The following is a 72,089-nucleotide window of genomic DNA, read 5'->3' as shown; positions in this document are numbered from 1 at the left end:
ATTGTCTCAAAGGATAATTGTAAAATTTGTCACACATTTAAATGTAGTCATATTTGATTACTTCATTTGGCATGAAGTCTGGTTTTTGGTATCAGTGTCAGAAAGCACAAAGCAAAAGTCCACAAAACTAGCTAGGCAGAAAATAGTTTGACCAACTATAAGAATAAGCTTCAGATTTTTCTCATCAGCTTTTCCTTTTTCTAGTCAACAATTGGGAGTCTGTTTATTCCCTACCTCTGTGCAGCACTGGCCTGAAGCAAAATTAAGTAGCTGAACACCCCTCTGGCTCTCCAAACCTTTTCTTAACGCTCTGCTTCCAACTCCAGTCAAGAAAAGTGTTTTGTGTTTCTCCAGAGCTGGGAAACCTTGTTAAAATGCAGATATTGTCCAAAAAGAGAAAACATGCATGGCTGTTAAGCACGGCTTGTATTATTATGAAAGTTCTGTAATGAGAGCCTGAGAGAAATGTATACAGATGAGAATGTTTGATGTGGGATGTAAAAGGAGGAGACACCCTGGTGAATGACCAACCCTTATAAGAAGACGAAGAAAGTCATGAAAACAGTAGCTTCTTGAGAAAAAATATCCAAGAGATAGAAGGGATGATAGAATCTCACTTCTAGGAAGGCCCTGAGTCCAGGTAACCACAGGGTACTACAGTCCCTACAAAAGGTTGCTCACTGCCTCTCTTGGGTTCATTTCTGGTTATTAGAAAATTTTTGCTTGTCTGTGGAAACTGCTGCTTCTGTTCTTCAGAGCCCCACATGGCCAGTCCAAACCCCCTTCTCCAGGTCAGCCCTTGGATGCTTGACAGCATGGAAAAGGGGATGGAGAAATGCCGAAAACAAATTCTGTCTGCTTTTGAGCCCAGCCTACCCTCTTTCCAATCTAGGCTATTTATACTCACTGCCTCCCAATCCCACACTTCTTTTCATTTCTACCCACCTCCCTTGTTGCTATGTCACCTCCCAGTGTGAGATGAAATGCCTGCAGGCAGGTAAGATCTGCTTTGGGGTTCCCTGAAAGGTACTCCATGTGAGGGCCAAATTGCTGGATGCTGAGTTGTACCTTTCCTTCTTGTTCTTCAACTGGAGCTAAAGGAATCATGGAAGCAAGTAGCCAGGTGAATGAGACCAGGTTCTCTGACAGATTTCTGTGGTTCTTATAGAACTGGTATTTTTTAAACCAGAATATGTGTTCAGTAAACACCTTTGAAAAGAATGAGTGAGAATAAATTATAACAGCTCTTAAAGATGAATGCTCTAATATGTTGAATTATAAAACAATAATTCTCTCATTGTGCATTGATAATACAGGTATTTGAGTTTGCATTAGGTTAAGAAAAGAAACATGTCTCATAAAAATTATAGCGAGATTTTTGTAGTATTTGTTATGCACTAGGTACTGTGCTAGGTGTTTTATAAACACGATCTCATTTAATCTCCATCAGACTATATGAGGGCAGAGACCAAGCCTTCACTGACTTCACAACTGAATTTCCCTGTTTAAAAAAGTGGAGTTTGACTGATATGTTGAGGTATCAGCATCTAGCATAGTGGCTGGTGTATGGCAGTAGAGAAGGCCTGTGAATTACGTCAGCACAGATTTATGGAGCATCTTTTTTGTGCTAGAGGAACCTGCCAAATAGGCACTGGATGCTAATTCCCAGGGCCAGGGATTTAGCAGTCTACAAAATGCACACAAATCCCAGTCATCATGAAGAGTAGTCCTTAAGAGTAAAGGCTGTATTCAGGTTTAAATTCTGTCTCTGCCACTTACTGACCATGTGACTTTGGTCACTTATTTCATGTCTCTGGGATTCTGTTTTCTCATCTGTAAAACAGACATGATAATAATAGTGCCTGGGTCTTAGAGTGTCTTGAAGATAAAAGAAACCTGCTTGGCCCGTGGTATGATCTCAGAACATGGCATCTATTATTTTTATCACAGCTGTTCTATAAGAATTAGTTCAATGAATATATGAATAATTTCTTCCTCCACTGTTAGATAGGAGGTATATTCTCTATTTCATAAGTAAGGAATCTGAACTAGAGAGAGATTAATTCCTTGCCCAAGGTCAGTCATCTGGTAAGAATCAGGGTTGTGATTTATCTCCAAGTCCATATGATTCCGAAGTTCATTCCATTCCACACTGTTGCTGCTGCTGTGTTCCTATTAAGAGTGAATGTTGACAAGTAGCATAAACATGTAGGATAGAATTCCCGAGAGGAACTCAGATAGGAGGGCAAGTGCCATGTTGTTTCCTAATAAGAGTGGGGCAAGTGAGGTAAAAAACTATTGTAAAACTCCACCAGGGCCCAGCTGCCAATGTGGGAGTATTACCCAGTCTGGTTGTTACGTGCTGTTGTGAGCCAGTTGGAAGTGGGCTGCATTTTCTTCATGTGACAGCTGGTCTTGGTAGCAAGGAATGCCTCGGAGTTGGCAGCGCAACGTAGCTCAGAAACTGTTTGACTTGATTCACAAATATGCAGCTGAAAAACTGCAACCAGTGAGATGGTGGGCTCGGAACAGGGTCTGAGAAGCAGGCAAAGGCGAAATGATTCTTTATTATTCTCTTTCCATAATTAAAGAGGCTGCACTTAGCTACAAACTTCCAATTTAATAATATATGTTTCCCAACACATACTTAGACGACATATACATTCACTTCTCTGTTGGTGTTGTTTCCTCAACTATAGATCTTGTCCTTGCAGGATTTGTAAATAGTCCCATTCAGGGTATAATTAATATAGAGGTTACAGTGAGTCTTGTTTAGATTTTCTTTAGACTCATCTCCAGTGCCACCTCTTCCAGGATGACTTCTTTGACTCATTCCTTCATGTATTTATGCAATATAACACATATTTACTGAATACCTACTATATAAAAGACTCTGATAGAAAGCTTGACAAAGTCCTTGCTCATATGGGATTTGCATTCTATTAGGGAGGCAGACAGTAAACAAGCAATCCAGCAAGTGAGTAAATAAAGTAATTCCCGATGATGATCCTTTCTGTGAAGAGGTAGGATATGGCATTTGAGCTGAAGCCTGAATGTTGGGGAAGGGATGGCCACCAATAGAGCTGAGGGAAGAAACACTGTGGGCAGAGTGAAAGGCTAGTTCACGGGTCCGAGAGAAAAGAAAGGAGGGCTTTGTGGCTAGGTCTCAGAAAGTGAAGGAAGAGGGGTAGACATGAGGTTAGCATGATTGACAGGGGCCAAATCATCTTGGGACTTGCGGAACGTGGATTTCATTCTAGGTGCAATGATAAGTCTTCAGGACATTAAGCATGGGGATGGCATAATCTAATTTTTTTCTTTGTATTCTTAAGAGGACTCTGTAGAGTGAATAATAGATTGTTGTAGACATAGAGACCATAGGAATGAAACTGAGGGTCCAGAAATAATCCTCACATTTACAGTCAATCTTCAACAAGGGAGCCAAGACACTTACATGGGGAAATGGACAGTCTTTTCAACAAAGAGTACCGGGACACCTGACTTTCCCTATTTAAAAAAAAAATGGAGTTTGACCCTATCTCACACCATATACAAAAATTAACTCAAAATGTATCAAAGCCTAAATATAAGTGCTAAAACTATAATACTCTTAGAGGAAAACGTACAGGTAAATTCGATCTTGGATGGCAATAGTTTCTTCTTATAACACATAAAATGTATAATAAAAGGCAAATTTGATAAATTGGGCATCAGAAAAATGAAAAACTTTTGTACATCAAAGGACATAATCAAGGAAGTGAAAGGACAAAGCACAGAATGTGAGAAAATATTTTTACATCATATATCTAATAAGGGACTTATATCCAGAATATATAAGGAAGTCTTACACCTCTATAAAATAAAGATAACCCAATTTAAAAATGGGCAATAGACTTGAATAGACATCTCTCCAAAGAAGCTAAATAAATGGCTAATAAGAACTTGAAAAGATACTCATCATCATTAACCATCCAGCAAAGGCAACCAAAAACCACAATAAGATATTACTTCACACTAACTAGAATGGTTATAATAATAATAAAAAAGTTAGGTAACAACAAGTGTTGGCTAGGATGTGGAGAAATTGGAACCCTCATATACTACTGGTATGAGTCTAAAATGGTGCAGTCACTTTGGAAAAGGGTCTGGTGGTTCCACCAATGTTATAAAGTTAAATATAAAAAATTACCATATGTTTCAGCAATCCCACTTCTAAGTATATGCCCATGAGAAATGGCAACATATGTCCACACAAATGTTTATACAGTATTTTTCTTTCTTTTTTTTAATTTCTTGATTTTTAATTTTTACACATCAGTAATGACTTTCTACAATGAAAAGATTCAGTTATCTTAAGCCTCCCATCCCATATACACACTTCTCCCACAGTTTCCCAATATATTTTGTTATATCACCATATTTTATTAAATCAATATTCTATGTTTATTTTTTGGCTATGTAAATATTATTCACAGCTGAGCCATGAGAAAGAGTAGTTAAGAATATAAACTCTGCCACTTGATAGCTTGGCTTCAAATCTTGGTTTTGTCATTTAATAGGTATATGATCTTGGGCAAATCTCTTCTCTTTCTACCTCACTTTCCCAATATTTAGAATGGGAATAAAAATACTATTTTATTGGATTGCTGTGATGATTAAAAGATTAAGCACACAGAGTAGTACTTGGCACACAGTAATTGGCATATATATTATTATGCTTTGTATAAATTTTTGTTTTCCCTTCAGTTCTATTTGGATTTGCCTCATGCATTTTGGAGTTTTATCATTAAGTGCATGTATGTTTATAATTGTTAAATCTTGATGAATTGACCATCTCCTCAGTACAAATGGCCAGTATTTTTCTTAATACTCAAAAAGTGGAAACAACCCAAATATCCATCATCTGATGAGTGGATACATAAAATGTGACATATGTATACGATGAAATACTATTTGACAATAAAAATGAATGTAGGGCTGACACATAGTAAAGCAGGTATGAACCTTGAGGACATTCAGTGAAAGAAACCAGTCACAAAGGATCACATATTTTTTGATTGTATGTATACGGAATCTTCAGAATAGGCAAATCTTTAGAGACAGAGAATAGATTAATGATTGCCCAGGGCTGAGGGGTTAGGAATTTGGGAGATTATGGTTGAAGGCACTGCATTATCTTTTTGGCATAATGAAAATGCTCTAAAACTGATTGTGGTAATGGAGCACCGCTCTGTGAGTATAATAAAGTCATTGAAATTGTGTGCTTTAAATAGATGAATTGTACTGTATATGATTATATGTCAATGAAACTGATTTTTCAAAAAATAGATTGTCAGGAAGGCAAGATTAGAGACAAGTAAATTAGGAGGCTGTTGCTATTGTTCAAGGGGGAAATGGCAATGGCTCGAACAAGGGTAATGGGTAGTCATCCTACCCATTACTGTCAGGTCAGGCTGAACTAAATTTTTGTGTGTGTGTATTCTCATGTGTCTGCCTATTTCATTAACACATCACACTGCAGTGAGATGATCTGTATAGCTGTTTCCCCTCCTACACTGTAAACTTCTGATGAAGGACTTTTGCTCTTATCTCAAGTTTTAGTTCTTTATAGCTTAAATGTCTGTGTACAGGAGGAACTGAATAAATGTGCAGTGAATTGCTTTGAGCCAGCAGTTGATGGCATTAAAGATGTCTCGGATATCTCTGGAAGATATAAAACTGAGTACAATTAAAATTGTGTCCAACACTCATTTTCTCTCACCCACATTTTTGTATAGAATTTATTTCAGAGAGTTTACCTGAAGGAGAACGTAATACACAAAAAGAAAGTCTCAGAGGTCAGAGTAGAAGGAAGTGAAAGAAATAAAACTGTACTTATTTTGCAGACAACATGATTGTGTAGGTAGAAAATCCCAAGGAATTTATAGAAACAACTCTTAGAACTAATAAGTGAATTTAACGAGATCATAGAATGTGAGGTGGATGCACAAAAATCAATTGTATTTCTGTACACTAGCCATGTACAACTGGGAGTCAAAATTTCATAGTAATACCATTTACAATAGTACTCAAAAATGAAATACACATGTATAAATATATGAAAATATATATATCTTTATGCTGAAAACTACCCCCAAAAATATGAATGAAAGATCTTAATAAATGGAGACATACCATGTTCATGTTTTGGAGGACCCAATGTAATAAAGATGTCAGGTTTCTTTTCCAGTCTCATCTATAGATTTAGTGCAATTCTAATGGAAATACCAAATGTTTTTTTGTTTGTTTTTGTTTTATAAATAAGAGACAAGCTAGTTCTAAAATTTATATGGAAAGGCCAAGAACTAGAAAAGCTAAAATTTTGAAAAAGACAAAGTTGGAGGGCTCATACCACCAGACTTTAAGACCTCCTGTAAAGCTTCAGTAATCAAGGCAGTGTGGTACTGGGAAAGGGTTATATAGAGATTGATAGAATAGGGTTCTGAAGAAGACCCACACTACTATGAATGACTGATTTTATTTACTAGGTGTATTGTGATGTAGTTTACATACTATAAAACCCATTCATTTAAAGTGTATAACTCAATGGTTTTTGGAATGTTTACAGAGTAGGTCTAGCATCATCCTAATCTGATTTTTGAATATCTTTTTGACCCAAAAAGAAACCTCACACCCATTAGCAGTCGTACCCTCTCCCTGCATGCCCTGGCCAATTAGGTTTTTTGTTTTTTTTTTTTTAAGAACTTTTATTGAGATACAGTTAACAGACAATAAGCAGCATATATTTAGAGTGTACAATTTGGTGTCCCAATCTCCCAATTCATTCCTCCCCAACCCTGCCCACTTTCCCCACTTGGTGTCCATGTGTTTGTTCTCTACATCTGTGTCTCTATTTCTGCCTTGCATTTCCACTTTCATAGTTGTTAGCATTTGCCTTCCGTATTGAGGTGCTCCTATATTGGGTGCATATACATTTATAATTGTTATCTCCTCTTCTTGGATGGATCCCTTGATCTTTATATAGTGTCCTTTCTTGTCTCTTGTAATATTTTTTATTTTAAAGTCTATTTTATCTGATATGAGTATCGCTACTCCAGCTTTCTTTTGATTTCCATTTGCATGGAATATCTTTTTCCATCCCCTCACTTTCAGTCTGTATATGTCCCTAGGTCTGAAGTGGGTCTCTTGTAGACAGCATATATATGGGTCTTGTTTTTGTATCCATTCAGCTAGTCTGTGTCTTTTGGTTGGTGCATTTAGTCCACTTACATTCAAGGTAATTATCAACATGTATGTTCCTATTACCATTTCCTTAATTGTTTTGTTTTTGTTTTTGTAGCTCCTTTTTTTCTGTTTCCCGCTTAGAGAAGTTCCTTTAGCATTTGTTGTAGGGCTGGTTTGGTGGTGCTGAATTCTCTTAGCTGGTGCTTGTCTGTAAAGCTTTTGATTTCTCCGTTGAATCTGAATGAAATCCTTGCTGGGTAGAGGATTCTTGGTTGTAGGTTCTTCCCTTTCATCACTTGAAATATATCATGCCACTCCCTTCTGGCTTGCAGAGTTTCTGCTGAGAATTCAGCTGTTAACCTGATGGGAGTTCCCTTGTATGTTATTTGTCGTTTTTCCCTTGTTGCTTTTAATAACTTTTCTCTATCTTTAATTTTTGTCAATTTGACTACTATATGTCTTGGTGTGTTTCTCCTTGGGTTTATCCTTTCTGGGACTCTCTGTGCTTCCTGGACTCGGGTAGCTATTTCCTTTCCCATGTTAGGGAAGTTTTCAACTATAATCTCTTCCAGTATTTTCTCGAGTCCTTTCTCTCTCTCTTCTCCTTTTGGGACCCCTATAATGTGAATGTTGGTGCATTTAACATTGTCCCAGAGGTCTCTTTGGCTGTCTTCAGTTCTTTTCATTCTTTTTTCCTTATTCTTTTCTGCATCAGTAATTTTCACCATTCTGTCTTCCAGGTCATTTATTCGCCCTTCTGCCTCAGTTAATCTGCTGTTTGTTGGTTCCTTCTAGTGTATTTTTCATTTCAGTTATTGTGTTGCATATCTCTGTTTGTTTGCTCTTTAATTCTTCTAGGTCTTTGGTAAACTTTTCGATCTTTGCATCCAATCTTTTTTCAAAGTCCTGGATCATCTTCACCATCATTATTCCGAATTCTTTTTCTGGAAGGGTGCCTATCTCCTCTTCATTTAGTTGTTTTTCTGGGTTTTCATCCTGTCCCTTCATGTGGTACAAAGTCCTCTGCTTTTTCATTTTCTCTCTCTTTCTGTGGCTGTGGTTTTCAGTTTCACAAGACAAAATACTGCTGATACTGCTGTCTGCCCTCTTGTGGAGGAAGCTATCTAGGAGGCTTGTGCGTGCTTGCTGATGGGAGGGACTCCCAATCAGTTTTTTACAAAGCTGCAAAAGCAGTTTAATGAGGAAATGATAGTCATTTCAACAAATGGTGTTGGAGATTGGGCCTTCATACGTAATAAAAATGAACCTCAACCTCATACCTTAAACAATGATTAAATCAAAATGCATCATCAATCTAAACATAAAATGTAAACAAAACAAGAAGTGTTTGCATAAAACACAGAAGTCCCTGGCCATCCAGGGGTTAGGACTCTGAGCTTTCACTGATGAGGGCCCAGGTTTGATCTCTGATTGGTGAACTAAAATCCTGCAAGCTGCACAGCATGGCCAAAAATCAAACAAACAGACAAACGAAAACAAAACAAAGACACAGGAAAAAATCTTCAGGACCTAGAGTTCATCAAGGAGTTTTTAGCTCTTGACACCAAAAGTACAATACATAAAATTAAAAAATTAATAAATCATACTTTATCAAAATTTGAAACTTTTTGCTCTATCAGAGACACAATCTGTTAAGAGGACTGGGAGAAAGTATCAATATTTGTGAAACAGTATCTGACCAAAGACTTGTATTCAGACTATATTAAAAACTCTCATAACTCAACAGTAAATAAAACAAATGAATAAACAAAATTTTTGCAATACACAAAACACTTAAACTTTACCACAGAGATTGTACAGGTGGTAAATAAACATATGAAACATCATTCATCATTGAGAAAATAGAAATTAAAACTCCAGTGCAATATAGAATTACACACCAATTAGAATAACTAAAATTAAAACGCTGAAAATATCAAATGCGGACGAGGGTGCAGAGCAACGACAACTCTCCTGTATTGCCTGTGGGAATGCAAAATAATCGGCCACTTTGGAAAGCAGCTTGGCAGTTTCCACATGACCCATCAGTCCCTCTTCTGTGTATTTACTCTAGAGAAGTTAAAACTTACATTCACACAAAAACCTGTCCATGAATGTTTATGGCAGCTTTTTTCGAAATTACTCCAAATTGCAAACAGTCTCAAGCCCTTCAGGGAGTGAATGGATAAACAAATTGCAGTGCATCCAGGCAGTGGAATACAATACAGAAATAAAAGAAACAAAGTATTGATAAATGCAACAATTTGGATGAATCTCAAAGGCACTGTGTTGTGCTAGTGAATAAACCAGTCTCCTAAGGTTCACAGACTCCATTTACATGACAGTCTTGAAGAGAAAAAACTACAGTGAAGGAAAACAGAATTACCAGTTGCCAGGGGTCAGGATTAGGTCTGAGGTGTGACTAAAAACAGATAGCTTGACTACAAAATGAGTTTTGAAGGTGATAAAACTATATTTTTTCTGTTGTGATTACAAGAATTTATACCTGTGTTAAAATTCCTAAAATTTTACACAGAAAAAGTCAATTTTACTATAAATGAATTTTAAAAACACAAAAATAAAACAGATTTCTTGAATTTCAGGAGCTCAGGAGACAGATTCACCTGGCATTTGATCTCGCTCTGCTACCCATAACCCTGGTGAATTTGGGGCTAACACTTAATCTCAGTTTTCTCATCTGTGAAGTGAGGGTACTCCCAGTCAGTACCTGTCATGTGGTAGAGAAAGTTAAATAAGATAGTATCTGCCAGACACTTAGCATAGTGCTTGTTGGCTGGTAAGAGCTCAATAATATTCAACTGCTGTTTCTGCTATTATTTCTATGCCTTCTACCTCTGTCTTATTGAAGAGAACAATCCCCCAATGAAGAAGAATTAGCCTTGTATTTTAACCAGTAAAATACTAATATCAAGACACTTTGAGAAGTAGCAGCATGGTTGGCAGCTCTGTGGTATTTCATCTGAAATTGCATCCCAGGGCTAGGCAGGCTTGGGTTGCTTCTCAGTGCCCTCAGCAATCAGAGGCCACTGTTCTACAATACCCCAATGTAACCGATTTAGCTCCATCTAGAATCTCTGATCCCACTGTTCCCTTGTTGTTTAACCTTGGAAGAAGCTTCGAAATAACGGATTAAGAGAAAGCCTTTTGAGAGGTCCTGTGCATCTTTACTCTGAGGATGGTTTCCAAAAGCTAATATGAATTACCATTGCTACTCTGTGTGTGTGTGTGTATGTGTGTGTGTGTATAAGAATCGCAGTCTTCCAAATTCCTCTGCCAGTATCTCACAGCCACAGAAGCCTGGGTTTTAAGTATTCGGAATTCCAATTCTTATCTTCCAGAAATTGGCATTGAGAGTCCAGGACAGCTTCATATGTAAGTGCCTGATGTCACTGATAATCTATAACTGATAGAGCTGGGATGCCTGACTGAGCATGTCCAGTCACTTAAGTTAATAGAGAACCTTTATCATGTGCTTCTAATCTTTGCCATCTGACTTGCGGTCCTGTTCTTCCCATAGCCTCTGAGCTGGCAGCCGCGCCTCCACCTGCAGTCTCCTGAGCTGGAGCATCTTTCCAACAGGCAGCAGTGGGTCAGCTCCTGGGCCATCTTGCTATCTTCTAATCAACTCTCATAGCCCCCCATGCTTGCCACTTGAGAACTGTATTAAATAGAGCTTCCTGGTGTGTATGTTAGGATTTGTTTAGAAACAAATCCTGGGAAGGGCAGGCTGGGAAAATGCAAGGCTAGCTATAGAGAAGGAAGTTGCATAGCCCTGGGCAAGTCTCTCGTTCCTCTCTGGCCTCAGTTTTCACAGCTGTAAGCGAAGAGAGTTGGATCAGATGGTTTCTACGGTCTCTGTCACTTTTAATATTTCAGGATTCTAGTTCACAAAAGCTCCTTACAATCTAAAACACATTGATTCTGCATTTTTCATTTTTACTTTCATCTTCAAAATAATGATCACATTTAAATTGAGTTAGGAATACTATAATCTTTGTCATGTGATTTAGTGTGGCTACAGAGAAATCAGGTCTTAGGCTATCAATAAATCAACATTGATTAGTAGTTACTGTTCAATGCAGATTTGACACAAGCATGAATGAAGAGCTTGGAGAACTGTAGTTTTCATATCAGAAGTGATTGAAAAGGCATTAGGTTAGTTCCAATATATGTATTCTCTACCAGGAGTTAGGGGAGGAGGAGGAGGAGGTAGTGGTGGTGATTGAAGGGTTAGAAGAAAAGGATGGGGATTTACTAACCTCATGTGACAGCACAATCACAATTATATAACCCTTTTTCCTTCGTACTTCACTGGAACATGCTAGCTATTCACCTTCCAAATCCACTCCTGAACCAGAAGGATGGGCAGGCACAGACAGCATCTTTAAATTAGAAGGGAACAGCTGAATGGCCTTGTTGTTTCAGGAGAATACAAATATCTACATGCACGGCTCCTTGTACCAGGGCATCAAACAGAGAGACACGATGATAAGGACAAAGCCTGGACTGGCAGTCTGTGTCCAGTACATTTTGCAGTCAGAGCCAATGGTTTATGATTCCACATTCATGAAGGTAGATTTTTCTCAGATAGTGCTTGTACAACAGTAAGATAAATCCTTGCCTTCACCTCATTGCTCAGTGGGGATGGCTGGAGGACCAGCACAGTATAAGGAACACCAGATTTGTTGTTGGGAGACAGGAAGTTGGGTCTTGACCCTGGTATTTACCAATTATATGACCCAGAGAAAGTCATTTTGGCCTCTGCTGTTCATTCCTTTATTATTTGGTTGGGAAAACATATACTGAATTCCTGCTATGCTGTCCATTTGGCTATGCACCAGGATAGCAACGAAATATTCTTCTTGTTTTTATTAACCTCAGAACTTTAATTACTGCCAATAATAGTCAGCATTTGTTGAGTTTGATTTATGTGTCAGGCCATATGCATTTTTTTAAATTATTTTTTTGGGGGTACACCAAGTTCAATCATCTGTTTTTATACACATATCCCCGTATTCCCTCCCTCCCTCGGCTCCTCCCCCACCCTCCCCATCCCACTCCTCTAAGGCATCTTCCATCCTCAAGTTGAACTCCCTTTGTTATAGGCTATATGGATTTTATGTAAATTATGATACTAAATTCTCACAGTGCACCTAAAACAGTTATTATTATCCTCATTTTGCCAATAGGGAAATTGAGGCTCACATAAGTTAGATAAATTTTTCAAGGTCAGGGAGCAAGTAATAGAACTAAGACATTCAGGCCCGAGCCTTAAAATTTAACCACAGTATTCCACTGTATCTCTTGATTTGCTAATCTGAAAAGGTAAATAATGCCACTTAACTAAACGTATTTCATAAGGTTTTGCGGAAGTTTTTAGAAAACTATAATGTGCCATTAAATGTATTCAGTCACTATAATAGGTCAACTGAATGGTGGAGTAGAAATAGCCCAGGGTTGGATACTCCCCTGCTCTGTGCTGAATAAATTATGTAGCATAGGCAAGTCGCTACAGCTCTTTGAGTCTTCATTGCATCAGGTGACAAAATGGAGGGAACTATGGCCACCCTGTCTTTCTTGAAGATTGTGGTAAGGATCAGAAAAAGTTGGGAATGTGAAATGTTGTGTATAATATAAAGGACTGTGAGAATTTAAGCTCTTTATAAACATAGCATGAACATTTAAATTTCGATAGGCAAGAGGGACACTCATGTGGAATAGAATATTCCAAGATATTCTGTATTATATCCAAGATAGTCTACATTATAAGCCTATATTTATTATTTCTGAGCATCTGAATCTTTACTTCCAAAGAAGTGAAATTAAACAGAAAGAGCCATGGCATAGTTGTCTCACAAAACACTAGAGTGTTATAGTCGCCACATGACTTACAGATTTTGGAATGCAGTCGATGGCAGTTTCCAGGTCCTACCATCCAGATACTCTGGGTTTTTGGCTCTAGACTGGGCCATAGGAGTCTAGGCTTTAAGAGACACCCTTGTCCTAAGTAATTCTGATTTAGGAAGAACTCAGACCATACTTTGCGGATCTTCCATCTTATTGAAGACATTCCCTTTACGGATAGGACATGGGGATGTCTGGCTTCTAGGAAGCACCCTTCCTAAAACACTCTATTGGAAACGAATTCATTAATTCAACAAGTATTTATTGAGTATGTGCCATGAGAAGTGTCCCTGGTGCTGTGAATATAGTTGTGCACACACTTGCCCTGGTGGAGCTGACATTTTAATATGGGGAGATGGGCAGTAAAGTGATAAACGCAGTAAGAAATGACAGGGTGGGTCTGGCATGCAGGAAAGGCCGATTTATGAAAGGAAATTAAGCAGGATAAGGGGATAGAGAGTTACAGGTGGGGCTTGCCTTCCTTCCTCATAAAGTGATGTTTGAACAGAAACGTGAAGGTAGTGAGAGGGGCTCTGCAGGTAACTGAGGATAATTTTGAGAAGAGGAAATAGATATGAAAGCTCTGAGACCCAAGTGTGCTTGGCTTATTTGGAGAGCAGGACAGAGGACATGGGCTAATGCACAGGAAGTAAGGGGTACACACAGTGCTTATTCTCAAAAACAAAAATCTGTACCTGATCTTCGCTTCCAATTGCTTAACCTGGCATTCAGAGCCCTTTTCAGTCTGGCTCCAATCTTCACTTTGATCTTTTCTCAATTATTCATGTTCTCAGGTCCACCGAACCTCCCCTGGCTTTGCATGGCCTCCCTGCCTCTGGGCCTCCCCTGCCCTTGGGGCTCCCTGACTCCCTCTAAAGCAAGGGTTCTTAACTGTGGGTGGTTTTGCCCCCAAGGTGCATTTGGTAATGTCTCCAGACTTTTTTGGTTGTCATAGTTGGAGCGTGCTACTGCACATTTAGTGGGTAGAGGCCAGGGATAATCCTAAATGTCCTACAAGGCACAGGACAGCCCCTGCAACAAAGAATTATGTGAGCCAACATGTCAACAATACCGAGACTGAGAGACCCCACTCTAAGGCATCCTCATTCTTCAAATTTGAGGCCTCTTTTGTGCAGTTTCCAGAAGCCCCTTACTCCAGCCCTACAGAATTCTCTTGCTCACTTCTGTGGACCTTACATACTGCCTTTCATCATGATATCTCTCCTGACATGATTATGTGCACAAGTTTGGGAATTATACAGCATGGATTTCATTCTCAGTTCTATCTGTCTCTGTGATCTTAGGTACATTATTTGACTTCTCCCATGTACCTTTTCCTTACCCGTAAAACAGGGCAAATACATTGTTGGGACGATTAAATGAGTTAGTGCATGTAATCCCCTTACCATAGTGCCTGACTCAAGGCCTAATAAACATTTGTCATTATCATGACAACAATTATTTAATTTCCTTAACTGCATGACCCTTGAAACCAGTAACTATATGTTATAGTTATATCCTTTATACTTTCTTGTATCTCCAAGGCCAGATGAATTAGAGTTATTTGCCAGGATTTTCTTGGTAATTGTGGGCTTTGAGTAAGTCTTCGATATCTTCTCAAACAATGGACTCCAAAGCTGGGAGCGCAGGGTAAGTGCTTCTCCTTTTGAGAAATTAAGCTGCTCTCGTAGGTCAGTGAATCAACTCTTCCAGCTTACCAAATACTGATTCTTGATCCAGGACAAATCCATCACTAGGGCTGCACCTGAGTTTCTGGGAATAGCTTTCCTCTTTTCTGTGTTAAGATAAGAAAGATAGAAAAAAAATAGTCAGAATAGAAGTTAAGCACAGGCTGAACCTGATAAGAAATAGGATTGTCTGGGGCATTGATAGAGGAAGCAGGAAAGAGAATTGATAACTGGTCTGAGGATACGAGTGAAAGCTGTTCATTTAGAGGGTGCAATCCTATATGCCCCCCTTTTAAAGGTAAACAATCCACTGGTATAATTTCAGTGGACTCTTGATTGAATATTTCTCTCTCCCAGCTCTCCCCCTGAGTAACTTGCTGATTTTTCAGCTTGCAATCTAGAGATCAGAGCAGTGAAACAAGACAAGCAGAGGCTAAGATACTTGTGGAAGCATATACACATTCCTTCACTGCCACCTAATTTATCTTTGAAGTAAGTCAAGATTTGAAGCCAGGGAGCTCCCTTAAACTGAGAGAGACTTCCAGAGCTCCAGACAGAAGCAGAGAACTGTGAGTTTCCCCTTCCTCCCTCTAACATAGGGCTTCCAAGAGGCATTGGGAAGGGGTGGGCTTTTCTTATGGGGAGAAACAGGGTGCACAGGGGCTGCTGGAGACAGGGAAAGGTCTCCATCAGGGGAGCAGCTCCAACTGCAGAGGCTTTTTTTTTTTCAGTTCTGGGAACATCTTTCTTTTCTTCTTCCTTTGGGATGCTTTGCTTCCACCTGCTTCCTGGTCCGCTCACTTCTGTCCAAAGCCTGCTCATCCTTCAGTCACAGCTTGAACATCTCTTCCTCAGGGTAGTCTTTCCTCTCTGCCCTTGCCCAGGTTGTTTTCCTCTCATTCAATTCCATAGCACCCTCCACTGATCCTCCCAAATGCTTATCACAGTTGTAATAAGTGTAAATCCTGTTTCCCTCCCTACCTTGTAAACTCCAGTAAGAGCCGTGACCGAGACATTCTCGCTCATCAGTCAATTTTCTGTGCTCACAAAAGTGCCTGGAACATGGTAGTCTCCCAATAAAAGTTTATTGAGTGGATCAATGATGTTGAAGTTTTAAGCCTTGGGTTAAAGCCCAACTCTGTCATTGACCTGCTATGTGACCTTGAGCAAATGTGTCCTTCTGTAAAATAGTTCACAGCACCAAATTGTTTATGTGCATGATTCTATTTAGTCCTCATGGCAGCCCAAGAGGACGTGAGCATTATTTATTATCCACATCTTGTAGGTGAGAACACTAAGACTCAGGAAGGTTAAATACTGGCCCAAGTTTACACAGTATTCAAGTCACCATGTTGTAGTGATGCATCCGTTTCCCTTCCTATAACGTGTAGGTGTGAAGCTAGATAACTTTCGAGATCCTGCCTAAATCCTATTTCTTAAAAGTTTGCAGTTCTAACTTTAAACTGGCACTAGTAGGATAGAGTGACTTGGGGTGAGGATGGCTATAGGAAGATTATATGTGAAATCTAAAAAAAAATAATACAAATGAACTTATATACAAACGATAAATAAACCCACAGACCACAGATGTAGAAAACAAACTTATGGTTATGAAAGGGTAAAGGGAGGGGAGAGATACATGAGGAGCTGGGGATTAACATTTACACACTACTGTATATAAAATAGATAACCAACAAGGACCTGCTGTATATAGCCCAGGGAACTCAACTCAATATTTAGTAATGACCTATAAGGGAAAAGAATCTGAAAAAGAATAGATGTATATATATATCTGAATATACAGATATCAGATATGTATATATCTGAATCACTTTGCTGTGCACTTGAAGCTAACCAACATTGTAAATCAAGTATACTTCAAAAAACTAATATTTTTGTGGTATAATAATATTAAAATTAATCATTTTCCCCAAAAATGATCATAAAGATCTAGGTCTGGGGACATGAGGGCCAGGGGACAGGAAATAAAAGGTGATGTGTGTGTTCTTGTTCCAATTTATCCAGCAAGTTAAATGACTCCAGCAGGCTTTAGCAGCTGGCATAGCACTTGCTTTACAAGATTTGACAAAGATCAGGCAGCAGTCAATAGTTTGCCAAAAGCTAATGATACATTCTGAATGTGGTATATCATTCATAGTCACTCTCTCTCTCTTTCATTCCCCTGCCCCCCATACTCACATTTTTTATCTTCCTTTTTTCTGGAATGTCTTGCTTTCTGACAGCAAAGCAAATGAGCGATGCCCAGTGAAGGATGAAAGCACGGCTCCTGTACGTTGCTCTGCTCACTGCCTCTGTTGAATCGTGCATGACTTCCTGAGTAAGGGGGAAAGACTTTGGGTGTGCAATGAGAACTAGGCAGAGTCTCCAGCTCTCTTGAGGGTCTCCATCTGGCTTTGGAGAAGTCTGGACTCAGAGAGACTGTCACAAGCAAGGATAGTAATGATATGAAGGGGCGAAGGGAGAATCAGCCCCCAGGAAAATGGGCAGGGAGGGCGTCCCTTGGGCTTCTAGGGCTGGCATCATCGGCAGTGGGGAAGGTAGATGCTGACTGATCTGCTCGTGCTGTGGGTCCTTTCTCCGCTCTGTCGCCTACTCCTGTGACCTCGACAACTTCCCTTTTCTGGGCTCGGTGCTTCCCCATCTATAAAAAGAAGATAACGGAACATGGCAGGGGTGTAGAGGCTTAATTGTTGGATATTCTTGCATGAATGGCACAATCAAGGTGCTGTGCAAAATATTATTTTGCATGTCCGTTAGCAAGATGGCTTACACCTGCCACTGCATATTGGGTGAGTCTTAAAACGGACTTGCTGCAGACAGAGGGAGGAGGAAACAGGAGTCTGGAGAATGACCATTCCATGGAGCTAACAGTTTTTCCGTCTAGTTGACCATACTTCAAATTTCGTATTATTCCTAGTGTTAGCTACTGTGGCAGATCAAAGACGACCACAGATTCTTTGAGTCTCTTCCTAGCAAGAAGTAAAATCTGTTTCCCCTTCACTTGAATCTGGTCTGGCCTGTGATCACAGGGGCCATAGCCAATGTGAATCAATCCACGTATATGCCCAGCCTGCTAAACCTATTACCCATTTAGTACTTCTCAGAGCCCCATGAGGTAGCTAGAGTGATCAGCCCCATTTTACGGGTGAGGACACTGAGGCCCAGAGATATCTTGATATCTTGTGCATGTAGGAATCATACTTAGAACCCACGAAGTCTGATTCCAAAATCAATGCTCTTCACCCCTATGAATGTATGTGTGAAATGCTATGAAAAATGTCAGTGATTATCATTGTTATAAGTGCTGAACAATGTGGAAATGGTGGTTGCCTCTTGTGGCTAAATCTATAGCCAAAACCGGCAGTGTGTTTGGCCCCACTCTAGTTGCAGTAAGCATCTTGTAACAGATGTGCTTCACCCTGCCAGGGGGCTGACAGGATGATAGAACATTGCTCCCAGGTTGGCAAGGTGGGCAGAGGCAAGGCAGAAGGAGGGGGAAAAAAATGAAAGTTAAACCATCTGAAGATTTCCTAGAGCAAATGCCTCTCTTTCCCGCCGAACAGTAGCTGGCATTTAAAGAAAATTATATAACCATGCAATTTCTATATAATAAATTGGCTTACAGCTGGTGCTGTATGTTTCAAATCTTTTTAAGAACTAGAGCAATATGTTCATAGAATAAACACAGTTGCACTTGAGCACATCAAAATTGAGATAGATATTAAAACGCCTATGTCCTGTTGTGTGTACCAATAGGAGTTATTAGAGTCATTTTTACTGATTATAGTAATACTTGTTGCTCTTGGAATGAACAGCCTCACTTATAAAAAAAAGTCATGAGTATTATTAGCTTCTTTGCATGACAGTAGTTCTTCATACATTTTTAATGTTTTAATCTGGAAAATGCATTGACATTTCATGGTGGAGGTACTTGGAGCGCTGTGTCACAGTGTGGCCACTTAAGGATGAGAGCATGTGAAGATGGTGGGTGAAGGGGTTAGGAGTAGGGAGGGTGGAAGCCAGGATGCAGTTCTAGCCACGCTGAATCAAACAGTTCAGACCTCAGCTCTTTACTGATAAATATCGTAATTTAGGAGGGACTAAAAACTAATTTTGCATCAAGTGCTATAATTTGCAAAGGCTTCTGTGTTCTTTCTTTCACTTGACCTTAGAGTTTATTATCCACATTACAAATGTAGAAGTGGACATGTAACATACCTAAGTTTGTACCATTAGGTTCTGGAAGATCCAGGATTTGTTTTTTGTTTTTTTGGCCGTGGCATCTTAGTTCCCTGACCAGGGATTGAACCCGGGCCCTCAGCAGTGAATGCACAGAATCCTAACCACTGGACCGCCAGGGAATTCCCAAGATCCAGAGTCTGAACATCTGTTTTCTGACTATAAAATTTTTTTTGTGATGTTACATTTTGCTCTTTCTAATATAATTACTATTTTGTCTCATTCCATGACAGGGAGTAAAAACAAAAGATTTGGCCTATGAATCTGGTGATATTGCTGATGGTTTTAATATCAGCTTAGCTGACAAAAATAATATAGTTTATCTTTCCAGAGTGTTATTTAACTCTCTTAGTTTTCATTCATTCATTCATTCATTCATTTGTATATTCTACCAATATTTATTTAATATATACCATGTGCTAAATGCCTTGTTAAACATTAGAGTTACTATATTATAATCAAGATAATCATTAAGCTTTAATCATCTTGAAAATGAAGATAAAGTAGCACTATCCAATGTAAATTGATGCATACTTTTTTGGAGGCAATTTGAAAGTATCTTAGAATTTTGAGGACACAAATTCTTAAACCTAGAAATTTCACTTTTTGCTGTCTATCACAGAAAAACCCTAGCATGTACACCCAGAGAGTCACATGTGAGCCCAAAGAGTCATGTACAAGGGTATGCATTGCAACATTTTTTATCATAGCAGAAAGCAAAAGCAGCCTAAATGTTCCATTAGGAGTATGGTTAAATAATCTGTTGGAATAAAAGCAAATGGAAACATACTATGGAAAAAATTTAAAAATGAGGTAAATTTGTCTGCAGTGACATATCAAGATTTCCAAAGCTTATTTTGTATGAAAAGAGAAAAAATACTTACAGTAGTTATAATTAATTGTTTCAAAATCATGGAAACAGTAATCTGTAGCTATCTATCTATCTATCAATCAAGAGATACCTATAAACATACAAAGAGTCAGAAACATACACATACACACACACACACACGAAAATGGTCTGGAAAATTACATTCCATACAAATGGTTACCTATGTTTGGTACGGGGATGGATTGGAGGGTTAAGATAAAGGGAATGTATAAAGGTTGTGTTTTATCTGTACTTTGTGAATTTTTTACTCAAAGAAGTAAAATTAAAACAAAAACTATTTCATCTCATATGTTAAAGTGAAGAATACATTTCCCAGAGGTAACAGACGAATCTAAGCTCTGTGTCTTACTCAGTTTGGGCTGCTATAACAAAGTACCATAGACTGGTGGCTTATGAACAGAAATTTATTTCTTATAGTTCTGGAGGCTGGAAGTCCAAGCTCAGGTGCCAACATGGTCAGGGTCTGGTGAGAGCCATCTTCTGGGCTGCAGACTGCTGAGTTCTTGTTGTATCCTCATATGGCAGAAAGAGGGCAAGAGAGCTCTGTGGAGTCTCTTTATAAGGGCACTAATCCCATTCATGAGGGCTCCACCCTTTTGACTTGTTTACCTGCAAAGGCTCTACCTTCTAATACCATCATAGGGATTTCTACATATGAATTTGGGGGGATGGGGAGACACAAACATTCAGCCTATTGCATTCTAAAATATTTAGCACTGTTGCATATGCATAAGAACAAAGCTTTACTCTAGGCCCCAAACAGCCTCCTTTCTTTATCTTCTTACACTGAAATGGCCAGAAGAAAATGAAAATCACCAATAATATTATATTGGTTAGTTTTCTGATAAAAGAAAACTGTTTTCTCATTTTAAATGGTAAGCTTCTTCTTTGGACTTTGGCATATAATTTTGGAAAGCTGATTGGAGGGTGTATGAGGTTAGCTGGGCTGTAGTAATTATACTGTTCTTGGAGCCATGTCACATTTTCAGGTGTGTATGTGTGCTTAGCCAACTTCAGTAGCTTTTTGGAAAGTCAAGTGACCTTCAATGAAATATGATCAATTTAACACAGAGAGTTATCTCTGCTCTTTCCAAAATATCACATTAAAATGACTAAAGGTAAATAAATAAAAGCATAAGTGAATTTAGCAGCAATGGAAGCATGCTGCTTCAAGAGAACCAGGTGTGAGCAGTGTCATTGGCTGACAGGTTGTTGTACCATCAAATCGGCCGTGTCATGTGCACTGAGACCATACTCCCACTGGGGTGCTCCCAGGCACTGACAGAGCATGGTGGGAGAACTAGAGCCAGGGCATTTATGCCCCAAGCAGGACTTCTCTAATGGACTTTCTTTGCTTGGGAACTCCCCCATGGCCTGGCCGGGGCTTCATTGGAACTGCACTGTATTCTAATGCTGTTCTTACCCAATCCTCTTCCCTCTCTCTCTCTCCTTTCAAGATGCCTCAGAATCCTATCACAGTCTAAAGCCTTTCCCTACCTCTTCTTCCTCTTTCTCCCCTATCCTTTACAGATTTTCCCTCCAATCTTGCAAGTCTAATTCCATCTTGTCATCTGCTTCTCAGAGGACCTGAACTGGCCCAATGTATAAATGAGATTTAGATCCCTACAGCAATGAGAATGGGAGAGGAGATTCCAGCAGACTTCGATCATAGTTAGGAAGGTAGGAAGTAGGCAAATGAGTGGTAATTGATTTAGCAGAGTATAGGAAGCTCTAAACTCTCTGGTATGGATGTTGGAATGGGAAGCATGTGACTTAAGCTGAAGAACTCTGGAAAGACTGGAATTGGGAGCATCAGGCAGCTCTCAAGTGTGTGGTTCAGAAGGGGGTTAACATCAGGGGACTGATGGAAAGTCTGAATAAGGAACAGTTATAATAGGTCACAAGAGCCTTCACTCCTCTCAAACAGGAAGGAGAGAGGTTCATTCTGGAGAAATTAGAGCAGAAAGTTTCTCCACCCTGGAGACATCAGGCACAGCTAAGTCAAAACAGGATGTCTGCATAGGTGAGGTCTTAAAGGTTTCTATCACCTCTTACTATTAGATTTCCAGAATGCTGGCTCCAGGCTTATATAATACAGGCAGAAGACTGGAGGATTTCTCTTGTTTATGCAAAAAATAAAGTGACACTGACATCAAGGGCTCCCCACCCACAAGAAAGTTCAAGGCCATTGCTTATTCACCCTATAATTCCTCAGTCACACACAGTTTTCTATCAGCTTTTCATACCTCTCTCTTAAGTACTGCTGAACAACCAAGGTTAACCAGATGTGAAAAACATGAAACAAGGAAATGGGGGAAAAAAAAGAATGTGAGAGAAAACAGATACATGACAGGGAACAAAACAAAATCTAAATAAACCCAATCATAACTAAAGTTCTTAGATAACAGAAGAAATAACAGCCGTGAAGCAAAAATAAAACAATGTTTAAAGAAGAAAGAGGTATTAGAAATTAAAACTATAGTAGCAGAAATTATTATTTTACTAAAATTTACAAATTGGAGAACTTTTGTAAGAGGATGGACTCCTGACATCAGCAAACTCAGAATGGGAGGACAGATACACTGAGGGGAGGGAGTTAGTAAAGGAATATAGGAAGATTTCCCAGGAAAGAAGCAGGCATGACTTTTCAGGTTGGAAGTTCCCCTGAGGGCCACACATAACAATGCAGGACCCACATGAAGGCTTTAGAGCACCCGGGATAGAAAATCTTCACAGCTTCCAGAGAGAAACTGGGAATGATTTGGCTTGAAGCTGTTCACCGACATAACTGCAAGTTAGATGATCATAGGATAATACTTTAAAAATTCTCATCGAAAGTGATTGACAACCTAGTATTGTATATCCAATGAGACCACAAGTGAGTGTAGACTAACAACATTTTTAGTGAAGCAAGATCTCGAAATATGTATCTACCAAGCATCCTTTGTCAGGAAGCTATTGCAGAGTGTGCTCCCCAAATGAGAGAGTAAATCAAGAAAAAGAAGAAACAAAGCAGAGAATCCAACAAAAGAGTGAGGGATTCGCAGATGATGGAGAAGCAAATCTCAGTGCAGCATCTCTACAGCAGCCTTGCAGAGTAACTGATACAAAACTAGGGAACAGAGGGTTTCAGTAGGGTTTGTCTCCAAGAGGAAAAAAATGAATTGGATAGATTTGCTGATGTATTTGACCCTACTGAGGACGAGAAAATGGGGGGAAGAGTTGTAAATATATATGTGGAAAGCTGAGCAAACAAAACAGCAATTATTAACTCCTGGAGATGCAAATTTTGTATCAGAGAGGAATTAGAACTACAAAACACTGTGTGATAACAGCTGTTAACAAATAGCCAGAGTCATAGTGATGTGAACATTGCTACTGGTTAACCTAAGAGGTAGTATATGATGCTAAGGGGAGGATAGGAGGAAGGGAAATTGGTATGGGAAGAAAGAGGATTTCACAGAGTGAAATCATCATTTTTTTCTACTAGGAAATCAATAAGTAACAGTATAAATAGGAAATAAATCAAGAATGGCAGAATAAGTGTGTTCTTTATAAATATGGAAGGTAAATACCAGAAGAAACATCTTAGGGATTTGAAGGTGGCTATTTGTAAGGAGCTGGAATTAGAGGAGAGAAGGGTAGAGCAGGAAACAGCTCTTTTTATGTATAAGCCTTGTAGTATTTTTTACTTTCTAAACCATACTGAATACTACTTTGATAAACATTTTAAAAATAAGTTTTATGAAAGGCATGGATTAGAAAAATGGGGAGAGAAATATCCCACCCCACACAAAGGATTTTTCGAGGTAAATTTTTTCTAACTTCTGTGTCCCCTTCATTCATCTTCTGATGTGCTTTGGGGAAGACAGTAAAACAGACACTTTCAAGATCAAAAGTTCTGAATTTAGCTTCTTTGCTTTGTTTCTAAACCCATGAAACTTTTTTTGTGCACTGTTTGATTTTTTAACAAAAATCTTTCAGTTTTTGGTAAAAATCAATGATCATAAGCATAAAAATAGAAGTGCTGATTTTAGTCAATGTCCTGTATATGCAAACAACCCTCTGGCAATACAATGAAAAAAGATTCAGTAATTCAATAAAATATGAATGCAGGAGAGAAAGGCCACTGAAGTCTTTCTCTGAGGCAGGCACTGAGGCCAGCACTTTTCTGGCATCATCTCACTTAAGCCTCACAACAGCTCCAGGGGTAGGTGCAGTTTCCATCATTTTGAGGGCTTTGCAAGCCTAGCAGTGTCTAATTCCACCATCTTTTCTTTTCAAAATGCTGTGTAGCCTCGCCTATGGTAGTAGGAGGCATGCTACCTTAATCTAATTAGATCTCCAGGCTAATGTGATCCTCACAGCAACTTTGGAATGAATGCAGGGCAGGCATTAGTTTCTCTATTTTACAAGCAAGACAAATGAAGCTTAAATAAATTGAATGATTTGTTGATATGCCCACGGTACTAAGTGACATTGCTGGAAAGAGCACTAGTCTTGACGCCAAGCCCAAAGGAAGTTTGTTGTGGTGAAATTTACGCTCTTCTGCTAAAACAATGATGAGCCCAGAGAAGCTGTGTACCAAGGTCACACCCTTCCATCTTTTCTAGAGCTCAGATCAGGGAGGATCTGTTTCTATACAAGTTATCTGGATCTAGTTTTCAATAAAAACCTCTACATATGAAGATTTTTGTTTTTTTCTGTTACACAGTGGTGTTCCATTTTCATATAATTGAAAGTCAGAATTATTTCAATCAGCTTGGGCTTATTTCTGGTAATTTATACCCTTAAACATCCAAATGTCATATTTCTAGCAGGAACCTGAGAATGAAAATCACATGTAGAATCAGAATGCTCTCAGGTCCATTGTGTATAACTGGAGAGGAGGGAGCCTTGCAGGGGAGCTCTTAAATTCCAGAGCAAGACTATAATTAGCTATAATAGGACCCAGAGTAACTTCACTGCCATAATTCTCAGCAGGGAAAAAATTATATTGCAGCCATATAACTAGACAGACATGCAGTAAATACAAAATATTCTCTGGAAATATATGCTCTATATTTCTAAATACATGGAGAATTAAGTCAGATGCTTCTTTACTAATTCTAATTCAATGCAGTATTATTCCCTCTCTTTTCCTCGACATTTTTTCCCTTTCCTGCCCAGCTATAGATTTCCCATTTTAACATGTATGGTTAAGAAAGGCATGTCTCACTTAGGAAATAGAATACAGGAAACAGTGATGACTTTAAAATCCCTGGCCTAGAATACAGGAGACAGGATTTTTTTTTTAATATATGTATAATTGACATATATAACATTGTGTTTGTTTCAGGTGTACAACATAAGGATTTGATATACGTATACATTGTGAAATGATCACCATCTAAGTTTAGTTAACATTTATCACCACATATAATTACCAATACTTTTCTTGTGATAAGAACTTCTGAAATCTATTCTCTAAGCAACTTTCAACATATAACACAGTATTATTAACTATAGTCACTGTGCTGCACATTACATCCCCAGGACTTATTTATCTTGTAAGTGGAAGTTTGTACCTTTGACCACCTTCACCCATTTTGCCCACTCCCATATACCCCCTGCCTCAGGCAACCATCAATCTGTTCTCTGTACCTATGAGTTTGGTTTAATTTTTATTTCATATATAAGTGAGCTCATACGGTATTTGTCTTTCTATGTCTGCCTTATTTCACTCTCAATGTTCATTTATGTTGTCACACAAATGGCAGGATTTCCTTCTTTTTTATGGCTGAATAATAATATAATAATAATAATAATAAATATATATACACATATACATATACATATGTACACTACATTTTCTTCATCCATTCATCCACCCATGCTTAGGTTGTTTGCATGTCTTGGCTATTGAAAATAATGTCACTGAACATGAGGACACAGATATTTTTTGAGGTAGTGATTTGGTTTCCTTCAGATAAACACCCAGAAGTGGAATTGCTAAATTAAATGATAGTTCTATTTTTAATGTTTTTTAGTAACCTACATACTGTTTTCCGTAGTGGCTGTACCAATTTACATTTCCACCAACAGTGTGCAAGGGCTCCGTTTTCTCCACATCCTTGCCAGCATTCGCTATTTCTTGTCTTTTTGATGATAGCCATTCAAATAGTTATAAGATAATATCTCACTGTGGTTTTGATTTGCATTTCCCTGATGACCAATGACGTTGAATATCTTTTCATGTACCTGTTGACCATTTTATGTCTTTGTTGGAGAGACAGGATTCTTTAGTCCTACCTCTAGTCTTAGGCCAATCATTTTATCCCAGAGCTGTAATATGGCACTTTACACACCAAGTCTGACAAATAGATGACAGATGTGTTTGCTATAAACTGTGCAGTATTTATGAAAAAAATTGAGCCAATATTTTGAAACCAAGGGATTTCACATAAAAATCTGGATTTGTGGCTTCTCATGAAAACATCAGAAGAATGGTCCCACTGGGTCCACAATTCCTTATAGCAACAGTCATCAGTAGTCAGGTAGCCACTACTTCCTTTGAAAGAGTCAGATACCCTCCAATTTGCCACAGAATTCGCTTGTGCCATTTTGCTCATATAGGTTATGTGCTTTCTGATCAGTTTCCTCATCTGTAAATGGGAGAGGGTAGATTGAATGTTGTAAGATGGACTGCTTAAATATCCACTCATCTTTTAAGATCTAGAATTCTATAGCAGTACTAACTAAAAGACTGATTTGGAATTGACTAAATGATATAAGGATGAAAAAAGCCTAAATTATGTATTTTTCCCTCTTTCAGTTTGTGTTCTTATGTCTGCTTTTACTCCTGGGAGAAAAATCATGATAAATCATAGATGCCTGCAGAAACTGCAGTCCCTCTCTGCATGAGAATTTATACCAAGTTAAATGGATAGTTATTTACACATAAAGCTTTTTAAGTACTTGGGAATCTCTGGTTTTAGTGGGGTTAAATCAGAACCTTGACATCATTTCAACAGTTTTATTTTCCTATGACCTCTGTGGCTCCTATATAATCCTAAAATCATAGTTATTCCAAAGGAATCATTTCCTCCCACATTCTGCTCTACAAAGACTGTGCAGCAAAGAGCTCCACAGGCACCAAAGAGGGAAAGAACAAATTCTTGAGTTCAAATGTGCCAAGTTCTATCCCACCTACAAAAGTCTTGGCCTTCTTGGCCCCACCTTGGCCCTACTCATGGCTCCATGCAGAGAAAATGGACAATGAAAGATGAAATTAGATTTCATTGTAATACAAGTTACAGATTCAGGCCTCCTACCCTGGCATGACTTGCTTTCAGGATGGATAAGGGCATAGAAGTTTTCACCAACCAACCACACTATGTGATCATCTTTAGTTGAATTATCAAAATGAAATTCCCAGTGTCCAAGCTTTCTTTTTTTTTTTAATCTGGTTGACTGAAAACAAGTTGGCCTTCCATTACAGTATTTGGATGAAATGTATTACCCCCAATTGATTAAAATAATTTTCTGTAGTTTATTGGGGATTTTCTCTGTAGACAATAATGTCTGTAATATTCAATAACAATTATTTTGTTTTTCTTTTTCTATTTTCATACTTTTGTATACCTTTTATGATTTTTTTTCCATCAAATTAGTATCTGGGATAAGATTTCTAGTACTGTATTGAGTGGAAATGGTGGTGGCCAAGCTCTGATCTTAAATGGAATACTTTAAGAATTTATCATCTTAAATCTTTGTTTTGAGGTGTTTTGCTTGTTTGTTTTTTCAGATCTTTATTGGAGTATAATTGCTTTACAATGTTGTTTAAGTTTCTGCTGTACAACAGAGTGAATAAGCTATATGTATACATATATCCCCATATCCCCTCCCTCTCGAGCCTCCCTCTCACCCTCCTATCCCACCTTTCTAGGTAATCACAAAACATTGAGTTGATCTCCCTGTGCTATGCAGCAGCTTCCCACTAGCCCATTTTACATTTCGTAGTATACATATGTCAATGCTACTTTCTCCTTCGTTCCAGCCTCCCCTTCCCACCCCACACCCCCCCATGTCCTCAAGTCTATTCTCTATATCTGTCTTTATTCCTGCCCTGCCACTAGGTTCATAAGTACCATTTGTTTTTCTTTTTTTAGATTCCATATATATGCATTAGCAGATGAGTGGATAAAGAAGATGTGGCACATATATACAATGGAATATTACTCAGCCATAAAAAGGAACAAAACTGAGTTATTTGTAATGAGGTGGATGGACCTAGAGTCTGTCATACAGAGTGAAAAAAGTTGGAAAGAGAAAAACAAATGCTGTATGTTTGTTTTTTGACATGTGTTATCAAGTTGAAGTTCCATCTATTTCTGTATGCTAAGAGTGTTAAACATGAGTAAATGTTGAATTTTATCTAATCTTCTTTTTCCCTGTATATATTAAGATGCATCAAATGATTTTTCTTTTTTTATTTTTTATAGCATTTTTTTCTTTAAGAATTTTTTTTTCAGATACAGTTGACATACAATAAACTGCATATATTTAAAGTGTATAATTTGATATTTTTTTCTTATCAGTAATGTATATATGGTAATCCCAATCTCCCAATTCATCCCACCCTAACCCCCGCATATATTTGTTTTAATCAGTTAATGTAATCAGCCACATTAATCGAAGTTCTAATGTTAACTTAACCTTGAATTCCTAGGGATATCCCAACTTAGTCATGGTTTCTTAATTAACTAGATGCTTAACTCATTTATTTTAGCCTTTATTTCTATAATGTATATTGAAGGATAGTTAAATATTGATATTTTCCTATAAATATTGTTTTCACTGTATCCCATAAGTTTTAATAGTAATATTTTAATTGATATTCAGTTTTAAATGTTTTCTAATTTCTATTATGTTCTCCTATGTGCCATTAATTGCTTTTGGATTTTCAAATGTATGGGAATTTTATATTTTTCTGTAATATTTTTGTAATATTTAAAATTCTGACTTAATTATGTTATGGTCAGAGAATTTTTTGGTAGCAATCATTTTAATTTATTCAGAATTGCTTGTTAATCATGTTGTTTAAATCTTCTACATCTTAATTTTTTTTTGGAATACTTGATCTACCAATTAGTGAGAATGTCCTTCACTATTATGGTAGATTTATAAAATTCTTTTGTAATTCTGCCCATTTTTACTTTATACATTTTGAAGTTATTAATTAGGTTCATATCAGTTTAAAATTGTATGTCTTTCTGGTGAGTTGAACTTTTTATCTTTAGTGATCCTCCTTTATTAGTGCTTTTTGTCTTAAGTCTAATTAGTCTATTATTAATATAGGTATCCTAGTTTTCTTTGCTTATTTCCCTAAGGTATACATTTTTATATTTTTATTTTTTATATTAAAATTCTTTTGTATTATGAAATATAACTTACATTAGAAAGAGATCTACAAGGAGGTCATACAGCTGGGATGACCTAAGATGTTCCTACCTGGAGTAAGGGTATCTGACCCTGTGATCCTGCATGTGTCAGGCTGTCTCAAGGAGACAGATATACACTTGAGCTGAGAGTAGTTCCTTGAAAGGGGCACAACTCTGAGCCATCAACAGACCATACTCCTGGATGCTGACAGGATGGTGACTTGATATTAAAGAGTGAATCTGGGTGGTACACCAAAGCATCCACTGCAGTTAATTGCTTGCACTACTCAGGTTTGCTTGCTTCAGACAATAAGTTTCTCAGTCTAGTACCAGTTCCTCCAGAATTTTTTGTTAATTTTCCTAGAGTAATTTAGAAGAATAAGATTAGCAAAGGGCACCATAGCCTCTGATACTGTAGCTGATCTCAAAGCCATAACTGATGCTCATTTCTTCCTTCCCTCTCTCCACTCACACGTAGTACCTCTTTCCCTCAGGTGTTTACCCAGGGAGATGACTCAGATGCTCTTTGATTAATCTGAGCCTTGCTCATCATTTTCAGGCTGAGGCAGCTATACTTGTTCATTTGCCTTCAAGATTGGCAAGGGAGTACCTAGAGATGCACTAGAGTGTCACCTAGGTCCAAATATACCATCCACTGATGATCACTTCCAGAATGGCGATACTTTCTTGCCTGCTGGTTTGTTGGTACAAGAAGCCTAAAGTGATAGGGTGGCAGTTATAACTTAAATCTAGCAGAACATTTGCTGTGTGTTCTGGTGGAAGCATTGTACTCTTAGAACTAGCACTCCTAGATCTGCAGAGCATAGTGTTTTGCAAATAGTTAAGGACAGGTTTCCCAAGTTGCTCTCTGTAAATGATAGTAAGCAAGGCGACTCCTATTCCATTTCTTAGTTCCTGGACCATGTATGCTATCTACTGTGGACAGGGCACCATATAGTGATCATTGGTTTAGGATGTACTTCCCGTATTCGCAGAATATCATCTCCAAGCTAGTCCTTCAGCCATGCCTTCAAAAGGCCATTTTATCACTCTCTCAGGCCATCAGCTTCTAAGTATAAGTTATGTGACAGGACCATGGTCATTTGCTGACTGCTTTTCTTCCTTGGTCCAAGGCAGTGTTACGTGGAATTCCCCTGCTGTTGGACCAAATACCCCATGAGTTCTCATGTGGTGGTGCTTGTTGAGACTCTGTGGGAAGAAAAGGCAAATCCACTACCAGGAGTGTTTTTAAATTTGCATCAAGATGAATTGCTTCCCCTTCTAGGGTAGAAGGAACCCAATATAATGAACTTACCACTAAACAGTTGGCTGAGCTCCTTGAACAGTGACTGGATTGGGAACTCAGTGTGGTCTCTTTTGGTTGTACATTTGGCATTGGAAGTAGCTAGATCTGCCTGCCTGAGGGGCTGCCCTTAATCTTGGGCTCATACCCAGCCACCATGGCTATTGCATTTGTGGTCACATTGTGCCAGCCCTGGGGTAGCCAGTGACTGAGGTTGGATGGGGTCAGCTTGACAAGTCTCAGGTCCATTTGGTTGGTAGTGCCTATTCCATTGCTGATGTTCTCTGGTGGTTATTAACATGTGAGTCAAAGATCTTTACTATTTGTTCCTACTCCCACAGTTCATTCACATATCTCTTCCTCAAACCTCCTCTGACCTCCCAATCTTTCTCTCTCTAAGCCGCTTTCTTCTCACATAAAGTGGGTGACTATATGCGTCACCTAAAGCTCTGCCCATTAGATAATCCTGAGTGAGGTGGTAGTACAGCTGCAGCCCATTTTCAGCTCGTACCTCCATACTGAGCTATCCAGCCCATGAACAGTTTGGCCTTTTCTCCTCTGTTGGCCCGTCACAAGGGACCTCCTTGCAGTGTGGCCATACATATGAGTAGAGAGAGAAGCACCACATGTGTGGATTCATGGGAATCTGGGCTATTAGCTTGTGCTTCTTACTTCTACCCTCTGGCCCTGTTCATGTTTGATCCCTTATGTACTGCTTCCATCTTATGGTGGATTGGTTCAGGAGCTTCCTGAACTTACAACCTGCTGGGGCTGAAAGAACCCAGCCCATAATGGGCAGTTCTGTCTCTATGGCCACTTGATGTCCCATGATAAGGGGCTCTATCTCTACCAGAGTTCACTTGCATGCCTGCAGAAGCTTTTCTAACAGTGTATAGTTCTCCACTGCAAATAATATGGCCTTGCTCTACAATCCTAGTGTTTATGGTGTGGTTCTTCTTCGAGGATTATCCTAACTCAGTGCAGTATCTTTTCCCACCCATATCTTCTCAGTGCAGTATCTTTCCCCACCCATATCTTTAAAACCCAAACACTGCTATCTATGTGGCCCATTGGTCAGGGCTGTTGGCACCACACCTGCTATAGATTCCTTTACTGCTCTGGGCCCTACTCAGTGGAGGCAGGATTCCATGTTACCTGAGAAATGGTTCAAAGCAACATCCTTAAGTGTGACAGTTATCATTCTATTGCCTTTCAGCCCCAAATTTACCATTTATCACTCCGCTTTTGATGCTGACCCTGTATCTTATAAAGGTTCTTCTTCCGCCACTTTACATGTAGTTGAGCTTTGCCAGTACAGGGTGCCAGAAGGGGGTTTTCTTCCTGGTTCTGATGTGCTTTCCTTGCTTCTTGTCCTGTGGCTCTCAGCTGGCATGTGAGACATCCAAGACACTCCTCAATTTCAATGGGGTTAATAGTATTACAGAGTAGCAAAGGCCGAGATGTAGCACTTAACTTCTAAAACCAGGTAGCCACACCTTGCCACCAGGTAGAGCAGCAGGGACATACTGATACTCAGACCTTTGGCAGTGCTTAAGTGATTGTGTTGTCCCAGTAACAAAATTTTTGGACAACCTACTAGAATATTGCTTGAGCTGTATAACCAAAAAACCCTCTAGCTCTGGTAGCAGAAAATCTGAGTTGTATCACCAGAGTGGTGAGTTACAGCCTCATGTTTAGATCAGTGCCAATTCACAGACCCATAGTCCCATGACTGAGGGAATGTCTGGGCCCCTAGAGGAAGGACCCTGTAACATTGCCACAAATACATGCTATAAATCTTCTTCCAAGCCTTCTGCAAGGGATCTGTGGCCATACCAGAGTGACTAAGCATTGGAAGAAAAGGAAATGCACAGCTTTTTCAGAGATTACTAGACAATGGCTTTGAATTGACACTGATTCCTAGGGACAGAGTCAAAGTAAGAAGCTTATGGTCATCAAGTAATACATAGAGGCTTAGTATAAGTCCTAATCGTAGTAGGTCCGGTTCACCCCCAGACTCATTCCATGGTTATTTGCTTCAGTTCAATGTACAATTTGAAGAGATATACTGGGAAATAGGTAGAATATCCACATACCTCTCTGATACACTAAGTGAGTGCCATTATGGGTGCAAGGGCCTAGTGGAGGCCCCTGGAATTTCTCTACACTGCCAAGATAGCTAACCAGAAGCAATACCGTATTCCTGGGGGAATTGCAGAGATTGGTGATACCATCAAAGATCTGAAAGATGTGGGGGTGTGATACATATCACATCTCCATTTAACACATCTGGTTGACCTATGCAAAAGTTGAGTGGCTGTTGGAGAAGGACTGTACACTATCATAAATTTAATCAGATATTAAATCTAGTTGCAACTACTATCTCAGATATACTGTTTTTACTAGAGCAAATTGACATGGCCCTTGGAATTTTGTATGCAGCTATTGACATGGGTTATGATGTTTTCTCCATACGAATTTTCAAGGACCACCAGAAGCAGTACGTTTCTACCTGGCAGAGCCAAGAGTATACATTTACATCTTGCCTCAGGGCCAAATCCGTTCTGCTATCTTCCATAATATAGTCTGCAATGATCTTAATCATCCTGACCTTCTACAGATTAACACATTGGTCTACTGAATTGATGATGTTATGCTATTTTTATCTGATGAACATGAATTAGCAAATACTTTGATGCCTTTGTGAAACATGTATGAACAAGAGGATAGGAAATAAAGCACATAAAATTTCAGGGACTTACTACTTCAGTGAAGTTTCTGGGGGTTCACTTATCTGGAATATGTCAATATATTTCCTCCAAGGAGAAATACATGTTGCTGAACCTTGTGCCACACATCATGTAGAGCTCTTTGGACTTGGGAGTCAATGTAGCACACCACATTTTTTTTAAGTCTGCATAGTTTATTTTATTTTTTATTGACATATAAAAACATTGATTTAAAATGTACTAGTTTCTGCTACACAGCAGAGTGACTCAGTTATACATATATATACATTCTTTTTTATATTCTTTTCCATTATCACAGGATATTGAATATAGTTCCCTATGCTATACAGTAGAACCTTGTTGTTTATCCTTCCTATGTATATAATAGTTTGCATCTGCTAACCCCAATCCATCCCTTCCCCATTGGCAACCATAAGTCTGTTCTCTATGTCTGTCTCTGTTTTGTAGGTATGTTCACTTGTGTCACATTTTAGATTCCACATAAAAGTGATATCATATGATATTTGTTTTTCTCTTTCTGACTTACTTCACTTACTGTGATAATCTCTAAGTCCACCCATGTTGCTGCAAATGGCATTATTTCATTCTTTTTATTGCTGCATAGTATTCCATATTCCATTGTATATATCGCACCACATCTTCTTTACGCATTCATCTGTCAATGGACATTTAGGTTGTTTCCATGTCTTGGCTATTGTGAATAGTGCTTCTATGAACATGAGGGTGTATGTATCATTTCGAATTATAGTTTTGTCCAGATGTATGCCCAGGAGTGGGATTGCTAGAGCATATGGTAATTCTGTTTTTAGTTTTTTGAGTAACCTCCACACTGTTTTCCATCATGGCTGCACCAACTGACATCCCCACCAACAGTGTAGGAGGGCTCCCTTTTCCCCACACCCTCTCCAGAATTTGTTATAGATTTTTTTCAGAGGTAACCTTTTTTTTTTTAATTGGGGTATAGTTGTTTTACAATGCCATGTTAGTTTCTACTGTACAGTGAAGTAGAGGTCCTTGTGCCATACAGCAGATTCTCATTACTTATCTATTTAATACATGTAAGTGTATATATGTCAGTCCCAAGATTATTTTAATGATGGCCACTCTGACTGGTGTGAGGTGGTACCTCCGTGTAGTTTTGATTTGTATTTCTCTAATAATTAGCACTGTTGAGCATCTTTTCATTTGCCTGTTGGCTATTTGTATGTCTTCCTTGGAGAAATGTCTATTTAGGTCTCCTGTCCTTTTTTTGATTGGGTTGTTTGGTTTTTTTGTTGCTGTTGTTGTTGAGCTAAATGAGCTGTTTGTATATTTTGGAAATTAAGCCCTTGTCGGTCTCATTGTTTGCAAATATTTTCTCCCAGTCTGTCGGTTGTCTTTTCATTTTGTTTATGGTTTCATTTGCTGTACAGAAGCTCATAAGTTTGATTAGGTCCCATTTGTTTACTTTTGCTTTTGTTTCTGTTGCCTTGGGAGAATGATCTAAGAAAAACATTGGTAAGATTTTTGTCAGAGAATGTTTTGCCTATGCTCTCTTCTAGGAGTTTTATGGTGTCATGTCTTATATTTAAGTCTTTAAGCCGTTTTGAATTTATTTTTGTGTATGGTGTGAGGGTAGCACACCGCATTTGAGTGTGCTACTTTGACATATCTACAAAGTCACCTTGTAGGATTGCCAATTTTAGTTGGGGAACAGAGGGAAAAACATGCTCTGTAGCAATTTCCAGGCTGCATTACAAGCTGCTCTATCACTTAGGCCTTATGTCCCTACAGATTCAATGATATCTGAAGTCTCTGTGGCTACTAGGAATGGTGAATAGAGCCTTTGACAAGCACCAGTTTATCACAGCATAGACCTCTAGGATGCTGGCGCAAACCTATGCTCTCTTTTGATGATAACTGTTACCATTTGGAGAAGCAGCTTCTGGTTTGCTGCTGAACCTTGGTGGAGACTACATGCCTAATTATGGCACATCAGATAACCATGTGGCCTGAGCTTTTGGTCATGAACTGGGTATATCTGACATACCCAGACATAAGGTTGGGTGTGCACATCATTAATCTATCATCAAATGGAATGGTATACAAGACACTGAGCTCAGATAGGTGCAGAAGGTACAAGTAAGTCATGACCATATTGCTCTTGTTCCTGCAATAATGACTCCTGTTACATTGCTTCCTCTCTCACAATCCATGCCTAAGACCTTTTGGGTATTTACTTATGATAAGTTGACTGAGGAAGTTAAAAAAGCCCAAGCTAGGTTTACAAATGAGTTTCATGATATGCTGGTACTATCCAAAAATGGACAGCTGTAGCACTACAGCCCAACAAAAGGGGCTGAAGGACAGTGGTTGAGGAAAATCCTCCTGTTGGCTGAAAATTCAAGTGGCACTTTAATTGTCTACCTTGAGGTGAGATACGCATGAGAAGTGTGAATCAACACTGATTTATAGGCAGCTGTGAACAGTTTGGCTGGCTGGTCATGTCTTGAAAAGAACAGTAGTAGAAGACTGGTGACAAGATAGTCTGGGGATGGAGTATGTGGGCAAATCTTTCATAATGGGCACAGACTTTAGAGATATTTGTGTTTCCTGTGGGCACCACCCCCCAAATATATCCACTTCAGAGAAGGCTTTTAATAACCAGGTAGACAAAATGACATGCTCTGTGGATGTCAGCCTCCTGCTCCAGCCACCCAAGTGATTGCTCATTGGGCCAGGAACAGAGTGGCAGGGATGGAAGGTACACATAACCCCAGCAGCATGACTTCCTCTCACGTGGAAAGAGGAGACTGTCCTGGAGAACACTAGTGCTGACTGCCTGACAACAGTAGACATCAATATTGAGCCCCTGATATGGAACCATTCTCTGGAGGGATCAGCCAGCTACTAGGTGACACATAGATTATTGGGCCTCTTCCATTGTGGACAAAGATTAGACTTCAACGGAATAGACCCATCTTCTGGATAAGGATCTGCCCTCCCTACCTATAATGTTTCCACCATAACCACCACCTATCGACACGCAGAGTGCCTCGTTCATCATTATGATATTCCACACAGCATTTTTTTTCTGATCAAGGAATTCTTTTTACAGCAAAGGGACTGAATAAATGAGTTTATGCCCACGGAATTCGCCAGTCTCCCCACTTGGTCCATAACCTGGAAGTGGCTGGCCTAAATGAAAGGTGGGCTAACTTAAAATTTAGTTACAGCACTAGTTAGAGGCAGTGTTGTGAAAGATGGGTCCTCTCTTATGCATATGCTTTGAATCAGATTCCATTGTAGGATACGTGAGTTTGTGAATCAAGGGGTAGAAGTGGGAGTGGCTTCTGTCATTATGATACCCAATAACCCACCTATAGCATTTTTTAAACTTTTTTTTATTGTGGTAAAATATACTTAACATAAAATTTACTGTCTTAAGTATTTTTAACTGTACTGCTCAGTGTATTACATAAATTCGTAATGTTGTGCAATCATTACCACTATCCATCTTCCGAATTCTTTTCATCTTGTAAAACTGAAACTCTATATTCATTAAACAATAACTTCCAATTGCCCCCTTCTCCCATTCTCCTTTCAAGCACCATTCTACTTCTGTCTCTATGATTTTGATTACCTTAAGTACCTCATAAAAGTGAAATTTTACATACAATATTTATCTTTTTATGGCTGACTTATTTCACTTAATATGATGCCCTCAAGTTTTATCCATGTTGTAAAATATTACAGAATTTTTTCCTTTTTCAAGCTAAATAATATTCCATTGAATGTATATGTCACATATTGTTTATCTATTCATCTCTTGATGGACACTTGGATTGCGTCTGTTTTTGCTGTTGTGAATAATGCTGCTATCAACAGGGGTATAAAATATATCTTCTATACCTTGCTTTCAATTCTTGTGGGTATATATCCAGAAGTAGAGTTGCTAGATCATGTGATAATTCTATTTTTTAAAGAACTTTTATTGAGATATAATTGACAGAAAATAAACTACATATATTTAAAGTGTACAATCTGATTTTTTTTCCTTATTAGTAATGTATATGTGGCAGCCCCAATCTCCCAATTCATCCCACTGCACACCACCCCTTCCCTGCTTGATGTCCATATGTTTGTTCTCTACATCTTTGTCTCTATTTCTGCCTTGCAAACTGGTTGATCTGTAACATTTTTCTAGATTCCTCATATATGCATTACTATACGATATTTGTTTTTCTCTTTTTGACTTACTTCACTTTGTATGACAGTATCTACGTCCATCCATGTCTTCACAAATGTCCCATTTTTTCCCCCTTTTTATAGTTGAGTAATATTCCATTGTACGTATATACCATATCTTCTTTATCCATTCATCTGTTGATGGACACTTAGGTTGCTTCCATGACCTGGCTATTGTAAATACTGCTGCAATGAACATTAAAGTGCGTGTGTCTTTTTGAATTACGGTTCTCTCTGGGTATATACCAAGTAGTGGGATTGCTGGGTCATCTGGTAATTCTATTTTTAGTTTTTTAAGGAACCTCCATACTGTTCTCTATAGTAGCTGTACAAATTTACATTCCCACCAACAGTGCTAGAGGGTTCTCTTTTCCCCACACCATCTCCAGAATTTATTGTTTGTACATTTTATGATGATGTCCATTCTAACTGGTGTGAGGTGATACCTCATTGTAGTTTTGATTTGCATTTCTCTAATAATTAGTGATGTTGAGCAGCTTTTCATGTGCCTCTTGGCCATCTGTATGTCTTCTTTAGGGAAATGTCCATTTAGATCTTCTGCCCATTTTTTGATTGGGTTGTTTGGGTTTTTTTGATATTGAGCTGGATGAACTGTTTATATATTTCGGAGATTAATCCTTTGTCTGTTGATTTGTTTGCAAATGTTTTCTCCCATTCTGAGGATGGTCTTTTCATCTTGTTTATAGTTTCCTTTGGTGTGCAAAAGCTTTTAAGTTCCATTAGGTCCCATTTTTTTATTTTTGTTTTTATTTCCATTACTCTAGGAGGTGGGTTCATGTGGTAATTCTATTTTTAACTTGTTGAGGAACTACCAAACTGTTTTCCACAGTGCTGAACCATTTTATATTCCCACCAACAGTGCACAGGAGTTCCAAGAGTGCACAACTGCTCCACATCTTCACAACCACCTATTATCATTTTTTTTTTTGATAGTGGCGATCCCAGCGGGTGTGAGGTATACCTCATTGTAGTTTTGATTTGCGTTTCACTAATGGTTAGTGATGTTAAGCATCATTTTATGTGCTTATTGGCCACATCTCCCATGGAGAAATGTATGTTCAAGTCCTTTGCCCATTTTTGAATGGGGTTGTTTGTTTTATTGTTGACTTTTAGGAGTTCTATATATATTCTGGATTTTAAGTCCTATCAGATATATTATATGCTAATACTTTCTCCCATTCTGTATGTTGACTTTTTATTCTGTGTCCTCTGAGGTACAACTTCTTTTTTTAAGAAGTCTAGTTTGTCTATTTTGTTGTTGTTGTTAACTGTGCTTTTGATGTTATATCCAAGAGATTATTGCCAAATACAGTGTCATGAAGCTTTTGTACCATGTTTTCTTCTAAGAGTTTTATTGTTTTAGGTGTTACATTAAGGTCTTTGCTCCATTTGAATTAATTTTTGTATGTGGTGTTAGGTAAGGGTCCAGCTTTATTCTTTTGTGTGTGAATATTCTGTTTTCCCAGAACAATTTGTTGAAAAGACTCTTTTCCCTATTGAATGGTCTTGGCACCCTTGTTGAAAATCACTTGACCATGTATGTGAGTGTTTATTTATGGGCTCTCTAGTCCATTGGTGTCTATGTCTCTCTTTATGCCAATGCCACACTGTTTTGATTCTGTAGCTGACTGCTAAGTTTTGAAATCAGGAAGAGTGAATTCTCCAATTTTGTTTTTCTTTTTCAAGATAGTTTTGGCTGTTCAGGTTTGTATGAGATTTCATATGGATTTTTCTATGGGTTTTTCTAACTCTGCAAAAATATTACTGGGATTTTTGAAAGTGATTGAATTGAATCTGCACATCACTTTGGGCACTATTGACATTTTAACAATGTTAAGTCTTTCAATCCATGAACATGGGATGTGTTTCCATTTATTTATGTTTTCAACTCCTTTTGGAAATATTTTATAGTTTTCATTCTACATGTCTTTCACCTCCTTGGTTAATTCTTTTCTTTTTAAAGCTCTTTATTGGCATATAATTGCTTTATACTATTGTGCCAATTTTTGCTGTACAACAAAGTGAATCAGCTGTATTTATACATATATCCCCATATCCCCTCCCTCTTGCAACTCCCTCCCACCCTCCCTATCCCACCCCTCTAAGTCATCACGCATCATCAAGTTGATCTCCCTCTTGTATGCAGCAGCTTCCTACTAGCTATCTATTTTACATTTGGTAGTGTATATATGTCAATGCTACTCTCTCGCGCTGTCCCAGCTTCCCCTTCACCCCCCACCCCATGTCCTCAAGTCTGTTCTCTACATCTGCAACTTTATTCTTGCCCTGTCATTGGGTTCATCAGTACCATTTTTTTATATTCCATATATATGAGTTAGCATACGGTATTTGTTTTTCTCTTTCTGGCTTACTTCGCTCTGTGTGGTGTGACAGACTCTAGGTCCATCCACCTCATTACAGATAACTCAATTTTATTCCTTCTTATGGCTGAGTAATATTACATTGTATATATGTGCCACATCTTTATCCATTCATCTGTTGATGGGCATTTTGGTGGCTTCCATGTCCTAGCTATTGTAAATAGTGTTGCAATGAACATTGTGGTAAATGCTTCTTTTTGGATTATGACTTTCTCTGGGTATATGTCCAATAGTGGGATTTCTGGGTCATATGGTAGTTCTACTTTTAGTTTTTTAAGGAACCTCCAACCTGTTTTCCATAGTGGCTCTACCAGTTTACATTCCCACCAACAGTGCAGGAGGGTTCCCTTTTCTCTGCACGCTCTCCAGCATTTATTGTTTCTAGATGTTTTGTTGATGGCCATTCTGACCAGTGTGAGGTGGTCATTGTGGTTTTGACTTGCATTTCTCTAATGATTAGTGATGTTGGGCATCTTTTCATGTTTTTATTAGTCATCTGTACGTCTTTGGAGAAATGTCTATTTACGTCTTCCATCCATTTTCAGATGGGGTTATTTGCTTTTTTTTGGTACTGAGCTGCATGATCTGCTTGTATATTTTGGAAATTAATCCTTTGTCAGTTGCTTTGTTGACAAATATTTTCTCCCATTCTGAGGGTTGTCTTCTTGTCTTGTTTATGGTTTCTTTTGCTCTGCAAAAGATTTTAAGTTTCATTAAGTACCATTTGTTTATTTTTGTTTCTATTTCCATTATTCTATGAGGTGGGTCAAAAAGGATCTTGCTTTGATGTATGTCATAGAGTGTTCTGCCTATGTTTTCCATGAAGAGTTTTACAGTGTCTGGCCTTACATTTAGGTCTTTAATCCATTTTGAGTTTATTTTTTTGTATGGTGTTAGGAAGTGTTTTAATTTCATTCTTTTTCATGTAGCTGTCCAATTTTCCGAGCTCCACATTTTTTTTATTAATTTATTTATTTTATTGGCTGTGTTGGGTCTTTTTTTGCTGTGTGAGGGCTTTCTTTAGTTGCAGTGAGTGGGGGCTACTCTTCATTGTGGTGCATGGGCTCCTCGTTGCCATGGCTTCTCTTGTTGTGAAACACGGACTCTAGGCGCGTAGGCTTCAGTAGTTGCAGCACATGGGTTCAATAGTTGTGGCTCACTGGCTCTAAAGCACAGCCTCAGTAGTTGTGGCACATGGGCTTAGTTGCTCCAGGGCATGTAGGATTTTCCTGGAGCAGGGATCAAACCCGTTTCCCCTGCATTGGAAGGCAGATTCTCAACCACTGCACCACCTAGGAAGCCCTTCCCAGCTCCACTTATTGACGAGGCTATCTTTTTTCCATTGTATATTCTTGCTTCCTTCATCAAAGATAAGGTGCCCATATGTGCATTGGTTTATCTCTGGGTTCTCTATTCTGTTCCACTGACCTCTATTTCTGTTTTTGTGCCGGCACCATACTGTCTTGATCACTGTAGCCTTGTAGTATAGTTTGAAGTCAGGGAGTCTGATTCCTCCAGCTCCATCTTTCCTTCTCAAGATTGCTTTGGCTATTTAGGGTCTTTTGCGTTTCCATACAAATCGTAAAATTTCTTGTTCTAGTTCTGTGAAAAATGCCATTGGTAACTTAATAGGGATTGCATTGCATCTGTAAATTGCTTTGGGTAGTATAGTCATTTTCACAATGTTGATTCTTCCAATCCAGGAACATGGTATGATCCTCCATCTGTTTGTATCATCTTTGATTTCTTTCATCAGTGTCTTATCGTTTTCTGCATACAGATCTTTTGCCTCCTTAGGCAGGTTTATTCCTAGGTATTTTATTCTTTTTATTGCAGTGGTAAATGGGAGTGTTTCCCTAATTTCTCTTTCTGCTCTTTCGTTGTTAGTGTATAGGAATGCAAGAGATTTCTGTGCATTAATTTTGTATCCTGCTATTTACTAAATTCATCAATTAGTGCTAGCAGTTTTCTGGTAGCTTCTTTAGGGTTTTCTATGTATAATATCATGTCATCTGCAAAGAGTGACAATTTTACTTCTTCTCTTCCAATTTGGATTCCTTTTATTTCATTTTCTTCTCTGATTGCTGTGGTTAAAATCTCCAAAACTATGTTGAATAATGGTGGTGAAAGTGGGCACCCTTGTCTTGTTCCTGTTCTTAGAGGGAATGCTTTCAATTTTTCACCATTTGGAATGATGTTGGCTGTTGGTTTGTCATATATTGCTTTTATGATGTTGAGGTAACTTCCTTCTATGCCCACTTTCTGGAGAGTTTTGATCATAAATGGATGTTGAATTTTGTCAAAAGCTTTTTCTGCATCTATTGAGATGATCATATGGTTTTTATCCTTCAATTTGTTAATATGATGAATCACATTGATTGATCTGCATATATTGAAGAATCCTTGCATTCCAGGGATAAACCCTACTTGATCATGGTGTATGATCTTTTTAATGTGCTGTTGGATTCTGTTTGCTAGTATTTTGTTGAGGATTTTTACATCTATATTCATGAGTGATATTGGCCTGTAATGTTCTTTTTTTGTGTGACATCTTTGCCTAGGGTGATGGTGGCCTCATAGAATGAGTTTGGGAGTGTTTCTCCCTCTGCTATATGTTGGAAGACTTTGAGAAGGATAGCTCTTCTCTAAATGTTTGATAGAATTCGCCTGTGAAGCCATCTGGCCCTGGGCTTTTGTTTGTTGGGAGATTTTTAATCACAGTGTCAATTCCAGTGCTTGTGATTGGTCTGTTCGTATTTTCTATTTCTTCCTGGTTCAGTCTTGGAAGAATTGTACTTTTCTAATAATTCATCCATTTCTTCCAGGGTATCCAATTTATTGTCATATAGTTGCTTGTAGTAGTCCCTATGATCTTTTGTATTTCTGTAATGTCAGTTGTTACTTCTCCTTTTTCATTTCTAATTCTGTTCATTTGTGTCTTCTCCCTTTTTTTTCCTGATGAGTCTGGCTAATGGTTTATCAATTTTATTTAACTTCTCAAAGAACTAGCTTTTAGTTTTATTGATCTTTGCTATTGTTTCCTTCATTCCTTTTTCATTTATTTCTGCTCTGATCTTTATGATTTCTTTCCTTCTGCTCACTTTGGGTTTTTTTGTTCTTCTTTCTCTAATTGTTTTAGGTGTAAGATTAGGTTGTTGATTCAAGAATTTTCTTGTTTCTTGAGGTAGGATTGTATTGCTCTAAACTTCCCGCTTAGAACTGCTTTTGCTGTGTCCCATAGGTTTTGAGTTGTTGTGTTTTCATTGCCATTTGTCTCTAGGTATTTTTTCATTTCCTCTTTGATTTCTGCAGTGACTTCTTGGTTGTTTAATAGCATATTGTTCAGCCTCCATGTGTTTGCATTTCTTAAAGTTTTTTTCCTATAATTGATATCTAGTCTCATGGTGTTGTGGTCAGAGAAGATGCTTGATATGATTTCAATTTTCTTGAATTTACTGAGGCTTGATTTGTGACCCAGGATGTGATCTATCATGGAGAATGCCCCATGCACACTTGAGAAGAAAGTGTATTCTGTGGTTTTTGGATAGAGTGTCCTATATATATCAATGAAGTCGAGATGGTCTAATGTGTCATTGAAAGCTTGTGTGTCCTTATTTATTTTCTGTTTGGATGATCTGTCCATTGATGTAAGTGGGATGTTAAAGTCTCCTACTATTATTGTGTTACTGTCGATTTCCCCTTTTATGGCTGTTAGCATTTGCCTTATGTGTTGAGGTGTTCCTATGTTGGGTGCATAGATTTTTACAATTGTTATATCTTCTTCTTGGATGGAACTCTTGATCATTATGTAGTGTCCTTCCTTGTCTCTTATAATAGTCTTTACTTTAAGGTCTAATTTGTCTGATATGAGTATTGCTACTCCAGCTTTCTTTTGACTTCCATTTGCATGGAATATCTTTTTCCATCCCTTACTTTCAGTCTGTATGTGTCCCTAGGTCTGAAGTGGGTTTCTTGTAGACAGCATATGTAAGGTTCTTGTTTTTGTATCCATTCAGCTAGTCTGTGTCCTTTGGTTGGAGCATTTAATCCAGTTACATTTAAGGTGATTATTGACATGTATGTTCCTATTACCATTTTCTTAATTGTTTTGCGTTTGTTTTTGTAGGTCTTTTCCTTCTCTTGTGTTTCCTGCCTAGAGAAGTTCCTTTAGCAATTGTTGTAAGGCTTGTTTGGTGGTGCTGAATTCTCTTAATTTTGCTTGTCTGTAAAGCTTTAGATTTCTCTGTCGAATCTGAATGAGATTCTTGCTGGGTAGAGTATTCTTGGCTGTAGGTTTTTCTCTTTCAGGACTTTCAGTATATCCTTCCATTCCCTTATGGCCTGCAGAGTTTCTTCAGAAAAGATCAGCTGTTATCCTTATGGGTTTTCCCTTAAATGTTATTTGTTGCTTTTCTCTTGCTGCTTTTAATATTTTTTTGTGTGTTTAATTTTCATTAGTTTGATTAATATGTACCTGGGTGTGTTTTGCTTTGATTTATTCTGTATGGGACTCCCTACACTTCTTGGACTTGATTTACTATTTCCTTTCCCACGTTGGGGAAGTTTTCCACCATAATCTCTTCAAATATTTTCTCACACCCTTTCTTTTGTTCTTCTTCTTCTGGGACACCTATGATTCGAATGTTAGTATGCTTAATGTTAATCCCCAAGGGCTCTGTGACTGTCTTCCATTCCTTTTATTGCTTTCTTTTTTTTCCTGCTCTCTGGCAGTTATTCTCCCCTTTCTATCTTCCTACTCATTTACTCATTCTTCTGCCTCAGTTATTCTGCTGTTTATACCACCTAGAGTATTTTTAATTTCAGTTATTGTGTTGTTCATTACTGTTTGTTTGCTCTTTAGTTCTTCTAGGTCCTTATTAAATGTTTCTTGTATTTTCTCTACTTTTTCTGAGATTTTGGATCATCTTTACTATCATTACTCTGAATTCTTTTTCAGGCAATTTCCCAGTTTCTTCTTCATTTATTTGGTCTTGTGGGTTTTCATCTTGCTCCTTTGCCTGCAAGGTGTTTCTTTATTTTCTCACTTTGTCTAATTTATAGTATATGCTTCCTAGTAGTAATTTCTCTTGTCTCTCTTCTGTTTGGCTTGAGGTATCAAGCCCTGGAGCTTGCTGGCCTTTGGTTGCATTTGGAGCTTGGTGTTGGGAATGAGAACTCTGGGGGAGCATTTTCTGATTAACAGTCCATGGGGTTGGGAGTTTTCCAGTGGTCCAATGTCCTGGACTCCGCTCTGCTGTCTCAGACATCCATGTTTGACCCCTGGCCAGGGCAGCAAAACCCTGGAAGCTGCACAATACGGAGAAAAGGGAGGTAGAAGGAAAGAAAAGAAAAAAAGGAAAGAAAAAGGGAATAAAGGGAAAGGACAGAGAAATACCCAAAACTGGTGATGAAAGCAACTCTAATCAGTCAAAATCACACAAGGAGATGTGCACACTTGCACTTGCAAAAAGAGAAGAGGAAGAGAAACCAAAGAAAAGAGAAAATGAGAGAACAAAGAAAAGAAAGAAGGGAGTACTCATATCAATTACAAGCAAATCCACACACAAATATATACAGTAAAGATTAAACTAACAAATACATAAAACCAGAAACAAGTCAAACATACTAGGAAGTCCTCCAATACTTCTAGATAGGGCTCTGCACCTGTTTTGGAGAGGACTATGGAGAGCTCACACTGTGATCTGGTATTAGTCCTGTGTGTATTTGTACCCCACAGTCCCCATTCCCCCCTATGTCTACACCTCTATTGTAGAAACACTCATCTATTCAGGTGATCCACAGATGCAGGGTCTATCAAGCCTATTGTGGGTGTTAAATCTACTCCTCCTGCAGTTGTTTCCCTTTCTCTTCTTTGGTCCTGCAGTCCTTGGGGGTCAGTTTTGGTTTTGTTCCTTTCTTTGCATGTGGGCTGCTCTTAGGATTTGGTTCCCCACCCAGGCAAGAGGGGGTGAAAGAGGGTGATTTGGGCTCACTTGCAAATTCAGGTCAGGTGGAGGGAGGGATATGGCAGTCTAATTGAAATTTGTGGGAGTGCTTGCAGCAGCAGAGGTCAGTGTGAGCCTGCGGTGTGCCGCTTGTTCTCCCAGGGATGTTGGTCCTGAATGCAAGACCCTTGGTGTTGGCGGGCTTCACCTACTGCTGGGGGTGTGTGGCCAATGACCTGCCTTACACACAGGACTCTTGACGGCGCCACGTGGTGGTGGGCGGGCAGACAGGTAGTGGCACTCATGGCGGCGGGTGGCAGCCATCTCTGTGTTTCCATCTAGCAGCCATGGGTTGCAGGTGGCTCCTGCACAGGTTCCACTCTGCAGCCTGTGAGTTCACGGAGATGCAAACTCCTCCCAAGCACTCTGAAATAAAGGTCCCCTGCCTCTCTGTCAGGCCCAGAATTTTCCTCAAACTCCCTCCAAGCTAGCTGACACAACTGCCACCCAGCCTGTTCTCGTGCAGCCAGCCCCAGCTCTCTCCCTGGTGTCTGTTCTCTGCAGCTCAAGCCTCACTCAGCGCCCAGCCCCTCCACTGCCGCAGGTTAGCAGATTAGGGTCTCTGGCTGGGGAGTGCTGCCTGAATCCTCCATGCGGGAATCTCTCCGGTCTGCCCTCTGCACACCTGCCGTTGCTCTCTCTTCTGGGGGATCTGAGGCTCCCTCCATCTGTCCCCACCAGTGAGGAGGCTCCCCAGTGTGTGGAAGCCTTTCCCCCCTCACAGCTCCCTCCCAGAGGGGCCGGTCTCCTCAGGATTCCTTTGTCTCCCCCTTTCCCTTCTTTCCTTTGTGCTACCCAATTATGTGGGAATTCTCTTGCCTTTTTGCAGGTCTGAGGTCTCCTGCCAGCATTCTGAAGGTGCTCAGCAGGAGCCATTCCACAAGTAGATGTATTCTTGATGTATTTGTGGGGAGGAAGGTGATCTCCACGTCCTACTCCTCCGCCATCTTTTCTCGGTCTCCTTGGTTAATTCTTAGGTATTTTATTCTTTTTGGTATTATTGTAAATGGAATTGTTTTTGTAATTTCCTTTTCAGATTGTTACATATAAGATCATATTATATGCAAATAGATAACTTTAATTCTCCCTTTCCAACTTGGATACCTTTTATTTCTTTTTCTTGCCTGATTTCTCTGGCTAGAACTTGCAGTGATATGTTGAATAGAAGTGATGAAAGTGGACTTCCTTTCCTTCTTCCTATCTTTGAGAAAAAGCTTTCAGTCTTTCATCACTGAGTATGATGTTTATTGTGAGGTTTTCATTCCATTTGCAGCATTTTTGCCTCCCATGTTGCCTCTGCTGCTCAGCTGGTTTAGAAGTCCTAGTCCACAAGGAAATAATGCTTCTCCCAGGGAACATAACAGTTGTCCCATTGAGTTGCAGGATGAGACTGCCACATGGCCTTTGGGGCTCCTTTTGCCATTGTACTGATGGCAGAAAGACGGGTTATTCTGTTGACTGAAATGATTGATCCTGATCATCAAAAAATAATCAGGCTGCTATGCAATTGGGGCAAAGAAGTCTATGTGTATAGATTTTCTGGGCATGCCTGTTAATACTTCCCTGTCTACTTGTAAAGGTTAATGAAAAACTAGAGCAATCAAACGAAGGCAGGATTATTGAGATTTTAAACCCTTCAGAAATAAAAGTTTATTTATTCCACCAGCTAAAAGCTCTGTCCAGCTAAGGTTCTACCTGAGGGCCAGGTAAACATCAAATGAGTGGCAGAAGAATAAAGCCAGACATCAACTCCAGCCTTGTGACCATGCATATAAACAAGGGCTATTTTCTCTTTGCAACCACTTTTCCTCTCCCTTCTTTTCCCCATGACTATTGTTCATACAAGTGTTTGTGGCAAATTTTACTGTCTTTAGGTAACAGAGTATTAATCAGCACTCTGAATTTGAGGAGTAATTAACATAGTCTTACATGGATACAAAGACTGAGATTTTATGTCTTCTGTCTTGAGGAAAGAGGAAAAACTTCTTTACTTGTACAAAAGATAGCTACATCTTGTAAGGTGAAAACATATTTGGTTCATTGTACAAAAGTTTAAATTTGTGTAATAGGATGCACAGAGAAACTGAATTTTCAAAGGGTTCTCTTCCAAGTCCTTGGGTATTTGGCTCAGCTCTGAGTAGTGGTTGCTTCTATATCTGTGCTTCCTGTATTCTTCCAAGTTCTCTTTATCCCTTAGTAGCCAATCCTTTGTTAGTAATTAATAATTGTAGTATTAAACTTTCTTGACTAGACCTTAACTGATATATCAGGGTTTAGAATTTACTGCCTCCAGAACCTGTGTTTCCTCCTCAGTAGAAGGTGCGAGATGAAAGAATTTGCCCCTTACTTTGGAGGAGATATCCTGGAATACCCTTGTCCACTGGGCCTCTAAAACATTCACTGATGTTGTAGGACCCTACATCTTTGTAGGGTCTTGTCTTCTACCCTCTGCATGATATGTGTCTTACCAAGTCCTCAAATATACTTACTTATCACCTTTTGCTTATCTGGTTCAATTAATATGATGTCAAACATATAGTGGACTAGTGTAATATTCTGCAGAGGGTCCAAATGATTTAGGTCCAGCAGTGGGCAGAAGAATTAACATAGCTCTGGGGCAAGACTGTAAATTTATGTTGTTGGCATTCTATCTGAATGTGAACTTCTGCTGATCCTCCATCCTGATAGGGATGAGAAAGAATGCATTTGCCAGACCACTTGCTCCATAGCATGTACTTGAGGCTCTTTAATCTGCTTTACCAATTTTGGCACAGAAGCTGCAATTAGGGCTAATGCTTGTTTGAGTTTATGGTAGTCCACTGTCATTCTCTAGGCTCCACATGGACTTTGTAGGGGCTGAACTTGAACTTGTGAATTAAATGGGGGAAACAATGGTGTACTATCTCTGTATCCTTTAGATCTTAAATCTAACACTAATCTTTGCTATGCCCACCCCTACCATGGAAGTGATATTGCTTTGGATTTACTATCTTAGCCAGTTTCAGAATCTTTCATCTGGCTTTTCCCACTGTGATAGGCCAAGGACCCAATGTGGGGGTTTTCCAAACTACCAAATATGCCTATGCCAATTATACAGTCAGGGACCAAGAAAATGTCCCCAAGTTGAGTTCATGGACCAAGTGGACCCATTGGGAGGCAGATATGGGCCATTTATCACCCAGTCTTCCCTATATGCCCCACTCTAAAAAGGGAAGATAATGACACTTCAGGTATCCGTATATTAGTGCCAACTCAGATCCTGTGTCCAACAGTTCTCAAAATGTCTGTGTATTCCTCTTTTCTTAATTTATTAGATTAAATGGCAACAGGTCCTTTGGGGGAAGGATGGTATCCACTTGTCATAGTGCTGTCCTGTCCTTCCTCCTGGGGACCTGGATCTGTTTATAGCAACTGATTCCTTCCTGAAAACTGGTTTGAGTCTGGAAACTAAGTAAGGGAAAGTTTAGATTTTATTGGGACAATGGGCCTTAGTCTCCGTGATATTCTTTTGAATGTTTTAGCTCGTGGGCTCTTCAAACATATGTGGAAGGGACTTCCCTGGTGGCACAGTGGTTGAGAATCCACCTGCCAATGCAGGGGACACAAGTTTGATCCCTGCTCAAGGAAGATCCCACGTGCCACGGAAAATTAAGCCCGTGCGCCACAGCTACTGAGCCTGCACCCAAGAGCACCTGAGCCACAACTACTGAGCCTGTGTGCCACAACTACTGAAGTCTGCACACCCTAGAGCCTGTGTGCCACAGCTACTGTGAGCCACATGCTGCAACTACTGAAGCCTGCATGCTCTAGGGCCTGTATGCCCCAACTACCATAGCCCGCATGCCTAGAGCCCACGCTCTTCAACAAGAGAAGGCAGCACAATGAGAATCCCACGCACCACAACAAAGAGTGGCTCCCACTCGCCACAACTAGAGAAAGCCCATGCACAGCAATGAAGACCCAACACAGCCAAAAAAACAAAAAAATTAAAACAAAAACAAAAACAGGTGGTAGTCTGGATTTGTCTTGGCTCGCTGACCATGGTTCAAGGGATGCTATTGTTGGCTACCCATCAGTTTTGTTGCTAGGGATGCTGTGTTCCTTTTTTAAAAATTGAGATATGATTGGCATAAAATTTTATTAGTTTCAGATGTACAACATAATAATTTGATATTTGTGTATACTGTGAAATGATCATTGTAATAAGTCTAGTTAACATGTATCACCATATATAGTTGAAATTTTTTTCTTGTGATGAGAACTTTTAATATTTATTTTCTTAGCAGTTTTCAAACATATAATATAGTATTATGTATAATGTAAATGCTGTACATTACATCCCCATTACTTATTTATTTTATAACTGGAAGTTTGTATTTTTTAACCCCTTTACCCATCCTACCATCCCGGTAACCACCAATCTATTTTCTGTATCTGTGAGTTCTTTTAAATTAAAAAAAAGTTTTTATTTTAGATTCTACATATGAGTAAGATCATATGGTGTTCATATTTCTCTGTCTCACTTATTTCACTTAGCATATACCCTTAAGGTCCATCAATATTGTTGCAAATGGCACGACTTCCTTCTTTTTATGGCTGAATAATATTCCATTATATATACACACCACATTTTGTTAAACATTCATCTACTGATGGATGCAGTTTGTTTCCATATCTTGGCTACTGTAAAAAATGCTGCACTGAACATGGGGGGTGCTAACACTTTCAAACTAGTGTCTTCATTTTCTTCTAATACATACCCAGAAGGGGAATCGCTGGGTCATATGGTAGTTTTTGTTTTGTTTTTGTTTTTTTAATTTATAAGATAACCTACATACTGTTTTTCATTCTGACTTCACTAATTTATGATAATTCGTGAGGATTCTCTTTTCTCCACATATTTGCCAGAACTTGTTATTTCTTGCCTTTTTGAGTGTAGCCATTCTAACAGGTGTGAGGTGATTTCTCATTGTGGTTTTGATTTGCATTTCCTTAATGATTAGTGATGTTGAGCACCTTTTCATGTACCTGTTGACCATCTGTATATCTTCTTTGAAAAAATACCTATTCAGATCCTCTGCCCATTTTTTAATCAGATCATTTGGTTTTTTTTTGCTACTGAGCTGCATGATGTTGTGTTCTTTTAACTATTTCTATAGCTCACTGGGTATATGGGTCTTACATGAATCCGCCCCTCCTACCTATCTTGTGATTCCTTCTTTCCTTCTTTATATTTTCAGTGTAGAAGTTCATTTCTGGTAGATTCCAGTCTTTCTCATTAATAGTTGCTATGTAAATAGTTGTAATTTTGTTGTGCCCATGGGAAGAGGTGAGCTCAGGGTCTTCCTACTCTGCCATCTTGGCCAAACCCCCTGCAGTCCCTAATCTCCTTTTCTTATAAGGATATCAGTCATACTGGAGTAAGGCCTACTCCAGTGACCTCATTTTAATTTAATTACCTCCTTAAAGACCCTGTCTCCAAGTGCTGTTACATTCTGAAATACTAGGATTTAGGATGTCAGCATTTGAATTTTGGGGGAACACATTTCATCCCATAACACTCACAGGCATTTCCCCCAGTAAATCTCCATGCTTCTCATTATATCATTCATCTGCTTCCCAAAGTACCTAAGCTGACAAACCAGGATTGTTTCACCTAAAACTCTGAACAACTCATTTTAAAAGTGGAAAGTGAAATGACTTCACTAAGCTATCATTACTAGTACAGGTTGTGGCCAGAGTCTACATCTTCTCGCAGTCTAATTTAATTTTTTCTACATTCTCCTGAAATAAACTGTTTCACATAATTAAGCAAAGATGCAAAAAATGTCCCTCCAGGCCTTCTTGTACTAAATTGGCAATAACATTATATCGTTTGGTTGATTCTTAACAAAACTCATATTCATTTATTATTTTCTTTTCTTTAATTACTAGTAGCCTTTCCTTTTTTGTTTTAAATGAATAAATTTCTATACTAATGTCTTAAAGGTGAGATTTTTGTGTTATTCCTCTTTGTTCTCCTGCAATTTCCAGTAGAGTGACTCACATGGTAGACACTCAATGAATATAGCTTAATTTAACAATCGCCGATTTTGTGCTTGGTCTAGTCTTTATTCCTAATGCCTAGCCCAGCACCCAGCATGTAGGTGCATTGTATTTTTCTTTCAAGGCATATTAATACGTATGCCTTAAATGAAAAATAAGAGTTAATATTTATTGAGCAATTACTGGGTGCTAGACACAGCATTTTCCTTTAATGGAGGTGTTATTGTTATTATTATCTCAATTTTTCAGCCGTGCTTTGGACAGGTTCTGTCACTTGCAAATACCACACAGCTGGTAAGTGATGAAGCAGAATGTAAACACAGGCTTTATGAACTAAGAGCTTTTTTATGCTGCAGAGGATCTTCAGTTGGTCAAATGGCTATACCGACACCAAGACTGCACAAAGAAAGATAAGATCTTTCAAAACTTTGAAACAAATCCTTGGCCTATATTTTCCAGTCACATGAAGTATCATGACTCATTAACAACGGGAGTTCTGTCGTTGTGTTTAGAAGATTAGTTATAGCCATGCAAGACATCCTTGAGGGAAACTAAAAATATTTCTTCAAAACTTTCAATGAAGAGGAACTTTGGGGCAGAATTTAGAGGAAATAGAGTTGACCTTCAGTTCTTACTTTGGTTTTTTGGTCATACACCATATGATTTCGCAGCTAAAGACAAGCTAAAGCTGCCGTCAGATGCAAGTTTCATTATGATGGGTACCCTCTAAGGAGCATTGTGAAGGGCGAGTCCCCCACAGCTGAAAGTGAGAGAGGGAGTGTTTTCCATTCAAAACATTTTTTGAGGATCGAATGGAAAAAATACTGTGTGGGAGTTAGTGAGATTACAAAAAGGAATCACTTACAGTCACTGACTTCAAGGAGTTTGAGGTCCTGTGGAAAAGACTGACGTGTAAGTTAAACACAATGTACAAGCTGATTTTTTGAGCGCCCCCTATGTGTCAGACGTGGTTAAGCAGGGCCAGGACTAGGGTGAGATGTTATTAGGCACCCATCTCGAGTGCAAAATGTGAAGGCATGCCAAGAAACTCAGGATTCAAGCTAAATGCTGTTTCATGTAATATTTTAAACATCAAAATAAATGCAAGGAAATCCATGATGAAAAAATACCAAATTTTAGGTAGAGACAGGAGCAGTATTACTGAGTTTTCCTTTTGCCTCAGGCTCAGCGTGGCACTGGAGCATAGGCATATGTTTCTGCCATCCCAAACCATTTGCCTCCAGTTAATTTCCCAGGCAGACAACTGGCAATTTGGAGAGCACTTTTTGAAATGTAATAGTTAAGAGCACAGAGTTTCAGCTCAGGCCCACCTGAGTTCAAATCTCATCTCTGATGCTTATTCATTATACTCCTGGGTGAGCATTTTTTCATGTTGGATCTTTGGTTCCCTTTTTCTTAAATGGTGCTAATAGTTCTTAGCTCCTAGCATTGTTATTTTAAGTGAGCTAATACATATAAAATGCATAATATATTTGATAAATGCTATCTGCTATTATTATATCATAAAAGACAGAATATAGTAAGCTGTAGCAATACAAAGAGGATGCATTGGGATCACAGCATCTTGAGTCACTTAAACCAGGTGTGAAATATTATTAAAAACATAACAGAAGCAGTACTCTTGAATCTTGAGGAATAGACAAGATTTGATATGTGAGGCAAGGCATTTGAAACCAAGTTTCTATTACAAGAAAGGCATGAAATCATGAATGTTATGAATGTGAATGGCAAATTGTGAGGAGAACATATGGTCTAAGGAGGATAGTAGGAGGAAGTAGAGATTAGGACCTGGAGTTCTGACTCTTCTTTATGTAATGGGAAGTGCTAGAGGGTTTTTAAAGAGGGACGTTGCCATATATTGACCTGGCTTTTAAAAAGATAATTAGGCCCAGGATGAGAGACTGATGGTGGAGCTGACGTTTTCAGAAGTAATAAGACTTAATATACATGGAAACAGAGAATATTTCATAGATTATATGAAAGGAGAAACTGGTTTGAAGTTATATTTACAGCAAGTGATATTTTTGAACGTTCCACTGAGGAGAATAGTGGATCATATTTTCAAATTTTTAATCTTAACCAGAGAATTCAGGAAGACTCCAAATTCCTGTTTCACAGAGCTTTGGCATATCTTTAAGAAAATGTGGTACCCAAGATGTCATGTAATTACCCTGGATCTACAACCACAGTTCAAAAGCAATGATTCTGCCTAAAGCAATCAGTTTGTGTGCATATAATAATTTGTTTTATTACACTTGTATTTATCTTCAAATCTTATTTATTCTTAAAATAACATTACAGCAAAATTAGGCAAAGTGTTAAAAAATTATCCATAGTCTCACCATTCTTATACAACTGGTTTATTTTCCAGGCTTCCTGCTGTTGCCTTTGTATGCTGTGAATTTTTACACAGTTGTAATCAAATCATGTGCATAATTTTGCATTCCGTTTTTTAAAAAGCTGATGTTACATTATAATTTTCATTTTCCCTCTTCTAAAATGTGCATAATCACTAATCCCTCCTCACTAAAGGATGGATCATTTATTATAGAAAATAGAAGAGGTTAAAGCACCTGGGATTTGGAGTCATAGAGATTAGGGTTTGAAATCCAGTTCACTTTTTACTAGATGGTTGAATTGGGAAAAGTTATTTAAGCTTCAGTTTCTTTGTCTATAATTATACTTCATTTGTTGGGAGGTGGAAATGAGATATAAGCTTTATAAAGTGCATATTTCTAAGCGTAAGTTAAATGCTCAATAAATGGTAGCAGCTATTATTATTCTTATCAGTCACTATACCAGAAGTCCAGTTTTATTTATTCAGAAATATTTATTAACGGCTTATTGGATACAGGCACTGTACTATGTACCAGGATAAAAAACTCAGGATTCGTGCCTGCTAGGGGCTCTCAGTTTGGTGGCGGTGACTGTTGTGTAAATAGATGATGGCAGGAAAGCAAGTTAAGTCTATATTTCGGTACTTCTCTCCTGCTTCACACCTCCTCACATCCTAGATTTTATGCTATCTTCACTGCTTTGCTGCTGGGCCTTTCAAAATCCCTTTGCATATTTCTTCAGAGTCAGATTACTGTAGGTCAAGGGCTCATGAGCTTTTCCATGAAAACTTTCTACAAATATAGCTGTGATTGAAAGTATCTCTGTGATTACAAGAGCACTACAGTCAGACTCCTTGCCATTTTGGCCACTAGATGGGAGACCTTGAAAGAGTTCTTTCACCTGGACAAGCCTTAGTTTCCCCAAGTCCTCACTGAATGGGATAATGCCTGCCTTGAGGGGTGTTGTGAGTACTGAACAAGACAATCCTTAGGATGCTCTTAGCTCAGGCCTGGCTCATAGCCAGCACCAAGCAAATGGAAACTGCTTTTATCATCAGTACAATCAGTGCTGATGCTTTAACTCTGTGAACTGTCGTTGGCTTTACCTCATATGAACATTGCTGGGACATGAAATGAGTTGAGAGATAGTAAGAAAGATCCCACCACCCCAAAAAAGGGAAACTGAGGCCAAGCATGTTTGGCAAAAGCTGCTTTAAGTTGACTTACTTCCTGATTTCCTATTTATACCCTGCCTCCTTTCTCCCATTCATGGTTCTTCACTGATCAGCTACCTGTGCACCACCCCTCCCATCAAGGTTTCATACCCGTGAGTCTGCTAAGCAACCCCATCTACAGTCTGGCTAGACCTGCATTGGTGACCTCAACGATAACTGGATGCACACACACAGTTCATAACTAGTGTTGTACCCACACAGCCTCTTCCTAGCCTGACAGACCATCTCAGTTCCATTTGCTCCCCTGCCTGATGGGAGGTTGTTTTTGTATTTCTACTTTTGATATTTTTGGTAGTAAAGAAGAGCTGAGTGGCAGAGTGGTAATAGGGAGTTGATCCCCCTGGGAAAAAGCAGCTCTTTTTCTTTATGTTCTTTTGGCTCAGCAGTGTCTATACTTCCTGTTTTCTAATCCCCCCTCCATCCGATGTGAACACCAAGTGTAGTCACAATTAAACAAGGCTAGTGATTCAGTGTACAGGTGCTTCCCAACACACGTGCCCATGGTATACATACATGTATATGTATTTCTATTGATGGAACATTCACATAATATACGAATCACCATTTTAACCATTTAAATATATACAATTCAGTGGCTTTTAGTTCATTCACAGTGTGCCCCATCACTAGCTCATTCCATAAGACTTTCATCACTCCACAGGAGAAAGTCACTTCCCATTCCTCAGTTTGTCCAGTCTCTCAAAACCATTAATCTGCACTTTTGTCTCTACGTGTTTGCCTGTTCTGAATACTTTGCGTAAATGAACTCATACAATATGTGACCTTTTGTTTCTGACTTCATTCACTTAGCATTATGTTTTCATGATTCATTCATGTTGTAACATGTACAACACGCTACCTATTATTCAGCCTTTTATGGCTGAATAATATTCCATAGCATGGATATACTACATTTTGTTTATCTGTTCATCAGCTGATGAACACCTGAGTTGTGTCCACCTTTTAACTATTGTGAATAGTGCTGCTACAAGCTGCACATCTTTGTTTGAACACCAGCTTGTAGTTTATACCTAGGAATGGAATTGCTGGGTCATGCTGTTGCAGGAAGGGGGACCCCTTCCAGGGCCCGAGAGGGAGCCGTTATCTAACACGCAGAAGTGAATTGGCCGAGGAGACACACGTGCTGACAAACCAAGAAACTTTACTGGGAAGAGGCGCCTGGGCGGAGAGCAGGAGGGTAAGGTAACCCCAGAGGACTGCTCTGCCAGGTGGCTCGCAGTCTCAGGTTTTATGGTGATGGGGCAGGTTTCTGGGTTGTCTCTGGCCAATCACTTTGACTAAGGGTCCTTTCTGGTGGCATGCGCATCTCTCAGCCAAGAAGGACTCCAGTGAGGAGAATTCTGGGAGGCGGGTAGGACATGTGGACTGGCGTTTCCTTTTGATCTTTCTCATATTCTTCCGGTTGGTGGTGGCTTGTTAGTTCCCTGTCGTGAAATAACTCACGCAAATTGTTATTGTCTTCCTGGCCAGGGTGGGCAGTTACAATCTGTGTTTCCCCTAACAATACTTCATGATATCTTACTTCAATATTTTCTAACAATAAATTAGGTTCGCTAAATTTGCAAAATTCATATCTTACATATGTAATTTAATCTCATGAGTTTCCAGAGTGCTAAAAAAAATTTGATTCCACTGGTATACTGTGTCTCAAGTTTTTATTCTGAAAACATTTTCTGGGAGAACAAATATCTTGCATTGAAGTAATATTTGTTAGTCAAAACTACCACACAACAGAAAGAACTCACATAAAATATGCTTTCCAAAGAAAATACTGTACCGAGAAAGCACTGTGGAAAAACTGTACAGTCTGTGACGTCCAAAAGAACAGTTCAGTTCTGCCTGGTTTGCCATAGTGGATGTGAATAGTAGAATGTAGAATCCTTTCCTTTAGTAATTCTGAACTGGCTTGACAATCTTCGTTTTGCTGTTCTCTCCTCCAACAAACCAATAAACAAATGAGCAAAATAGATGGAAATTAGGATTTGAATCACCTCCTAATTGTTTTACTCAGTTCCAATGGCTGCAGTTAGTATACACACATTTTTCTCTACTAAGTAATCTCCAGATGATAGAAAACAGTCATCTTTTTAAAGGATTCTCTCTATGTTTCTTCCCAGAAATAAATTGGCACATGGTCTTCTATATCCAAACTTGCATTTTGTTATTGGTTCCTAAATTTAAATCAAATTCTATTCATGAAGTTTGACTTTATCTGCTTAGCTGAGATTGAATCTATTAGCCACTGAATACATGCTGTTGACAAAATAGCATTAATGTGCACTGAGGCAAATACCTATGCAATAAAAGGACATTTTAATAGTGGCATGCTGAATAATCAATTCCACTTTAAGACAGATCAATATTATCTTTGAGATGTCTAAATAGCCATTAAATATGAACAGAACAGGTCTAGCAAGCAGAAAAATGAGGAAGAAGATTGTTCTTGACCACAACATGAAGCTTCTAATGATTTCAAATAGGGATATTGACCTGTCTGGAAAATTAACTATCATTTTTTTCTCATTGATGAGTCTAAATTAGTTGCATTTGTTTTCTTTTTTTGTTTTGGAGCTTTTTGGTTTCAATATTTTATCATTTGAGGAAAGAATACTATGTATTCCCTGTAGCATACGTCATGGGACTTTACAGTTCATTGTTTTTTGTTTTTTGTTTTTTTTGGTTTTGATTTTCACATTTTGAAAAATAAACTTTTAACTTTAGAATGGTTTTAGATTTGCAGAAAAATTACCAAGCTGGTGTAGACAGTTTCATATACCCATATACCTCATACCCACTTTCTCCTATTATTAACATCTTAAATTAGTATAATAGATTTGTCACAATTAATGAACCAATAATACATTGTTGTTAACTAAAGTCCATGTTATTCAGATATCTTAGTTTTTAATCAAATGTCCTTTTTCTTTTCCAAGATCTCACTAGGATACCACATTACATTTAGTTGTGATGTCTCCCTACGTGTGTCTTGGCTATAATAGCTTCTCAAAGTTTATGTTTTCATTGCTTTTTGGCAGTTTTAGGTGTACTGTACAATTGTATTATATATATATAGTATGGATATACTACAGTTTGTTTATCCATTTACCTGTTAAAGGACAACTTGGTTGCTTCTAGTTTTTGGTGGTGAATAAAGCAGTGATAAACATTTGCCTGCAGGTTTTTGTGTGATGTGTTTAAATCAATGGGATAAATACCTAGGAGTGTAATTTCTCAATTGCATAGTGAGACTATGCTTAACTTTTAAGAAACTACCAAACTGTCTTTCAAATGGCTATACCATTTTGCATTTCCACTAGCAATGAATGAGGGTTCTTATTACTCAGCATTTTCACCAATAATTGGTATTTTCACTTTTATGTAATTAATACAAGTGTGTAGTGATTAAATTAAGTTTTGTTTAGAGATCATCCACATTCAGTGGAAGAAATATCATGTATCAAAAACATGTGGACTTATGACTGAATAGTTAGATGTTCTTTATATACTGCTTTTCGTCACCAATAAAACTTGGCATTTATCACATTTTCTTCTAAGGATATAAAATACAGAATAACGTCTTGGTCATTTGCTTTAACTTTGGATTGAAGTTAACTGAGTTTTAGCCTGGACTCTCCCACTGATCATGTTTGAGACTGTGGGTAAATTGTCCTGATTCAGTTTCCTCACCTTTAAAACAGAGACAGTGATGGAGCCTAACTGAGAAGGTTCTATGAATTTAATAAGCAAATGAGTGGGAAATGCTTACCACAATGCCTGGAACATGGCAACCAGATGGTTATTATTGTTACTACTAGATTGCTGCTGTTAATATTACTACTACCACCATTACTAGTACCTCTTCTCCTCCTCCTCCTCCTGAAGGCTCTGGTTATTTCTTGAAAACTATACACTTTCAGTCCTTCACTTTTGAGCTGCACTGATCTTTTTCACCCAACTATGCCTCATAAAAATAGAATAAACACACTTCACATTCATTACATTTCATGCAGCATGATTTTTTTTTCTACTCTGAAGAGCCTAGTGGAATAGATATTTGTAAAGGTAACCTAAGTGTTACAACTCATTGGCTTCCTGTGATTTCTTGTATTACTAATAATCTCTTACATTTGCTCAGCGCTTTAGATTTCACAAAGTGCTCGCTTTACAGATATTATCTCATTTGCTCTTGAAACAGCTTTCTGAGGTAGGCAAGGCATACTTATTAGCCCTGATTTTGGTGAGGTGAGGTCACTTGCCCAAGACTGCATAAAAAGCAAGGGCAGAGGCAGGATTTGAATCCAGGTTGTCTGAATTCTGATGCAGTGTTCTTTTCAGGAAACCAGGCACAGAATGAATCTTCAGGTAAAAGTGCCTGGGACACTCATTAGTTCCCATTAGTTCTGGTCCATCTGCACAGGTTCATGGGTGGTGGGGATCTTTAAAAGGGGCTCCATTGCACTTTAGGGCTTTAAACCAGCTGTCACATCACCAGTCCTCACGTCTCCCTGGCGATCTCCTACATAGGTCTAATGTGTGTATACTGAGATCCCCGACACCACTTCTAAAGCATTGGATTATTCCTGTTAAGGAGTATAGTAGTCATATTGCTGTACTTTTTCTGGAATGTTCCCCAACCCACCTTGCAGCTTTATATCTAATTCACAGGGCTAAGCTCCTAGGAGGTTTGTTACTACTGTGACTACACCCTCCTGGTTCTGCCTGATGGTTGAGGGTGAACATTTGACCAATGAGATATCCTCTCCTGATAAAAAGACTGGAGGCCCAGAGCCAGCAAGTTGTGAAATGCATGTGAACCATGTTATCTGCCACATTAGCAGAGAAGCAGAGAGGTCTCTTCCAGTAAGAAAAGCAAGAAATAGAAGCATAACAACAATGAGATGAAAAAGAGATACAGTGAAAGAGACAGACAGAAAGACACAGAGAGAGACAGACAGACAGACACACACACAATATGAGATCTAACAAGATTCCATTCCCAAATTCCAGTCCCTTCCCGAGGACTTGCTTCATTAATTTTCCTGTTTCTTGAGTCTCTTGGTTCTTTAAAATGAGTTTCCTTCCCTACCCTTCAAACTAGCTTAGGTTGATGTCTATTACTCTGGCAAACAAAAGAACACTAATTCCTTTTGAGCTACAGCCAATGCAGCTTTCAACAGCAGCAGCTTGCTTTCTTTCTTTCTTTTTTTTTTTTAATTTTATATTGGAGCATAGCTGATTAACAATGTTGTGTTAGTTTCAGGTGTACAGCAAAGTGATTCAGTTATGCAGATACATGTATCTATTCTTTTTCAAATTCTTTTAGCATTTAGGTTATTACAGAATATTAAGCAGTATTCCCTGTGCTATACAGTAGCTTTCAAATGTAATGGGCCACCACTGAGTCAGTTTGTGGATTCTGCACAGGAGGGGGTACTCAAAGTACTTAATAGTATTTCTACCTTGATGTGAACAACCCTTCAAAGCATCCCAGGATCTTAGCACAAGGGTGTACTTATCAAGTCAGCTATTTCAATCTCTGCCCCAATCAGAATTCTGTCCTTCCATCTCGTAGCTAGTTTTTGCTTGAAATCATCCATGATTTGGAAGCAAAGCATAAGGAAAAGAGAGCATATGGACTTAGGAGTAACATAGGCCTTTTTTTAAATCCTCCTCTGGACCTTTCTAGCCTTAAAATATTGGGCAAATTATTAACCCTCTCTGAGCCTTCCTTTCCTCATTCACCAGATGGAGATTAAAAACTCCTATTTCATGGATTTTTTTAAGAATGGGGATTTTATGAAATAAAACAAAACACCTGCTACAGTGCCTTTTCCATAGTAGATACTAAATAAATTTATCCACTCACAGCCTTTTCAGGCAATTCCTCAATCACTACACTAAAACAAGACTTCCTAACTGTGTAGTCTGTAGCATTTCTATGTAAACTACAACAGGCAGCTATGGTGACTGAGTTTGAAAGTCTGAGGTCAAATCCTAGATCTCTAGCTTTCTTGTATGCCCTGTGATAACTTTCATAGATTCTTTTAGAATCAGGAGTTGAAATGGTGGACATGTGAGATCTCTTTACAATATGAAATACTCTGACTCAAATATTCACACTTTAGGTTATGGTTTTATTTACCTGAAATAAATGGTAATATTCTCCACTCTAAAGTTCTGTTGGTTGGTGAACAGTAAGTACTTTTCCATTCTCTGTGGTATATATCCTATGGCAAAGAAACTACTTCCTCCAAAAAAAGCCATTTTGACTTTTGGAAAGATATAATTGCCAAGTATCCCATGTGGTCAGACAAAATCTGCATCAATCCAAGTAATTAGTCCCAGTTCTTCCCCTCCCCCCTTGGTCAGTGGCCCAAGGATGACCAGATTCTGGAAGTTTTCCTCTTTTTGTGTCAGATTTGAACTCACTGGTTTCTGCTACATCTCCATTTCTTTTCCTCCTCTAGTAATCTGCATTAGCTATTCAGCTGCTTTCTGTCATAATCAAGTCCCCAAAGTTTGGAATTTTGTGAAGCAATAAAGGTGAACTCTGTTGGAAAATAAGATTCTGGCTGACAGTGGAACATTTGGAATGCATGGTTGTTTTAGAAATGAGTTTTTCTGCTCATAGTCCATTGATATTGCTTCAGGGAGTTGGAGTTTTGGATAAATGTTTTCTTGGCTTAATCCTTTCCTACATGCCAAGCTTTTCTCCTTTCTTCCCCCAGCCTGCCCTCAATCTGTGGCTCCCATCCATTTATGCATTCATTGATTGCTTCTCTCCTTGAATATTTATTGAGTTGCTACTACATAGAAATCCTTCTGTTAACCTCTGACCTATATTTCAATGATAACAAATATCTGAAACTTGCCCTCAGGAACTCAGCCTAGTGGACGAGATACACAAACATACAACCAAAACTCAAGGCAAAAAGAGTTAATAACACAGCTCAATATATTTCAGACCACAAATTGCAGTCCATTACTAGGTCATGGAATCAATCAGTAAGTCATAATCAGCATTTTTTAAAAAATAAAATAAATTGAGTAGGAAATATTGAAGGGAATTGCACATTAAGGATATGTGTTGTTTTGTGAAACTTGTATTTAACTTAAAGGTAAGTAACCATGTGTGTATAACCACGGTGTAATATATATATTTTTTGTTTTGTTTTATTTTGTTTTGTTTTCCTACGTGCTACACTCAAAAGTTTGAAGAAAAGTGGTTTAAGACCTGAGGAGATAGAGAGATGCTTCTCAGGCTTAATATGCATATAAATCACCTAGGAACCTTGTTAAGATGAAAGTTCTGATTCAGTTGGTGTGTGGTGGGCCCTGGGATCCTCTTTTTGGCAAGCTCTCTGATGATGCTGTTGCTGCTGGTTCACAAGAGGAGATCTAGTGTTAGAAAGACATTTTTCAGAGGAAGACCCTGAGGAAGCCCCTGAAGCCATTCATTTGTGACTTCAAGAGCCTCCAAGGAATAAAAAACAAACAAACAAGATTTTCCCTTCTCTTTCTGGTTTTCACTTTTGGTAGAGTGATGGAAATCCTTAATCCATTATTCTCCGAAGTCTGTTGTTGTTCAGCTCCCAGGTGCTAAATGTTGAAACCAAGGGACCAGATAAGCTTCAGATTAGTTATTGTCAAGAGCTCCACTGCTGTCTCTGAGGGTTAGCCCCCAGTCAAGCACATGTGCCTTTCCACACAGTGTTCCCTGCAATTAACAGCAGAGTGCTTCCCATAAAGCAGGCTTTTATGAGCAAGGACTGGAAGAGTTTCATTTGCTTCACCTTTACCTGCCACCACATTTCATCAGGCTTCCACACCTGCACCTGATAGTTTCCTTGACCTCCTAATGGTTTTCTCTGCCTGCAATTCCTTTCCTTTTCTCCTCCCCCTCCATCATCTTTTCCCCTTCTAATCCATCCTGTACAGGGACATACTGATCATCCTAAAACGAAGCTTTCATTATTTTCTTTGACTGCTAAAAACCCTTCAGTAGCTCCCCATCGCCTAGGCAAGCACTCAGCTCTTGCCACACTTGTTTGCTGCTGCCATAACATGCCCTTTTTCATCTTTTAGTGACCTCTCTCCCTCCCCTTGAATGATCTTGCTTTTCCAGATATCTGAATCCTGCCTACTCTTTAGAAGTTAGCTTAAATTCCACTTCTTTCACAAAGGTTTTTTTCAGAAACCTCAGAGAGGATGAATCTCTCTTCCCTTTGCTATGTCTCAGCACACAATGCTGAACATAATTCGTGTACAGGTGTGTGGCAGAAAAAGCACAGGTTTGGCAGTAAGAGACCAGACTCACCAAAACGGGAGATGTCTAACCAAATCGGAGTGTGTGACCTTGGACATGCCATTTGTCTTCTCTGAGCCTCTGTTGCCTCATTAAGATAAGGAGAAGATTGGAGCCTAAGATCTCCAAGTGACTGCACGTGTGCCCAGTGATAATGTGCATTTTGCTGGTTTCTACGTTTCTTTAGAGATTTCATTTTCTATTTTTCTGTGTTGATTTTCCTTATTTTAATCATCCTTCTCATTAGTATTGGACTATTACCCATTTTTGAAGTATTTTCTAATTTTAAAATTCTCACATGTGTTTGTTTTGTATTTCTTAACTCCTGTCAGGAAGGAGCCTCATTTTATGGTTGGAGCAATGAGGCCCAGGGAGGGCCTGCTTAAGGGCACGCAGAGCAGAGCATACAACCCAACTTCCAACCAGGGAGAGCCCTACGATCCAGGACATCGCCCGGCACCGCTCGAAGTGAGTCTCATTAATTATTTGTCAGTTGATTGGAGGTTGTCAGGCCCGTCTTGCAAGACAACACCTTTCTCCCTGGAAGGAGGAGCACCTTGGAGTCTGCTGGTTAACGGGAAAAGTGCTTACTCTGGGAGGAAGGCGGGGCACGCCGGAACAGACGTACTCCCTCACCCGGGGTTTCTGCACCCCATTCTTCTCGGGGGAGACGTGCCCGGGGTTCACGGATACTTGGAACCTGTCCCTTTGGCGGAGACACGGAGCCGCCTCCAGCCGCTGCTCCCGGCTGATCCTGTGGAGTGGAGCGCCCCCCCGCCCCCTCCCCGCCAAAGCCCCGGGTTTCACTCAGGCTCCCTCCGCTCTGCAAAGGGAGGGGCGAGCTGGGGGAGCCTCGCACACCAGTCTTCCCGGAGCTGCAGACGAGGAGCCCCGTGCCCTCGGGAGCCTCTCGGCGGCGTCCCCTCAGCGGCGCCGGTGTGCAGGCTCTCCCCGCCACCCCCACCGCGGCTCGCCCTCGCTCCCCCCCTCCAGCCCCGCGGCCGGAGCGCGCACACCGGGGCTCCGGCACGTGGGCGCGCGGGAGGCGGCGGCCGCTGCTGCTGCTGCCGCTGCCGGAGCCGGAGCCGGAGCCGGAGCCCGAGCCCGAGCCGAGCCCGCGAGACCGCCCTCCATGCTGCGGGCTCCGCGGCCGCCTTCAGCTCAGCCACTGGCCCAAGCCAAGCCCAGCTCCGCGAACCGGTGAAGCCGCGGAGCGGAGGACACGGACAGGAGGAGGGGCGCGGCGGGCTGGGGCGAGCCGGGCTCTGAGCCGGGAGGAGGCAGCCCGGCGCTCTCGCTCGCTCTCTGCTCCAGCCGCTGCCGGGGTTTCCGGGCGGCGCGATGCCGCCGCACTCTTTCTAGGCGGCGGCCAGCGGAGGTTTCCCGCAGCCGGCCCATTCCGCGGGCGAGTCCCTGTTTAATCCCGGAGGACGCGCCCGGACGCTCGAGCCGAAGCGAGCGCGAAGTCCGAAGTCAGCCCCCGGCGCCGCCAACTTCCCCGGGAGCCCCTCTGCCCGCCGCAGCCTGCGCCAGCCCCGGGAGCGATGCGCCCCCAGCCGGGCGGCGCGCCCTCTGCCAGCTCGCCACCCATGGGATCCACTGCCCACGGCTGCCCCGCTTGGAGCGCGTAGCCTCCGCCGCGTGGCCCGGGAGAGGAGCGAGACACCAGGGCGCTTCGCGGATTCTGCGCGCGCCGGTTTGCTGAAGTCTCCTGCGGGGGCAGCGTCCATACCCAGGGGTGAGTAGCCTGGTCGAGGCGGCGCCCTTTACCCCTAGCTAGTTCCTCGTAGGGATGACAGGGAGACGCGAGAAAGTTGAGTCTCCTTGCACCTATCCTGGGATTTGGCAGTGAAACGCAACATTGGTTCTCCCAATCCGATTGCCTTCGGGGCTTCCCCGAATGCCTTCATTTCTCAACCAAGGAGGGAGACCTCTTCCGCTTCCCAAGGAGAAAGGGGGCTCCACAGAGCGGGCCACTGACGGCTCCCCAATCAGTTTGCCTTTTGGGGCTTTTTCAGCCGCGCGCGCATTGAGCAGGCACCCAGCGTATGCGCTTGGAGATCCGCAGCCACCTGGGTGCTCTCGGAGACCGTGGGCAGCCCGGGCCCCTACGGGAGGCTAGGCGTGCTTCATGAACAGCTGCTGGGATGTTAAGAAACTGTGTGTGCATGTGATTGAGAATGCGAAAGGTAGCCACAGGAGAAGGCGCCAGTGAAATTTATTTGTCGCTGACGGGTAGGGTACTCTGGGTGCCCCGCTCCGCGGTGCGGGGTTGGGGGCGCACGATCTGGGGCAGCCGGACAGAGTCCAACAGGTGGCCTGCGCGGGCTTCCTGTGGCCGCGCGCGGGGTAGGGGAGCCGCTCCCTCCACGGGGCCCAGGCTGCTGCTGCTTCTAGGGGCGCATCTGAACACGGGTAAGAAAATGCGCTCTCTGCTCTCAGGCCCGATTTGGGGTGAGTGTGTGAGGCATCCAAATGCCTCCTGCCGGAAAACAGCGGCCTCATTGTGTGCCTGACTGAGGTTTCAACTTGCAGGCAACTGAGGGGCCATTCAGCTGGGGCGACGCGTACTTGGCTGGTCCTCGGATGTGAGCCCGGCCTTCTTCGTGGTCCCTGGCGGCGGGTATTCTAACTCCCTAGGCTGGGCATGGAGTCAAACCTCAGCATCTTGCTCCTCTATACTCCCCCAAGGGGAGGGGGAGTTGCAGAAGCACCCGGGCCGTGCATGATTTATGTTTCTTTACTTCCCTCCTGCACTTATAGCCTAAGACTCAGATGGAAGGGTTTGGGTGGGTGGGAAGGGTGTGTACAGGTGGTGTGCACCGGTAAGTGTGGGGACAGGTCAAGTTTGAGAGCTGGCCAGAAAGAGAATAGAGAAACAACCTTCTGCACCCACCCACAGAAATACGAACTGGGAGAGGGTGTGGCAGAACTTTGAAAAAGTTTCTTCTGAATGCACCATCCTTCCAGTGATTTGAGTGTGCAAAATACTCCGGGCCCTGAAAGCAGTGACACTCCAAAGTAGTGTCTTCCAGAGTCTGCCGAGTGACTTTGTATCCCTCAGTTTGCTCATGGGTAGATTGGGGACAGTTATTCCTGCTCATGGCAGGAGCCTTTTTTGTCTATAAAGGAGATAGAGATTGGTGTCAGATTGGAAGATGCTGGAACAGCTCAGGGGAGGTGTGTGTGGGAAGGGGGGTTGTCTGGAGGCAGCGTGCATAGTAGACACTCACTTTTAACTCACATTTTGTGTTTCGAGGAGGTTGATTGCCTTTGAGAAGATTGATGGAAATTTTGAGATGCTAAAGCTTTTCCAACACCCCCTTGGCGCCGCCACTTCACTGCAAGCCGGCGAGCTGTTTGTACTATAGAAATGAAATGATGGACACTCAAAACGCAAAAGAATCCTCCACTGCTAGCGCTTGGTCCAGCAGTTTCCCCTTCAGGGGAGGCTCTGGGTACTAGAGCAGTTTAACCTTGCTGTTTCCACTCAGTAATTGCTGGTGCCTCTTTCCAGCCCCTGTTTAGTCTCCGTTCCCAGGAGTTATCCTCCTCACTTGAAGCCTCTGGCAGCAAAACACTGAGAATTTGTAAGCAGAGTGAGCCCCTTGACTTGTAGAGGGGGCAGGCTGATTTCACAGGGTGAGCTTGCATGCCTGCCTCCTGGAGGTTTCTTGTTTGGAGGGGAGCCAGGAGCTGGGGCATCAAGAATAGGAATGGGCAGCAAGGTATCATGTATAACAGAGGATAGAAAGACAAAGAGATACATAGGCAGGAGTACAGAGTCAGAGAAAGAAGACGGGGAGCGAGGGGTGGGGCAGAGAGAGACAGAGAGACACACACAGGCAGGGCAAGGGAGGAATTAGAGACAGAGACATACAGAAGCAAAATGAGGAAAGAAGGAGATAGAGAAGGAAAGGTATAGGGTAGATGGGGCAAAGTATAAGAGGAGTGAGCAGTGAGAGAGAGAAGTGGAAGTAAGGAAAGTAAAGGAAAAGATATCCAAAGAAAAGAAGAGTGTAAGCAAAGAAAGCCTAAAGGGAAAGGAGTGGGAATACGGTAAAGAAGTCAGATGGGGAGGAGAGGAAGGGTGGAGAACAGAGCAGAGAGAGGAAGCAGGAGGCACTTGCTTTTTGTGTTTAAGTTTTATAAACCACACTGCCATCCCAAGGAAAGTTGACATAATCCACATCCTTAAGTAGCCAGCCCTTGGTTAGTGTTTGTTTCTCTGGGGAGTCGTGCATTCTGCAGAAATTGGACACTGCTTGGAACCCAGCTGCATTGGAGATGACAAGAGCATAAAAAGTTTAGATTCTAAGTAAATGCACAAATACACAAGTTCATTTGGCTTTGCTGTTTTTTTTTTGTTTGTTTTGTTTTTTTCTGGGTAAACACAGGGCTGGAGAATTGAGGGGGTGAGGGGCTGTTTCATTAATAGTATTTGCCAGTGATTCTCTAAACCCTATTTGAGGAAGCATCTCCTGGGTAGCTTCTGAGAAAAGCACAATACTGGACCTGCTTCCCCAGAGGGTCTGATCCAATCGGGACAGGAATGTACTAGTTTAATGAGTGCACCATTGATTCTAAAGCAGGGCATCCCTGAGCTACACTTAGATAAACATGGTGTAGATGTATAACACCCTTCTCTAATTTGTTCCCCTATTTCCTCTTAAGAGACATAGTTTAACACCTCTCTCTGGTAGCCTGTCCTCCCCCGAAAAGCTGTTTTCTTGTGAATCTCTCTTGCTTAAAGGACAAGCCCAAGGATTGCTCAGCCAGGGTTACTTTTCCCTGAACCTCATTAATCACAGTAGCTCCAGGGGACAGCAGACAGCTCTTCTGGTTGACCTTGTCAGGGGTGTTCACAACCAACAGGTACTGGGCACTTGGCAGGGCCCCGTCCTGGGCATTCTTTGTACACTGCCTGTTTAACGTTCACAAAAATCTATGCCATAGGCACTGTCACTATTGTCAGCATTTTATAGCTGAGGAAACTGAGACTTAAAGAAATTACGTTACTTGTCCCAGAGAAGTTGTCTGTGGCCCAGCAACTGGAAAGCAGCAGTGCTGAAATGTGAACCCAGGTTTGGTCGACTTCAGGGTTTAAGGTCCTAATTACATACCATGCTGGCTGCTAGTCCCAGTACTCCATTCTAGAGTGATGGAGTCAAATATCCTCGGAGATCTTTCCCAAGCACCCTCTCTCCCCACTTTATTAATTGAGGAAAATAAGAAGAAGCTTAAGAACTGAAAAGTGACTTGCCAGAGATCCTACAACCAGTAGGTGTCAGAACTGGGACCAGGGCTCTGCTCTGTGAGTCTCCGTCCAGCCTTCCCCCCACTATACCAGTGGTTGTCACGTCTGGCTGATCCTTGAGGTCAAATGAGCATCTTAATCGAAATGCAAGTGCCTGGACCCCACTAGAGGCTTACTGAATCCAAACCTTCGGGAAGAGAGCCCAGAAATCTGTATTTTTAGTCCCTGCCTCAAGTCTGCATCTGCCTATTACCATTTGCCCCAGTTTTTCTCTAGCTCTTGGCATCTGATGCCATGGATCCCTTTCAAACAGCTTCTAGAGGAGAACTCCAAGCCCCTCCCGCTTCTAGCAACACACACACACACGCACAAAGTAGTATACTCTGTCTGCTGAGGCCCATGCTGATGTACCACGGGTAAGGAAAGAAGCTGGTCAACCTAGAGGCAACTTTGCAAGCTCTTTGAGAGCTGTAGCCATCACAGTGATGTTTGTTAGATTCGGTTTTTCCTGTGCCAAGTTGGAAAGTGTTTAAGGAAACATCAAGTGCTCCTTCAATGCATCAGTGTCAGTATTTGTACTAATGCTTGACACAAAATGACACCGTGAGCCAGGCCAATGTGCTGCTGTGTCAAAGTGTCAAGTTCCGTCTCCCAATATAGTGGATCTAGCTGTGGGGTAAGAAAAACCCCTTTCCTCCCCTTCATTATTATGCTTTTAACTGCCTCGGAATATGTCAGTGCCTCGTTCCGCAGGCAACAAGTTGCCATCACTGCCATGCTCTTTCTAGCCCGTTTAAATTGTTTTCTCGGTGACCTCAACATCTTTTGCTTCTATCTCATTGAAAAGTGGCCAAAGGTGCCAGACGTCTTGTCCAGCACAATGTTTGTCATCTTTCCCTTTGTTTTCTGAATCTGCTGCTCTTAGCCCTGACCTCTTAGTCAAGGATGGCAATTGAGCTCAGGTAGCGCTGATAGGCAACTGTGTGATATGTGTGTTTTAAATAAGCACAGCCATTTTTGAATGGAATGTAAACTGAGGAGTACCTTACATTTATAATATCTGCCTCTTTAATAGGTTGGGAATTTGGGGACCACTTAGTGGGGCAAACCTACTTTTCTGGCATGACTGGCGATAGAGAAATAGAAGGCAGAAAGAAACACTCTGAGTGGTTAACACTTGGGCTCTGAATGCAGACAACTAGAGGTAAAGGCCTGCCTCCACTTTGCTAGCTGTTATAGCCTTGGTCTGGTTATTAAACTTGCCCACGTCTCCATTTCTTCACCTGGACACTGAAGATGATAACAAGATGCTCCTTCTGTGTGTGCTGCCAGGACTTACTTTGGTCAGTGACTGAAGTGCTGAGCCCAGTCTGGGGCTCACCTGCGCTAAGGACTCACCTGTTACCTAGTATCTATTAAATAGATGTCATATGCCAGGCTCCATTAAACTGAGGATAAAACTGACATCACAGAAGTTAAGCAACTTGCCCAGGTCACCCAGATAGTAACTAGTGGACTCAGACTTGCCATTCAGATCTGTCCTTTTAAATAATCGTGACTCTTACTGTTACATTGATATGAGTAAGGAAGGGAGTTCCTTCCTTATATGTTAAGACAGAAACATACTCTGGTTTGTATTTTAATTAAACCCATTAGGAGAGTATCAAGTAGAACTATTTTGGGTGGGGATCTTTTGAATTTGGGGGGATAATTTTTAGGGGGTTAAATCACCCCCAAATATTTGCTTTTGCTTTTCCAGCAACTGGAAAGAGTTTTCATGGATCCTTTCCCTGCTACTTTTGCTTGGTTAACTTCTACCTGTTTTTGAAGTCTCAGCATAGATACTGTTTCTTTGGGAAAATCTCCGCTTGACTCTTCAAGAGCTCAGTTAGATGTCTTTGTAATACATTCCTTCACTTACACTGTAGTATGTATCCATTTACTTGTTTATATCTGCTACTCAGTCTGTATACAAGTTTCTAGAGATCATGGACCTGGGCTTCATTGAAATTATACCCACAGTGCCCAGGACAGTATGTGACATATAGAAAATTTATAAAATACTTTTGAATGACCAGTTGGAACTTTGAGCTAATTCTGGGTGTTCCAAAAAAGTGGTCATTGTCCTTAAACTCTAAAAGCAAAACACCCAAACGTTGCAATTGAAAACTTTGCTGTATAATGTGTCCCCAGGGTTTAGTTCTTTAGATGGAAGAGGAATGTAATGGTATCAGTAGTTGTTGATTAACTACATTGGTAGCTTTGGACAAGTTCCATCGTGGTGTTGCTTAAGATGTAATTAGAAGGGACATTCTGATTTATAAGTTAATGTGATTTTATCTGTACATTTAATTAGTTGCTCAGAAAGGCACTTTTATTCCTCAGCCTGAAAGTTTTAAAAATTAATAGGCTCCTGGAGTTAGAACCAAGGTTAGAGATAATCTAGTTCTACCAGCTTGCACAAGAGTTGAGAAAACAGAGACTCAGAGAAGGAAAGAGACTTGCCCTAGGTCATGCAGCAAGCTAGTGCCAGAGCCAGTGTGAGAGCCAGAGGTTTTGGCTGTTTGCCCAGGACTCAGTGCACAGCCGGGAGTGATGAACACATCAGCGGTGAGCTACTTGTTTGCTTTGAAGTCATACTTGCAAGCCCTCTGCATGTATATAGCCCGGACTCTGCAAAATTCCAAGATAAAGCTCACGCTGAGGAGGGAAGCGAGACTGAATGCTTTGCTGCTAGGGCAAACCCCAGGTGTCAGAGAAGTTTGTGAGAG

This window comes from Hippopotamus amphibius, chromosome 1, assembly GCF_030028045.1.
Source record: "Hippopotamus amphibius kiboko isolate mHipAmp2 chromosome 1, mHipAmp2.hap2, whole genome shotgun sequence".
Lineage (NCBI taxonomy): Eukaryota > Metazoa > Chordata > Mammalia > Artiodactyla > Hippopotamidae > Hippopotamus > Hippopotamus amphibius.
Note: the sequence above shows the minus strand (reverse complement) of the source record.